The sequence below is a fragment of the Eriocheir sinensis genome, unplaced genomic scaffold (genome assembly GCF_024679095.1).
Source record: "Eriocheir sinensis breed Jianghai 21 unplaced genomic scaffold, ASM2467909v1 Scaffold839, whole genome shotgun sequence".
Classification (NCBI taxonomy): domain Eukaryota; kingdom Metazoa; phylum Arthropoda; class Malacostraca; order Decapoda; family Varunidae; genus Eriocheir; species Eriocheir sinensis.
This window is the reverse complement of record NW_026112207.1, coordinates 45,275-117,363: the sequence shown is the minus strand read 5'-3', so window position 1 is coordinate 117,363 and position 72,089 is coordinate 45,275. Positions and strand designations below refer to the sequence as shown.

Here is a 72,089-nt window from a genome sequence, read left to right as displayed (position 1 = left end):
CCCTTCCTCTCTCCTCCTTCCCCCCTCCTTCCCTTCCTTACCTTCCTTCTTTGCCTACCACCTTACTCCTTCCCTCTCTCTCTTACTTTCATTCTTCCTCACTTCCTTTCCTTTCCTTTCTTTACCGTCCTTTCCTTTCCTTCCTTCCTACTCTTCCTTTCCTACTTTCCTCCTTTACCTTCCCTTTTCCCTCCCTTCCCTAACTTCTTTTCCTCCCTGACTTCCTTTCCTTTCCTATCTTAACCGTCCTTTCCTTTCCTTCCTTCCCATTCTTTCCTCCCTTACTTTCCTTTTTTCCTCCCTTACCTAACTTTCTTCCCTCCCTCCCTCCCTCCTTACCTATCCTCCCTCTCCCCTCCTGGCCCCGGCATTACCATAGAAAGTGGCCGCTCTTCCTCTTCATTATCGCGCATCGTGGCATCCGGGATCTAATTGCCCCACTAACTGCCGGCAAAGGATTCACAGCTGATTTACTGCTGATGTATGACGGCCTGGCAACCCGACCCCTCCTGGACCCCTTCTCCCCCGGCCCCCTTCTCTCTGCTCTCCTCTGATCCCCTTCTTTCTCCTCTGCGTCCCTCCTTCTTCGCCCTCCTTCTCCTCCTCTCCCTTCCTCCCTCTCCTCCTCACCCCTCCCTAATCTTCTTTTTTTTTTTTTCGTGTCCCTCCCTCTCCCCTTTCTTCCGCCCCCTTCTCCTCCCTGTTCCTCCCTCTCCCCTCTTCTTCGCCCTCTCCTCCTCAACCCTCCCTAATCTTCTTTTTCAACCCCCTTCTTTTTTTTTTTTTCGTGTCCCTCCTCTCCCCTTTCTTCCGCCCCCTTCTCCTCCCCGTTCCTCCCTCTCCCTCTTCTTCGCCCCTCTCACTCCTCAACCATCCCTAATATCCTTTTACACCCCCTTCTTCGTGTCCCTCCCTCCCCTTTCTTCCGCCCCCTTCTCCTCCGTGTTCCCCCTCTCCGTCTCTCTTGGTCCCCTTCTTTCTCTGCGCGACCTCCTTTCCCGCCCCCTTCTCCTCCGTGTTCCCCCTCTCCGTCTCTCTTGATCCCCAGCCGCCCCTCTCTGCGCCCTCTCTCTGTCCTCCCTTTTCTCTCCGGCTCTTTTGATCTTCTCTGTTCTCTGGTTCTCCTTTAGCCACCCCGTTTGCCACCCCCTCTTCTTTCCTTGTCTTCTCCGCCCCCTCTCCAATGCCCCCTTCTCCTCCTCCATCTCCTCTTCCCCCTTCTTTTCGTGCCCTGCTTGCCCCCTCTCTCTTATGATCTCCTTTACCTCTCTCTCTCTCTCTCCTCCCCTTTCCTCTCTCCTCTGCTCCCCTCTCATCCCCCACAGTTCCTTAAGCCTCTCTTCCGCCCCTCTTCCTCCCACTCCCCCCACGTTCACCCCCCCGTTCCCCGGCCCCCCTTTCCCCACTTCCCCAAAATATCCCTTTTTCCCAGGCTCTTAATCCCCTTTCGCCCCCATCTCTCTTTTCTCTTCCCAGCCCTTTCTTTGCCCCGCCTCAGCCCTCCTCTCACACATCTCAAGCCCCCCCCCCCCCCCGAAATACCTCCCCTTCTTCCTCCCTTTCACCCCCCATCTCTCCATCCATCACCCCTTCCCCCTATTGCACCTCCGCTACCCCTTCACTCCCCATCAATCCCCTCACTTTCCTCTTCACTCCTCTCTCCCTCTTCTCTCACTTCGCTCCTCAATACGTCCTCCCCAACTCTTCACATCCCCCTCCTCCTCTTCCTCTCCTCCCTCTCCTCCCCACACAACCTCCCCCTTCCCCACTCTTTTTCCAGACTTCATCCCCCTCTCCCCCCACTTCCTATTACTCCCCCTTCCCCTAAGTCGCCCCCATTTTCACCCTCTCTCTTCCCGTTCTCCCCTCCCCCAAGAACCATCTGGGGAGGACACTGGTGCCGGTCGATGATCAGTGGGTGGAGGAATAGGAGGAGGAGGAGGAGGAGGAGGAAGATGATGATGAAGAAGAAAAAAAAGAAGAGGGAGGAGGAGGAGGAGGAGGAGGAGGAGGAGGAGGAGGAGGAGGAGGAGAAGGAAGAAGATGATGATGAAGAAGAAAAAAAAGAAGAGGGAAGAGGAGGAGGAGGAGGAGGAGGAGTTCTATCTACGTTGAGTGATGTTGCTGTTTATATTTTCTGTTTTTTTTTTTCATTGTTTTTCTTGCTGTTAAACCGTCGTAAGGATGTTGGGGAAAGAAAGTACAACAATGAAGAAAGAAAAACAAAAAAAAAAGGAATTAATAGAGAGGAAAAAGTGAAAACAGGAGAGAGAAGGATGATCATGTTAGGGAAGAGATATAATGAAGTGGTAGGGAGAGAGGGAGGAAAGGGAGGAAGGGAGGTAGGGAGGGAGGGAAGGGAAAGAAGGGAGGGAGGGAGGGAAGGAAAGTAAGGAAGGAAGGGAGGGAGGGAAGGGAAGTAAGGAAGGAAGTGAGGTAGGGAGGTAAGGGAGGGAAGGAAGGAAGTAAGGAAGGCAGGGATGGAAGGGAGGGAGGGAGGGAAGGGAGAAAGTAAGGTAGGGAGGGAGGGAAGGGAGAGAGTAAGGTAGGTAGGGAGTGAGGGAGTGTTGAGCAGGTCGAATCGGTTACCTGGCTCCCCGGTTACCTGAGAAAGGGCCTGCTGGGAAATGCCGTTTGGGAGGGGCTCAGCGTGTCAAGAGATATTACGAGATCACTACTAATGGTGTGTGTGTGTGTGTGTGTGTGTGTGTGTGTGTGTGTGTGTGTGTGTGTGTGTGTGTGTGTGTGTGTGTGTGTGTTGCTTTTGCTTAATTTGTTTGTTAATCTGTAGTTCTTTTTCTTGTCTGTTTCTCTGTATTTTTTTGCCTACCATTGACTCTATTTCTTCACCATCATCATAAAAAAAGAAGAAGAAAAAGAAGAAGAAGAGGAAGAAGAAGAAGAAGAAGAAGAAGAAGAAGAAGACTCTGACAGATTCCCTCTCTTCTCATTACCATCTCACACTCCTCTCAGGTTAAAAACACAAGTAAGAGGAGCAAACAGCAGCTTATCATTTTTTTACAGCAAAGGAAATAGCTCAAGGGCAAAAAAAAAAGGAAACAATACTGAAAAAAAGCCCGCTAATCACTGTTCTAATGTTTCTATGTTTATCTCCAGAGGTGTTTTCCCTTCTCAACACACGCCAGGTACTACAGGTGAATAAACAAGTACAGGTGACGTTAATTATATACAGGTTAAAAATATAAGTTAAAAATTCGGTTTGACCTTAACGTGAATCACACAGAACTCACGTAACTTTTTTTAGACCAAGATAGGATAAACAAAAACAAACACAAAATAATAAAAAAAGGAAAGAAAGAAAGAAAAGACGAGAGGAAGGTTAAAGAGAAAGGAAAAAAATGGAGCATGAAGGAAAGCAAGCAGAAAGACAGAAACAAAACAATGAAAAAGAAAAACAAAGAAAGAAAAAAAACATTACTCTCCTGCGTGCTGAGAACTTGAGTGTATCTTTTTCTATATGATAAATACGTGTTTGTTTTGTATAACCTTATGTGTAAGTGGGAATGGGAGTGGTGGGGGTTGTGTGGGGGGGGAGGAGTTGTGTGTTAATGTGTGTGTGGAGGGGGGCTGTGTGTGTGTGTGTGTGTGTGTGTGTGTGTGTGTGTGTGTGTGTGTGTGTGTGTGTGTGTGTGTGTGTGTGTGTGTGTGTGTGAGCTCGCGGCATAACCAAACCGTCTTCGTGTGTTATATTTTTAGAGTGTGTCTAGTTGGGGTTCTTGTAGACTCTGATTTGTGAAGTGATTTTGCTTGTTTGGTCCTTTATTTTTGTTTTGTATTTTATTTTGGTATTTTCTTTTCTTTTTTGTATTTTCTTTTATTTTTAATTTATTTTATTTTTTGGTATTTTTTTGTATTTTATTTTTTCTTATTTTATTTTTGTATTTATTATTTTTTGGTATTTTATTTTCGTATTTTATTTTTTTGTGTATTTTATTTATTTTTTATTTTTTTGGTATTTTATTCTGGTACTTTTTTTGGCATGTTATTCTGGTATTTTCTTTTTTTTTTTGGTATTCTATTTTGGTATTTCCTTTTTTTGGTATTCTATTTTGGTATTTTCCTTTTTTTGGTATTTTATTTTGGATTTTTTTTTTTTTTTGGTATTTTATTTTGGTATTTTCTTTTTTTGGTATTTTATTTTGGTATTTTTTTTGGTATTTTATTTAGGTATTTTCTTTTTTTGGTATTCTATTTTGGCATTATATTTGGGTATTTTCTTTTTTTGTATTTTATTTTGGTATTTTTTTTTCGGTATTTTATTTTGGTATTTTCTTTTTTTGGTATTTTATTTTGGTATTTTCTTTTTTTGGTATTTTATTTTGGTATTTTCTTTTTTTGGTATTTTATTTTGGTATTTTCTTTTTTTGGTATTTTATTTTGGTATTTTCTTTTTTTTGGCATTTTATTTTGGTATTTTATCTTTTTTTGGTATTCTATTTTTATTTTTTTTGCATTTTATTTTGGTATTTTATCTTTTTTTGGTATTCTGTTTTGGTATTTCTTTTTTTCGGTATTTTATTTTGGTAATTTAACTTTTTTTGGTATTCTATTTTGGTATTTTCTTTTTTTGGTATTTTCTTTTGGTATTTTCTTTTTTTTGGTATTCTGTTTTGGTATTTCTTTTTTTCGGTATATTATTTTAGTATTATCTTTTTTGGTATTTATTTTAGTATTTTTCTTTTTGGTATTTTATTTTTGGTATTTTTTTTTTCTATTTTGATGCTGTCTCAGTTAGAGGTTCTTGCATATCCCTGATTTGTGGAATGGCATTTGCTCGTTTGTCATTTTTATTATTATTTTTTGGGGGGTTTATAATGAAGCATCGTCCTCAGTGTTCTCTTCTTCTTATGGTCCCAGCTGAGTTTGTTTCTGTTGATTAATAATACTTACTTACTTAGTAATACTCTACTTAATATTACTACTTCACTTATACATTCTTATAATTTACGTGTCTGGACCAGGTGTTTGGGGCACTCTTGGGCATGTGAAGACGAGGGGAGGTGGTGTGGCTCTCTTCTGCTGTGTTGCGTGGTGCCACATTCTCCATCTCCTCTCTCTCTCTCTCTCTCTCTCTCTCTCTCTCTCTCTCTCTCTCTCTCTCTCTCTCTCTCTGTATTTATTTACTTTTCTATTTTTTCCTTGATTTCCTCTTATTATTTTTCTGTTTCTTTATTTTCGTTTTTCTTCCTCAATATATCGCTCTACTCTCCTGTACACACACACACACACACACACACACACACACACACACACACAATCCCCCCCCCACATACACACACCCCATACACCCCCTTCTCTCTCTTCCCTCTCCTTCCCCTCCCCATAAGGTTACAAAACAAACACACATTTATCATATAGGCCGCATATATTTTTAACAGGAACATTTATATAAGGTGTCTAGTAGTTAGTCTTTCAACATACTTTGGTGCCATGGGGGAGCTATGTACAGAGAGTCTTTACAGAATAACACTATACCTATGGAACACGCAGGGATCAACCAGACAGACAGACAGACAGACAGGACACAGACAGCCAGGAGGAGAAAGGAGATGGTTACTGTTCTTTTAAATTTCATCTTGTTTTTTTCTTTCTTTGTTTCTTCCGCTTTATTGTTTTGCTTGTCTTTTTCTGCTCTCTTTCTTCTTCATGGTCCATTTTTTCCTTTTCTTTAAATTCATATCGTTATTTTTTTCTTTGTTTTCCTCTTTTTTTCTTTTATCAATTTCTGCTTTTCTTTTTTTGATTTTCTTTTATTGTTTTTGCTTCTTGTCTTTTCTGCTGTCTTTCCTTCATGATCTTTTTTTTTCTTTTCTTTTAACTCTTTCATCTCTTTGTTTTTTTTCTTTGTTTTTCTCCTTCTTCATTGTTTTGTTTCTGTCTTTTTTGCTTTCTTTTCTTCATATGTTCCTTTTTTCCTTTTTCTTTAACCTTCTATCTCGTGTTTTCCTCCTTCTTGTTTTCCTTTTATTGTTTTGTGGTTCTATTTTTCTGCTTTTCCTTTATGCTCCATTTTTTTCCCTTTCTCTATAACTCTCTACCTCGTTTTTCTTCTTTCTTGTTTTTTCCTTTTTATTGTTTTGGTTTTTTATCTTTCTGCTTTTCTTTCCTTCATATGCTCCATTTTTTTTTCCTGTTCTCTTTTGTCCTCCTCTCACCTTTTTCTTTCTTTTTCTTTTCCTTTCATTATTTTTTGTTTGTTTTGTTTGAGCGATCTTATCTCGGTCATAAAAAAGAATACGGAGTTCTTCATCTGATTCACGTTAAGGTCAAACTGGAACCTTGAACTCTGTATTTCTTTAACTCTGGTATATAATTAACGTCACTCTGTACTTGTTTATTCACCTGTAGTACCTGGCGTGTGTTGAGAAGGGAAAACACCTCTCGAGATAAACATAGAGACATTTTCGAGCAGTGATTGGGCGGGGCTTTTTTTCATTATCGTTTCCTTTTTTTTTCCCCTTTGCGCTATTTCCCTTTGCTGTAAAAAAGGATAACCTGTTTCGTTTTTGCTCTTCTTAATCGTGATAGAAACAGCATTTTTGAGAGCTTTTATCTTCTTCCCCCGGCCCTTACTTGGTCTGCTCTCCCTTTGCTGTCAGTAAAAGAAAGGAACAAAAGAAGGGTTGGTCGTGCTCCTACAGGAAGTCCTATATTGGTGGTTGCTTCTGTTTTAAGCATTAAGTTATCCTAAGCGTTGGTGTTGAGCCTTGGGTGCTGCTGGCCTGGCGGGGTGGGTGATGGGTGGGGGTGTTGTCCTATCCAACGCTCTCTTCCTCCCACAGACGTAGTTAGCAATGATTCTATTTACGATGCACAGTTGCAGGAAGAATGAATCGTTTTTTTTCTGCTTTGTCAGAGGATCGTAGCGCTGCTATCCTGTTTATCACGTCTTGAACTTAGTTAGCACAAGACAGTGTTGCAGCAGGCCTGTGTGTTACTGGGGTCTTGGGTAACACTTTTTAAAACAAGTACAGTGTTGGTTGCGAGATATGGTTTCAGGGAAATAATCTTAGGACCATTTTCTCGCAGGCAGCAAGCATCACCCTTCGCCCCTCGTATCAAGGTTGTTGTATGGTGTAGAACCAGTGTTTTGAGCACGTCAAGCGACGACAGCGTTATAAGGTTGTCTTCTCTGCTCACCCCAGAATTCATTTTTCAGGACAAGATGATATTGTTACAGGTAGCCTGTCGTCGCCCAGAGTCCATTTTTCAGAAGGCAGCAACGTTAGTCGACCGCGTAAAGTTCCGTTGGGTATCGTCAAGCGTCTAACATCTGCAGGGTTTGGTGGCAAAAGTGTGAGTGCCTGTCCATCAACATTCCAGCACACGGACTCATGAGCACAGGACGCCAGCATCGGCCACCACATGGAAGCAACATTCTGATATGGAAAAGATTTAACTTAACCCTAATATATAGTCTTCACTTTCTACAAAGGGAGTAATATTTCTTTTACACAATGCGTCTCGCGTCCGGGAGAGTGTATACAGCAGGCAAATCTTAAACTCCCTAGGGATCGAAAGAATAACGATAATCCATTTGACACGCAATGCACACACGCACACACAATATCACGACAAACAGCGATACAGCACTTCTTGACTCCACGCGCGAGGGGAACAGCGGGCAACGCGAAAGCGTGAAATATGCAACTCAGTGTGCTGGACAGAGAGAAGAATGATCGCTTCACACACATACGGGACAACCTGAACACGTCTCCATGCATTACCTGTCACCTGCGCTGGTCATCGTACATGCATTACTTTATGGCTTAACAGGTGTGGGTGAGCACGCTAGGGAGGGAGCGAGGAGGCGAGGGGAGGTGAGTGTAAGTAAGCGGGATTACATAAGCTGGGATTTTCAATGGTCTTGACAGCCTACTCAGTTTTATGAGCCACGTGCCCTTACACTTTCACGTCATTGAGCGATTTGAGCAGCCTGATGCCCTGAAAGCAGCCTTCGAATCTTGCATATCGTTGATTGAGAGAGCTGATTGAGGAGAGGCGTTTTATGGAGAGGTTGGTGAAGTGAACCCCACTGAGCAAAGTCTGTATCGCTGTTTTCCTAGGTCACTTTAAGTTAAAGCATGCCTTAGAATAACTTGGCAATGGTTTATCCTCGATGATCCATACACTGTATTAATGGGAACAGAGGCATCAGACAGAGAGCTGCAGAGACTTGGCAAAGGTCTTCAATGTTATAGTATCACTTGGGGCTTCCAGTCTCTTGCCCAGAATAACAACCTTATTGCTAGCTTATCCTCAAGTTCATTTTTACCAGCATTAGAGTGAACAGAGGTGATCAGATCTGAGAGATGCAGAGACATGGTCAAGGTCTTGTATCAATGTATAGTAACACTTGAGGTTCTTGTAGCCTCAGAATAACCTGACTATAGCCTGTCCTCAAGTTCTTTTTTTACCAGCATTAGAGGACCAGAGGCGTTAGACTGAGAGCTACAGAGATGGGCCAAGGTATTCAGTCAAGCTATAGGTCACTTGAGGTTCTGTAGCCTCAGAACAACAACCTGACTATACCTTCATCCTTTCAAGTCTTTTTTACCAGGCATTAGGAGTGAGACCAGAGGCATTAGACTGAGAGCTACAGAGACGTGGCTAAGGTCTTACTATAGGTCACTTTGAGGTTTTAGTAGCCCAGAATAAATTCCTAACAAATTGCTTATCCTCAAGTTTTGTGGCCATATGGCTAGGAGGAACAGATATGTTAGACGAGCTGCAGAGACGTGGCCAAAGTCTTGTAATGTTGTAGGTTTGAGTTTCTACTCTTGTGAATAGCCTTGACTGCACTTTATCTCGGGTTCATATAGCTGGCATGTATAATAGAGTTCACACTGAGAGTTGCTGAGTCGTGACCACAACATACAACCCACTGAATAATGTCTCGTATTGTTCTTTATAGGTCAGAGCGGCGATATAGCGGGCTTTTTTTAACCCTTTTTGTTGTCTCCTTTAACTGTGTCCTCTGATGTAAAAAATTACTTTGGGTTCCAGTACTTCAGAATATCCTCAAGATCCTGAAGAACCCAGTGAGTCGTGCTGTGTGTATTTTTTTTTATATGTATTTTTTGATGTGTTGAATGTAGCGCGGGTAGAGCTTTTGGGGGCCTATCGGTACGGCCCTGGATGGTGACTCATTCATGAGCCATAGGAGAAGTTTTTATCTCCGGCAGCGTTCAGTGATTCCTTTAACATCACAATTCACGCCATCTTCACGTGTTGAGCGTTGAGGAACATTGGCCATCAAGAACCCATATAATGTCGGTGTGCTTTAGTGTGTGCTCTATTTCCCAAGCAGTTCAGATCCCTTTAACATCATAACCACGCCATCTTCACATGTTGAGTGTTGAGGAATATTGGCCATCAGGGAAACCCAGTGAGTCGGAAGTGCTTAGGTGGCAGTTTCCATTTCCTGGCAGTTATTCTCAGTGATCCCTTAATATCATAACCACGCTATCTTTCTCGTGTTGAGTGCCGAGGAACATTGGCCATCAGAACCCAGTGAGTCGGTGCTTAGTGGGCAGTTTCATCTCGGTAGCAAATCTAGTGAATCCCCTTAACGTCATCTTTCAAAGAATGCCGAGGAATGATTGACCTTCAAGCAACTGTAATGAGTCAGAGGCAGGTGATCGTTCGTCTAGTGCTCAGTGTGTGGTAAGTCAGGTACAGGTAGTGTGCATCTATACAGGTAGACTACGAGATCCGCTGCATGGTAAATGTAAGTCAAAACGATTCTTCTGCTCGCACACATAATACACACCAACGCCACGAAGCTAACAGACACCAGTTATATGTACAGTCAGTAACTTTTATGTCTCTCCTCCCTAGCCATTAAGAAATTGCGTTGCTTAAGCGGAGAGCGAAGCATGAACTGGTCTACGATGATAAGGAAATCAACACAGTGATTTGAAGAGAGCTGGCTGAAAATCAACAATACTCTGCGTCTTGAACCAGTCAAGACAGGAAGGGACAGAGACAGACACTCCAGACACGCTCTCTGGATATGAATGGCCACATGATAGAATATTAGAGCGACAGGCACAGGAACAAGGGGAGCTTGCTACTGGGAGGCGCTGCAGGTCTTGGAGTGAGCCACTGGTAGTTCCTGGAGGGCTGCCACGCATGCCACGGACCGGCGCTCAACACTGTGATAGGCGGTTGAGGTCCCAGTGCTGTATGTCGAAGCTTTTGAAGGAGGGCCATAGTGGACGATGCTGTTCCTGCCTGAGGGTGCAAGTCCTGGAGGACTATTCTGTAGGGGAGCAAACAGAAGAATCCTTTGTCAATAAGGTCTTCTGGAGGTTTACCTATTCTCAGGGTCTAAACAGCGGCTGTTTCTGTGATAGGTTCACAATGGTTAAAGTGAACCCCATGCTACATGAAGGAGAGTTTTGGTTTTAGAGGAGCGACACGAACACAACGAACCAAACAAAGCAGAACTAAGACCAAAGACGGACTATTCATTCAAGTGGCAATTGAACAATTGACGGAGGGAAAAAGAAAATATACGCAAAAGGAAGGGAAAAGGAGTTACGAAGGCACAAACGAGGAGGGTGTAGGAAGAGGAGGAGGAGGATAGAGGAGAAGGGAATCAGCGCTTTACACTTACATTCTTTTTCTCTGAACATGAGTAGCCACGTCTGTTAGCACTTCTGTTCACTGCCTGCCAGTCCAAGGCCACGAGTTGGGGCCTGAGAGACACTGATGAGATGTGAATTCACCACCACCACCACCACCACCACTCACCACAAGGCACCTTTACCACTTTTTGTCTTGTAGTGAAGGAGGCTCAAGGGCTTATGATTTGGATATGAGAACTGGAGGCCATGCATTATACTGTATGCCCCTCAACCTCACTCCAATACCCCTGTCCCTCAACCCACCAGCAAAAGGCTCTATTGTTGCAACATTAGTCTTAAACCTGACTCTTTCCACCCTCCTTTCACACTAACATCTTTTCCACTCCAATCTTTCGTCCACCTACCCACCCATTTTCGTCCATTCTCGTCCATCCTCCTGCCCACGAACACGCCCAGCAAACACCTCAACTGTCCCAACCTCACTACGGCCATCCCACACCCTGTATCCCTTCAATGGTCCAGTTTGTTTTATGCTTCAGTGGTGCCTTACGCAATTGTATTACCACCTCTCTTGCGTGCCAGCAAGCAAAATATCGTATCAGCATCTTTCCATTTCGGTAGTTTCTGACTTCAATAAATATAATTAGAAAAAACGAAAACGATCATTTAATGTTTTAACGATAACTTTAAATTTTTATCGTTGTATGTGGTTACGACTGTCTGGAGTTTAAAAATGATAATGCGGTGTTCAGATACGACAATTTGACAACGCCACAGCCCTGTTTGCCTTCTCTGACTCTTTTGCTGGTCTCTAATGTCTGCCCTTCCCCTCCTTCCTTTAACTTTATTTTGTCCTCCTTTTTTTACTTTCACTCTCTTAAAATGTCCGGTTCAGTTACCATTTCTTTATCTTTGTTTATTCTGATTCACTTCTCTCTCTCTTTCTCTCCACATGCAAAAGATGGATTTCAACCTTTACTTCTTTTTTCATTTTAAACTCGGTCATTAGGAATGTCAATCTGCATTTTTCTCTTTGTGTGTGTGTGTGTGTGTGTGTGTGTGTGTGTGTGTGTGTGTGTGTGTGTGTGTGTGTGTGTGTGTGTGTGTTCGTACCTAATTGTTCTTATCTTATTCGTATTTTTACATTATCAAGTCGAGCTTGCATTGTCTCCTTCTTTCGAACTGATTGCATTTTTTAAATCAGAATGTTTTTTTTTCACTGTGAATTATGTGTGTGTGTGTGTGTGTGTGTGTGTGTGTGTGTGTGTGTGTGTGTGTGTGGTGTGTGTACTGCACCATTTTTCCATATATTCGTTTAACAGGATTGTTGAACCTGTAATGTCTGTCTTTGAAACTTAATTAATATATATCTTATTAGAGAGAGAGAGAGAGAGAGAGAGAGAGAGAGAGAGAGAGAGAGAAGGGAGAGTATCTGGGGTGTGTGTGTGAGAGAGAGAGTGAAGGGAGAGGACCAGTGTGTGTGGTTTGTGTAAAGGAGAGAAGGAGGAGACCAGGTGTGTGTGTGGGGAGGAGAGAATGAGAGGTTGGGGGTTCCTTGTGTGTGTGTGTGTGTGAGAGAGAGATCTGTGTGGAGAGAGAGAGACCTGTGGAGAGAGAAGGAGAGTACTCCATGTGTGTGAAGGGAAAGAGAGAGAGAAGGAGAGAGAGAGAGAGAGAGAGAGAGAGAGAGAGAGAGAGAGAGAAGGAGAGAGAGAGAGAGAGAGAGAGAGAGAGAGAGAGAGAGAGAGAGAGGAGAGAGAGAGAGAGAGAGAGAGAGAGAGAGAGAGATTTATATAGATTTACAGATTTGTTATAGAAAATCAGACCAGACCCCATGGTCCAGACTTGGTGGTCTGTCCTTAAACCTAAGTGATTTTACATTAATCAGAAGACTCCAAAACGTTGCATTTCTACTCTAGTTGATATTAAGTTGAAGGAAGTGACGGTCGAGCTTATTTTGAAGGAGTCAATCGTGTTACACTGGACCACTGACGGTGGGAGCTTATTCCATTCTCGCACTACAACGTTGGTGAAGAAAAATTTGGTGCAGTCTGAATTTACTTGTCTATCTGAGTTTTACGCCATTGTTCCTCGTGCGCAAAGTGTCATCGATCATAAACAATGTTGATCTGTCTACATTCGTGAAACCATTAAGTATTTTAAAACATTCGATCAGTTTTTCCTCGGAGGCGACGTTTCTCAAGAGAACATGTTAGGGTGAAAGCCTTTCTTCGTAGGATTTGTTGCGCAAGGAAGGATCATTTTCGTTGCCCGACGCTGAACACCTTCTAATTTAGCAATATCCTTTGCATGGTGGGGAGACCAAAACTGTACCGCATATTCCAAGTGGGTCTGACTAAACTGTTGTAGAGCAGGGTATTACATCTTTATTCTTGAATACAAAGTTTCTTTTAATGAAGCCCAACATTCTGTTCGCTTTATTTGCTGCATCGATGCATTGCTGTGAGAATTTGAGGTTTGACGCGATTTTGACCCCCAAGTCTTTGACGCATTGAACGCTTTTGAGTTTAACGCCGCGCATTTCGTATTCGAACTTCTTATTCCTCGTTCCAACTTGAAGGACCTGGCACTTGTCTACGTTAAAGGGCATCTCCATCTATCCGACCAAGCTGAAATTTTGTGCAAATCCTCTTGGAGGCTTTGCCTGTCTTCGTCAGTGAGAACCGAGTTGCCAATCTTTGTGTCGTCTGCAAAGTTACTAATGCGGTTATTGAGTCCAACATCCACGTCGTTGATGTAAATAATGAAGAGCACTGGGCCAAGGACCGAGCCCTGAGGGACGCCACTAGTGACAGGCGCCCACTCTGAGTTAAATCCGTCAATCACTACTCTTTGTTGTCTGTTGCTCAACCAATTCGCGATCCATTGGTTTACTTGACCGTCAATACCTATTTGCTTTAATTTGTAAAGTAATTTATGATGCGGGACTTTATCAAACGCTTTCTGGAAATCAAGATAGACTACGTCCAGTGATTTGGTTACGTCATAAACAGTGAAGAGGTCGTTATAAAAGGTTAATAGGTTTGATAGGCAGGATCTTTTGTTTCGGAAGCCATGTTGTGAGTCCCCAATCAATGAGTGGCTTTCAAGGTAATTCACAATTTTGTCTCTAATTATGCCCTCAAGTAGCTTACCTACAACCGAAGTTAGACTAATGGGCCTGTAAGTTAGACTAATGGGCCTGTAGTTAGACTAATGGGCCTGTAAATCACTTAGGAGAGAGAGAAGGAGAGTATCTGTGTGTGTGTGTGTGAGAGAGAGAGAGAGAGAGAGAGAGAGAGAGAGTATCTTTGTGTGTGTGTGTGTGTGTGTGAGAGAGAGAAGGAGAGTATCTGTGTGTGTGTGTGTGTGTGTGTGTGTGTGTGTGTGTGTGTGAGAGAGAGAAGGAGAGTATCTGTGTGTGTGTGTGTGTGAGAGAGAGAGAGTATCTGTGTGTGTGTGTGTGTGTGTGTGTGTGTGTGAGAGAGAGAAGGAGAGTATCTGTGTGTGTGTGTGTGTGTGTGTGTGTGTGTGTGTGTGTGTGTGTGTGTGTGTGAGAGAGAGAGAGAGAGAGAGAGAGAGAGAGAGAGAGAGAGAGAGAGAGAGAGAGAGAGAGAGAGAGAGAGAGAGAGAGAGAGAAGTAGAGTATCTGTGTGTGTGTGTGTGTGAGAGAGAGAAGGAGAGTATCTGTGTGTGTGTGTGTGTGTGTGTGTGTGTGTGTGTGTGTGTGTGTGTGTGTGTGTGTGTGTGTGTGAGAGAGAGAGAGAGAGAGAGAGAGAGAGAGAGAGAGAGAGAGAGAGAGATAGATTTACATAGATTTACATAGAAAATCAGACCACACAGACCCCATGGCCCAGACTTGATGGTCTGTCCTTAAACCTAAGTGATTTTACATTAATCAGAAGACTCCAAAACGTTGCATTTCTACTCTAGTTGATATTAAGTTGAAGGAAGTGACGGTCGAGCTTATTTTTGAAGGAGTCAATCGTGTTACACTGGACCACTGATGGTGGAAGCTTATTCCAATCTCGCACTACAACGTTGGTGAAGAAAAATTTGGTGCAGTCTGAATTTACTTGTCTACATTTGAGTTTTATTCCATTGTTCCTCGTTCGCAGTGTCATCGATCATAAACAATTTTGTTCTGTCTACATTCGTGAAACCATTAAGTATTTTAAAACATTCGATCAGTTTTCCTCGGAGGCGACGTTTCTCAAGAGAGAACATGTTAAGGGTGGAAAGCCTTTCTTCGTAGGATTTGTTGCGCAAGGAAGGGATCATTTTTGTTGCCCGACGCTGAAAACCTTCTAATTTAGCAATGTCCTTTGTATGGTGAGGAGACCAAAACTGTACCGCATATTCCAAGTGGGGTCTGACTAAACTATTGTATAGCGGAAGTATTACATCTTTATTCTTGAATAAAAAGTTTATTTTAATGAAGCCCAACATTCTGTTCGATTTATTTGCTGCATCGATGCATTGATGTGAGAATTTGAGGTTTGACGCGATTTTGATCCCCAGGTCCTTAACGCATTGAACTCTTTTGAGTTTAACGTCGCACATTTCGTAATCGAACTTCTTATTCCTTGTTCCAACTTGAAGGACATGACATTTGTCTACAAGAGAGAGAGAGAGAGAGAGAGAGAGAGAGAGAGAGAGAGAGAGAGAGAGAGAGAGAGAGAGAGAGAGAGAGAGTTAATGGGTAATAAAATTCTGAAAAGGAGGTAAAATTGGAGTGTTTGAATTGGGCAAAAACTCTCACTGCTTGAAATGAGTGTGACAGTCAAATGTTTTTTTTCGCAACCTTTTTCCCACTTTCTGCGACTTTTCGTTTCCTTTTTATTGGTTCGACTCTTTTTGTAATAATTTCGAGTTTTTCGTTTACTGTACGATCGTTCATTTCCCTTTTTTTCATTTAGTGTGTTTCTTGTTCCTATCGTTCTTTTCTATACTTGTTTTCATTTTCAGTTTATTTTTCATGTTTTTGTTGTGCTTCTTCTCTTCTTACTTTGTGTTTTTGTTTCTTCCATACTGTTGTTCCTATTAACTTGACCTCCTCTTCCTTCTCCTCCTCCTCCTTCTCCTCCTCCTCTTCATCATCCTCATATTCCACTTCTATTTTTCACTTCCTCCTCCTCCTTTTCTTCATCCTTCTCATCATCCATCTACTCTTCCTCCTCGTTACGTTCTTAGTGCAAGTTCTTTAATCTCTACCGTATATCTTTAATATCCTGACTAACTTAGGAAATAAGCAGGCAGCCTCATTATAAGCCATCAGACACTCCTGCCTACCCTTCCTTGTTTAAAAGTTTCCATGTTTTCTCCTCCACCTCCTCCTCCTGCTATTGCCACTCATCTTCCTTCCACGAGATTGTTCAGGAGAGAGAATTTGTCGCATTTCTCCGTTTTATTCTATCCCATCTCTCTCTCTCTCTCTCTCTCTCTCTCTCTCTCTCTCTCTCTCTCTCTCTCTCTCTCTCTCTCTCTCTCTCTCTCTCTCTCTCTCTCTCTCTCTCTCTCTCTCTCTCTCTCTCTCTCTCTCTCACCCATGATGGATGAAATAAAGATGAGAGCAAATGGCCGTCCATTTTCCTCACCTTCCAACACTCGGATACAGACGACGAAAAAAAAGATGAAAAAAGATAAGAAAATGAAGAAAGATGGACGAAATGAGAGACGTGAAGACGTGTCACGATACTGGCTCACAGTGACGTAACACAAACACAACAATGAGAACACAATAATAAAAGAAATGGGGACAGTAATCACTGCTCCTGTAACATACAATAGTACACAATAATAAATCCTAACAATTCCTAATCTATGCCGCACTGGACCTTAATCTACACAGCTCACACTTCTACTCACGAACAATACAGAAGACAGCAGCTTGGGTGAAGGGCAGGGCTCCAACGCTTCTTCTATCTTGTCTCTTCGTTTCTTCTTTCTTGAGCTCTTGTTTCTTGAGTTCTTCTTTCGTGACTTCTGGCTTGAGTCCTTCTTTCTTGAGTTCTTCTTTCGTGACTTCTGGCTTGAGTCCTTCTTTCTTGAGTTCTTCTTTCGTGACTTCTGGCTTGAGTTCTTCTTTCGTGACTTCTGGCTTGAGTCCTTCTTTCTTGAGTTCTTCTTTCGTGACTTCTGGCTTGAGTCCTTCTTTCTTGAGTTCTTCTTTCGTGACTTCTGGCTTGAGTCCTTCTTTCTTGAGTTCTTCTTTCGTGACTTCTGGCTTGAGTCCTTCTTTCTTGGTTTCTTATATCTTGCTGCTTCTGCTTGTCGCGAGTGAGTGGAGCTTTGTTCTGTTCTTGTTCTGTAGCTGTTCTGGAGCTGTTCTCTGGCTGGTGCTGGCTATTTTATATGCAATCTTGGACGAGGATGAGGGAGGAGCTCGAAGGGTGCTCGTAGGACCTAGGAGGTGTGGCCTAGATTACTGCTTGCCCTGGGTTTGGTGCTTGTCTTGGCGGAGGAGCTCAGGTACTTTTCGCGTCTCGTGGGTGGCTCTTTTGTTTCCGTGAGCTCCCACGGGGCCTTTGTTGCTACTGTACGCTCAGCTTTCGTGGATTCTTCGGAGCCTTGTGATTGGCTTCTAGTAGCGTGTTGTAGCTGTGACACACTGGCGTTTCTTCCGCGAGGCTGGAGGCCAATTAGTATGGCCAACGCTGTAGGTGTAAAGGTCAGATGGGCGTTGTCCGTTCTCATTTGCCTCACCTCGGAGTCAGGTGTCGTTGATGACTAATGAGTGGTGTCACTTACACTTATCATCCTTGCTTCGGCGTAAAGTGGCGCTGATGACTAATGACCTCTCCTGTCACTACTGTTTGTAACGCACGCGCCCGCTAATGGGCCGCTAATTGTCTCAGCGAGAAGGGACAGGGCTTGATGGTCCAACAGCGTTTCCATATTCTCTTCGTCCTCGGAGAGATAACGCCCGAGTCGCTGTGGTGGTGGTGTTGGTGATAAAGGAAGGCTGGCGACGAGGGACTGCTCCGCATGGTACGTCGTCCTTTGGACTACCCGGTTGGTTACCGAAGCTACCAAGATTACCCGGGTGGTTACCGACGTTACCAAGAGGAGGGTTTCGGTTACCCGCAGGGCTACCACATGTTGCCTTGAAGCTTTCTTTTTTCATTGTTGTATTTTGCTTATTTCTCTTTTAATCTCTGTCATCATCCATATTGGCTCTATTTACATTTCATTTCCTTGTTTAGTTCTCCTTCTAATTTTTCTTTTCATATGTTTTTTTTTCTGATATTTGTCTCATAAGACTCTCAAATGTCATTTATAGTGTTTGTTTTTATTTCATTTTCCAATTCTGCTATATACTCCTTTAACAAACTGTCTTCACTTATTTTCATGTATGTGATTTCTTGTTGTTATAGTACTTACATTTTTCTAAATTCACTTGTATAGATACACTTAGAACAGTCAGACAAATCATACTTTTCTTTGTGTTCATCTCTATGTGTCAATACTACATTCTTTGGTTCATCATCACAAAGTTATGCCACGGCCTTCCCAAGTAGTTTCTCCGGTACAGTTTGTGTTTAACAATACTATCAAGTTCCTTTTTTCAAGCCAGTTAAGCACTCTCTCACCATTAACCTCTTGTGTCCCAAGAAACCCAACATTAAAGTCCCCTACAAAGGTTCCTCTTCAATTTTATCAAGCATGTTGTTTATTTCAACTTCAATAACTCTGTTCCTTGCTTGGTCACATGTACACAAGTAACAACCTAAAACTGTATTTCCTACTACACATTTCACATGCACTGTGCTTGCTATTCACTTTTTTCTGTAACTAAATAGTCATTTTTTCTGTGCATAACACATGAACCTTTCTTGTCTTTCTCATCTCTGTTTGAGTCTGTGTACTTTAAATCATCCAAAACATTAACTTTCATATATTTTTGTTGTGTTTCCAAAGGGCACAAAAGTGTATTTTCCGATACTAGTTTTACTATTTCACATTGTTTCACTTGTCCCTTCCCCCCTTCCTCCTTCCCCCCTTCCTCCTTCCCCCCTGTGTCAATTCCCTCCCCCTTCCCCCCTTCCTCCTTCCCCCCTGTGTTAGTTCACTCCCCCTTCCCCCCTTCCTCCTTCCCCCCTGTGTTAGTTCCCTCCCCCTTCCCCCCTTCCTCGTTCCCCCCTGTGACAGTTCCCTCCCTAGTCTCGACGATGGGGTCTGTGTGGTCTGATTTTCTATGTAAACTCTCTCTCTCTCTCTCTCTCTCTCTCTCTCTCTCTCTCTCTCTCTCTCTCTCTCTCTCTCTCTCTCTCGTTTTCTCTAACTCCTCATTAATTTACGTTTTCTATATGTTTTTCACGGCAGACTTTAAAATGTATTATCTTAAGTTGTACAATTATTAGAGAAATCAGTGTATATCTGATGTCGACACCCTCATAATTAAAGACATTGTCTACAGTGTTGATTGTGGAAGTGTTTTTAATAGTTTTGGCCTAAAAACAGAAGGAAATGAGCCAAGTACGACAATCTCCTTAGCTTAGACAATTTAGTTAGGCGCAAACTATTTGCCCCAACACACGTGAAAACACTTCCTCAATATAATTTAAACCCGTAAAAACAGTAATCACATTTTCGTCAAGCATTTCCCGCCATTAAAACACACATAGAACACAAAATAAGGAACAAAATAACACAACACGATACAGGTAACAGGTCAAAGAAGAAGAAGAGGAAGACAAGATGGCCGCCGACCTCTCCTTTCCAGGCAAACACACTATTTTACCGTTTTCTCCACTTGTAAAGCCTGACGGAGGTGTCTGAGGCAGTATATCATGTGGTAATGGTTCTCCACGCCTTTAGAAACCCACAGTAACCGCCGGAGACCAAGAGAACACGGAGAAAACAGGGAGTGGAGATTGTGGGCGGATTTTTCGTGTTTATAAGTGTGTCACGGCACGTCACTCATGGCTGTGCTTTATGGCGTGTGTGCGGGGCTGTGTGCGTGTGTGAAGGCCTGTGTGCGTGTGTGAAGACTTGTGTGCGTGTTTTGGAGGGCGTGTGTGCGTGTGTGTAAAACTCTAGAATGACACCCGCACTGCCTTACACAACGCCCCTTTCCCTCACACACACACACACACACACACACACACACACACAGTCTTGTTTCCATGTGTACAGTATGATATATAGTGTCCCTGTCTTTCCTTACAACCACACAGTTACACTACTAAACATTTCAACGTCACTTATTTTGTTGGGCAGGCTCAAACTCCATCCTGGAGCTCCAGAAGAGGCCCTCTGGACTGGGGCCCAAGCAGCGGTGGACTCTCAACAACAACAACAACAACTCCGTCAAGTAACCCAGTAAGTAAAGTCTTGGTTCAGTCTGCTTGTGTCTGGATGGCTCCTGTTGCCTTCACCAAAATGGCATAGATTTGAATTTACAGATAAAAAAATACAAATTAATTTAATGTTTCATACTTGCATGGTGTTAGTGTGATTGTTAGTAAGTTTATGTGAGCAAGGCAGGGCTTCGTGGTGCAGTGGTTAGCACACTCGGCTCACAACCGAGAGAGCCCGGGTTTGATTCCCGGCGGAGTGGAAAAATTTGGGCGGCTTTTCCGATACCCTACGCTCCTGTCCACCCAGCAATGTACCAGGTATTAATGGAGGGTTGTGTCCTGTCTCCTGGGGTCTGTTCCCTTCTATAATTCCGTCCCCTTCTGTCTCCAGCATATGACCACAGATGTTGCTTTCCAACTTTTTATGTGAGCAATGCAACAAGCTCTTCCACATTTGTGTGTGTCAAGGTTTACTGCCTCAGCTGATGAGGGAGGAGTTGGCGTGAGGGCGACAGAAGGACTTGTTATAAGTGTGTCTCCTCATGACCAGTGACATGTTTACACAAACACAATAACTGAGAACAGTGACCTGCAAGGCGTGGCGTGGGTCCTGCCTGCTTGGGGTACTGTCCCGTCATACTCCTTTCATGTACAGTTAACCCAGTAGCAGCGACGGGCCAAATTTGTGGCTTTACCGTGTAGCAGCGACGGGCCAAATTTGTGGCTTTACCGTGTAGCAGCGACGGGCCAAATTTGTGGCTTTACCGTGTAGCAGCGACGGGCCAAATTTATGCCATGATATAAACCCCCCAAAATAGATGATGCATAAACTGATCACAAATGCTTTGATATATATTATGAAATGGTTTGTGAGAGTGATGATTTTTTCTCATTTTTCTCACTTAGAGGGACCATTAAGAAACATGATCCCCGCTGCTACTGGGTTAAAACATCAGCCTCCTTGGCCGTTCCATTAGGGCGCCACAACGCTCCGTGAAGCATCGCTGGGGTCCAGGGGGTTAAGGAAGGAGCCTCGCTGCTTTCAGGGGTGTGTGCATACACACAGTCTCCCCGGGGGGGTCCACAGTGTGGTGGAGAGCCATGTTTTTTCAGCGCTCTGGACTGGTGTAATATAGCGGTATAGATTTGGCTTCATAATGCAGATTTTTTGGTGTTTTGTGATTGTCTTTTGGGTGTTTTGTGGGCCTGAGGAATGTGTCGCCCCCTGACACACAGCCCAGCGGGGGTGCGCTTCACTTACATAAACATTTTTGTGTCATATAAATTTTGTTTCTATTTTCTGGAAGTGTTTCTTTACTGCACTGCATTCAGGGACCAAAAAAGTGTTACCTTGTCTAGAGGCAACACTGTCCCCAGAACATGACCCGTGGGACACTGGTGGACAAAAATGTTTCTTTCTGGGAGATTTTGGTGCTTTTAAATAATGGCCCACCTGTTTGTTGACCCCTTCTCCACCCTTAGAAGGTTTGCCGTAAAAATGCTGGGTGCCGCCCTCTGACCTAACCTGACAAAACCACACGTCTTTACTCCAAAAAATCATCTGTTCTTCCGTACAAATGAGACATTATTATTATTATCTGAGTGAGCGAGGTCATTCTTTGTTATTTTATGCCAGAAGTTGTGTGTGTTTGAAGACTTAGCTTGGGTGTTTTGGTGCCAATCTGTGCCATTACAGTCTAAAGGAGCTCAGTGGTTGTTGACACAGTTTTTTATGATGCAGAGAGAGGAGGAAGACCATGGAGAATTTACAACAATATGCACAGACAACAACAACAAGAAGAAGAAGAAGAGCAAGAAGATGAGGAGGAGGAAGAGAATGGAAGAGAAGGAGCAGCACACTATTGGTGAGTGTTGAGTTTATTTTGTCCTTGTTTCCTCCTCCTGCTTGTTGTTGTTGTTGTTGTCTTTTTTCTTCTATGTGTTGTGTCCCTCCTGGTGTGTCAGTTCCTCCTGTGTGTCCAGCAGCTGTCCCCTGCTGATGGCTTACACTTTCTTCCACCGAGGACTACCCCAGCAGCTTACCTAAGGACATGGAAACAAAAAAATACATAACAAATACCTCATTACACACACACACACACACACACACACACACTATGAATATGAGTATATGTTTGAGTCTGTGAGTGTGTGTGTGTGTATTTACCTAGTTGTAATTTTACAGGCCTGGGCTTACGCTGGTGTGGTCCCGTCTCCGTATCTATAATTATCCAACTTTCCCCGGCACACTCTTTGCCGATACTATTTCTTCACTTAGTCTTTTCCAAAGCTCTATATTTCTTTGTGGGAAGCTATATTTCTTTATGTCTCTTGAGCATCTTCCCTTCCTCAACTTTTTACTATGTCCTCTAGTATTCCTGCTGGAAGGTTCCTCTCTTAGTAGCAATTTCTCGTTATCTACTTCTTCCATTTTACTCAATAGCCTATATATTTGTATTAGGTCTCCTCTTTGTTCTAGTGTTGCTAAGTCCATTTCCTTTAGTCTCTTTTCATATGTCAGTCCCTCCAGTTCTGGAACCATTTTGTGTGTGTGTGTGTGTGTGTGTGTGTGTGTGTGTGTTTATGAGATTAATTTGTTCCTGAATTTAGTTCCCAAAGCAAAAGATCATAAACCCAAACAAATTTCCCCATGTCAATTAATGTTGTTTCCATTAATGTGTCCCCAAAACTATCCCCCAAATGAGCGCCCTAATCCTTCACAATGGTGCCAGGGTCGTGCTCAAGCTGTTTCTTTACAAGATATTTGCCAAAAGCGCTGCCTGGCTCAAGGCCCCTCATAGTAAGCTTGCTGTATCAGTAGACTCTTAATGCAAACTCTTTTCAAAGTCAAAAAAAGGAGATTATTGGGTTTGTAATGAGTCTTTTTTTCACATTGACTGTACAGAGGCAGCCCGGGCAGAGGGGCCATAAAACTCCCCCTGGAAATGGCCAAGCTCCCCAAGGCTCAGTCATGGGAAGGCAACATAAGCATTCACCACACCATGCTGTGAACCTGCTACAAATATGTGGCTCATAGTGTTGGTTCCTGCCAGTCATCCTATATGACCCGTGCCTAGCCCGTCTGTGTTTTAACTTGTATACTATCTATGGTTGTTTGTAGTTTATTTTTTATTTTTATTTTTTATGAAGAAGCATGAAGAGTATTCCAAGGGCTGGCTGGCACTTTCACACTCGTATAACAAGGAGGAGCTGCCCATTTTTTTTTTTTTTTTTTTGTTTTATTTGAGCTTGACCAACAAGACACCAGGCTTTAACCCTTTACTACGGCAGGCCAAAACGGCGCCATATCGGGGGCCACCACGCGCAAATTTCAAACGTCGCTTCTGTTTTTTCAGCCATAAACTCAATATAATCATCATGTATTATATATAAAAACATGCAGAATTAAATGGTGCACATAAAGAAACATAGATTATTTGATAATTTTGAGATGTAAGCATAATTTGCCAAGGCTTTCCTAGGAGTTGTGGGCATTTCCAGGGGTAGTTTTGTGACCCTTCCTCTGTACCGTGAACCTAAGGAAACACACATTTGACAAGGCTTTCCTAGGAGTTGTGGGCATTTCAGGGTAGTTTGTGACCCTTCCTCTGTACCGTGAACCTAAGGAAACACACATTTGACAAGGCTTTCCTAGGAGTTGTGGGCATTTCAGGGTAGTTCTGTGACCCTTCCTCTGTACCGTGAACCTAAGGAAACACACATTTGACAAGGCTTTCCTAGGAGTTGTGGGCATTTCCAGGGGTAGTTTTGTGACCCTTCCTCTGTACCGTGAACCTAAGGAAACACACATTTGCCAAGGCTTTCCTAGGAGTTGTGGGCATTCCCAGAGGTAGTTTTGTGACCCTTCCTCTGTACCGTGAACCTAAGGAAACACACATTTGGCAAGGCTTTCCTAGGAGTTGTGGGCATTTCAGGGTAGTTTTGTGACCCTTCCTCTGTACCGTGAACCTAAGGAAACACACATTTGACAAGGCTTTCCTAGGAGTTGTGGGCATTTCCAGGGGTAGTTTTGTGACCCTGGTGGTAGTGTGACCCTTCCTCTGTACCGTGAACCTAAGGAAACACACATTTGACAAGGCTTTCCTAGGAGTTGTGGGCATTTCCAGGGGTAGTTTTGTGACCCTTCCTCTGTACTGTGAACCTAAGGAAACACACATTTGACAAGGCTTTCCTAGGAGTTGTGGGCATTTCAGGTAGTTTGTGACCCTGGTGGTAGTGTTACCCATCCTCTGAACCTTGAACCTAAGGAAATACACATTTGACAAGGCTTTCCTAGGAGTTGTGGGCATTTCAGGGTAGTTTGTGACCCTGGTAGTGTGACCCTTCCTCTGTACCGTGAACCTAAGGAAACACACATTTGACAAGGCTTTCCTAGGAGTTGTGGGCATTTCCAGGGGTAGTTTTGTGACCCTGGTGGTAGTGTGACCCTTCCTCTGTACCGTGAACCTAAGGAAACACACATTTGGCAAGGCTTTCCTAGGAGCTGTGGGCATTTCAGGGTAGTTTTTTGGCCCTGGTGGTAGTGTGACCCTTCCTCTGTACTTTGAACCTAAGGAAACACACATTTGGCAAGGCTTTCCTAGGAGTTGGCATTTCAGGGGTAGTTTTGTGGCCCTGGGTAGTGTGAGTGACCCTTCCTCTGTACTTTGAACCTAAGGAAACACACATTTGGCAAGGCTTTTCTAGGAGTTGTGGGCATTTCCATCCGTCCCTTCCTTTTTCCCTTCCCTTCCTTCCCACTTTTCCCTTCCTTCCCATCCCTTCCCTTCCTTTCCATCCCTTCCTTTCCCTTCCATCCTTCCCTTCCCTCCTCTCCCATCCCTTCCCATCTCATCCCTTCCCATCCCTTCCCTTCCCATCCCTTCCCTTTCCTTCCCTTCCCGTCCTTTTCTTTCTCTTCCCTTCCCATCCCATCCCATCCTATCCCTTCCCTTCCCTTCCCTTCCCATCCCTTCCCTTCCCATCTCTTCCCATCCCATCCTTCCCTTCCTTCCCAGCCCATCCCTTCCTTTCCCATCCCATCCCTTCCCTTCCCATCCCTTCTCCTCCCTTCCCTTCCCAGCCCATCCCTTCCTTTCCCATCCCATCCCTTCCTGTCCCTTCTCTCTCCTTTCCATCCCTTCCCTTCACATCCTTTTTTCTTTCCTTCCCTTCCCCTCCCCTCCCCTCCTTCCCTTCCATCCCTTCCCTTCACTTTCCTTCCCTTCTTTAACCCTCTCTTCCCCTCCCTTCCATCCCTTCCTTTCCATCCCTTCCTTCCTTCCTCTCTTTCCTTCCTCTCCTCCTTCCTTACCTTCCCCTCCCTTCTCTCTCTTCCTCTCTCTCTCTCTCTCTCTCTCTCTCTCTCTCTCTCTCTCTCTCTCTCTCTCTCTCTCTCATTGATTTCCTTACATTTAGGAGGCTGCGTTTAGAGCAAGTGAGTCTCATTGCGTTAAGATATTTGATGCGATGATTCACTCTGTTTCCAGCGACTGCCTCAAGAGTCAAGTCATTGACCCATTTGATTTCATGGAGAATGTTTTTGTTTATTTTTTTATTAATTTATCTTATGTATTTTTGTTTTCCATTGGTCTTTTTTTTTCTTTTCTATTGGGGCGACACATGAGCTAGGTTTCGGGAGACAGGTCAGGTCATTTTGCAGACTTGTGATACTGGGCCAGACTGCACGCTGAAGTAGCACCCAATTTATAATGCTATATATATCAAAGTGTGGTAATGTTCACACAGTTAACACCAAACTTGATTTCCAGACACTAGGAACTGAAGGAGATGAGGAGGGACAGAGTGCTGAGTGTTAACTAATTTTTCTCTTATTCCTGCATTAATTTCCTTTCTATTGGTGTTTCTTTTCTTCTCTCCATCCTGTTAGCTCCCACCATGGAGTCTTAATGTGTGGAAATGTTCCAGCGTAGCTATCAGTAAACAACACCGTCACAATGGATAAGACACAGCCCGAAGCATGACCTCTCACCCGGGTGACCACCAGGTTTTGACGGCACGAGAATGACAGGTTGATGTCAAGGCAGTGAATGGCATCATGTCCACTCCACCAACTATACCTCCACAGCACACACACCCTGCCACCTTGTTTGCCGCAGGTATGGCCTGATTAGGGCTGGTGGCCTAGAGACAGATATTTCATTATTACAGCAGAGGAGGGAAGGGAGGAAAGAAAGGGGAGTATACATAGGAATACATAGGAAGAACAGACACCTGTCGGACTATGGCAGGAGGAGGGAGTGACATGAGGGAGGAGTGAGCAGAGGAGAAGAGAAACAAACAGGTCATAGCTCCATTCTTTCCCTTCCTGGCACATTGATAGGCTATTTGTCATTATGATAAGTATTCAAGCTATTTTCTTTTTTATTATATGTCGTCCTCAATAGTTAGTTTCCAATAGTTCGGATTTGGTTTTATGTGGATTTTCTATGACAATCCATATAAAACTGAAACCAAACTATTGGAAACTGTACTATTTGAGGGACGATTGTAGTGATTTTTTTTTTTCCCCAACCCTCACACCTTATATAAATCCCAGAGCTGGCAGTTTTCTTTTGTAATAGCCTACATAGACAAGCTCAGGAGAGAGGGACTTGTACCAAACAGATCATACTCTATGTCTTTTCAAATGCCTGTGTTGTCTCATTTATGTAAAGCCTGTGTCACTGAAAGAATGGTGCTTTAATAATGTATGGCATGAGTATCACAGTATTAGCCTACCAGCATCAACACCCATGTGATCTAATATGGAGCAGTGGCTAGAAGGCCTCACACAGCTGTTCATCCTTCCTGTGTAGATGGTTGATGAACAGTTGTACCTGGGGAAGGTAAACTGAGGCAATTCTGGCCTTCCTATCGGCCCATATCCCAGTGTTCAAACCTAACACAGGCCCAGAGATGATGAGCGGATTTACGTGCACTAAATTATTGAAATACCTTTTAGTTGCCCTTACAAAGCTTTGTGATGAGGTGAACTACAGGCATTTAAAAGGCCGCCTCAGTTTGCTGGAATGACCAATACTTAAGCTGCTGCTGCATGTCATATTATCAGTACAAATTGGCATGTTTGGGGTTTATATAAGGTGTGAGGGTTTTTTGAATGTTTTTTGATTTTGAAAATGCATACTAAAATAAACTACAATTCCATCTTAAAGAGAAAAGCCTCTGCAGCACGACAGAAGCTTAAGGCTATAGTTCTTACCTACAACACCAAGCTTACTAAGACCTGAGCAATGCATATAAATAGCCACGAAGCTTTTGTTACTGTTTCCCAAGATTCTGACTAACTTCTTGCACTACTGAAAGAAATTTAAGGCTATAGTACATTACATTGATCCATTATTTCTCTCACTGTTTTCTCCCCTCTGTATCTTCCTGTAAATCTCACTATCAAATTTATATCCATGTTTTCTTGTCATCTTGCCATAAAGCTTATCTATCTAAGGTGTTCCACATCAGAAGGGACAATTTTTCTCCCCAAGCTCAGAGAAAGGGAAGGAAATGAGCGAGGAAAGGAGGGAGGGAGGGAGGAAAGTGAGCAAGGAAGGAAGGGAGGAAAGGGCTGGAGAGAACATAAGAACGTAAGGAGTCTGCAAGAGACCGGTTGGCCTATACAAGGCAGCTCCTGTACACTCAACCCCACCTTACCTCACCATCCATGGCTTTATCTAACCTCTTCTTGAATGTATCTATGGTATTGGCACCCACAACATGGCTCCCAAGCCTGTTCCATTCGTCCACCACTCTACTGGTGAACCAATTCTTGCCTATGTCTTTGTTGAATCTGAATTTGTCTAACTTAAAACCATTGCCACGTGTCCTACCTGGCTCTTTCACTCTCAAAATTTTATTGACATCCCCTTTATTAAATCCCTTCATCCATTTATAGACTTCGATCAAGTCTCCTCGCAACCTTCGCCTTTCTAGCGAGTGTAGATTTAACTGCTTCAGCCTGTCTTCATAATGCAAGTTTTCACCCCTGAATCATCTTTGTCATCCTCGTCTGTACAGATTCTAACATCTTGATATCCGTTCTATAGTAGGGGGACCAGAACTGAACTGCATAATCGAGATGAGGTCTAACTAGTGCTAAGTAAAGTTTGAGGATGAATTCAGCGCTCCTATTGCTCACGCTCCTTGAGATGAAACCAAGTACTCTGTTTGCCAGATTTTTAGCCTGAATGCATTGAGCCCTAGGACGGAGGTCAGCGCTCACTAGGACTCCTAAGTCTCTCTCACGCCCAGACCTGCGCACACACACACACACACACACACACACACTGAGAACAAAATATTACAAAAAAAACAAGACATGAACAAACTCTAGGAAAAAACACAAACTTTTGCAAACAACACTCCCACACACTTTCTACTCTACCTCCTCCTTATGCTGTCCAAATTCCTCATGCAAAAGTCAACCACTGTCTGTACTCTTTCATCCCTTTCTCTAGTCAACTCTACATTTGCTTTGTCTGTTTTGTTTCCTTCCTATGACTTGAACGCTTTCTAGAAGGGAGGATCGAGACTTTTTTTTTCATTTTACGTGTTTTTTTGTATTTATTTAGAAAGCAATTATGTTTCTTCTATCTAGTAATGCATTTCAAGTCTATCACTTTATATATCATCTATGGCCATTTTTTCTATTACTCATTTACTTTTCACTGTGTTTTATTGTATATATTAGTCATATCTGTTTTGTTTATCTAGGTGGTGATATTGTCTAGGCATATCAGTTCAAATATTCTCACATTCTTTCGCCTCACAACACCTATTCCCAAAGGCCACAAGTCGGGTTCAAATAAGTATTGTTCACATTCAATGTACAGAAGCCTGGTCAATCTATCACTGGGCTAACGGTACTATCGATGCCAACACCCACAACAGCCTCTCCGGAAGCCTTACATAGTGTGGGTGTGTGAGCTCCAAAATGTTGGAGACTATGGGGCAGAATTATGTCACGAAAATGGTCCAGCCTCGGCTTTCCATTTGAAGGACGAGGAGGCTGTGAGGTGAGGCGTGGGAACATTGACTGAGTGGCTGACTGACTGACTGACTGACTGACGGGTTGACTGACTGACTGACGGACTGGGTGACAAAGAATAACTGACTGACTGACTGACTTGCTGACTGACTGACTGACTGGGTGACAAAGAATAACTGACTGACTGACTGACTGACGGGTTGACTGACTGACTGACGGACTGGGTGACAAAGAATAACTGACTGACTGACTGACTTGCTGACTGACTGACTGACTGACTGATTTGCTGACTGACTGACTGAGTGGCTGACTGACTGACTGACTGACTGACGGGTTGACTGACTGACTGACGGACTGGGTGACAAAGAATAACTGACTGACTGACTGATTCTGACTCACTTCACGCAATGGTCTGAAAACTGTAGGGTAACTTTGTGGCTCTCCGACCTCTTCCCTGCCCACACACACACACACACACACACACACTATTTTAATTAAATTGAATTAGATAGAGAGAGAGAGAGAGAGAGAGAGAGAGAGAGAGAGAGAGAGAGAGAGAGAGAGAGAGAGAGAGAGAGAGTGGAAAAACACACACAAACAGTATTATCTTATGAGACTTGCTTCCTCCTCCTCCTCCTCCTCCTCCTCTCCTCAAGTTTAAGAAGCATGAAGTGTTCTGCCTCATTAAGACATACAATACAGAAAAGAGAGGAGGAGGAGGAGGAGGAGGAGGACATGAGGCACGAGGAGGATTCACTTGCTTAAGATTATTAAAGTCGTATACATAACTCTCTCTCTCTCTCTCTCTCTCTCTCTCTCTCTCTCTCTCTCTTTTGCACTAATATTCCTCCCATTTTCATATATTCCATAATAATAATAATAGTAATAGTAGTAATAGTAATAATAATAATAATAATAACACATTTTACAAGTTTCTTTCTTCTTTTCCTCTTCCTCCTTCTTATTCTTTCTTTCTTCCTCCTCCTCCACGTCTTCCTCCTCCCCTCTTCTTGTCAATACTATCTAATCTTTATCTAGCTATCCATCTATCTCCATCAATCAACTGTTACTTTTTCTCCTTCCTATTTCTTCTATCATTCCATCTATCGATCTTCCTTTATCAACAGTTCCTTCTTCCTCCTCCTATTCTTTCCTCCTCCTCCTCTTCCTTCCTTTCCTTCCCTTCTTCTTTCCCATCAACACATTCTGCCCCTCAACCATATTAGGAAGCTCGTGTGTGTGTGTGTGTGTGTGTGTGTGTGTGTGTGTGTGTCCTTCTTCTTCCCATCAACACATTCTGCCCTCAACCATATTAGGAAGCTGTGTGTGTGGAAGCCCTTTCGTGTGTGTGTGTGTGTGTGTGTGTGTGTGTGTGTGTGTGCGTGTGTGTGTGTGTGTGTGTGTGTCCTTCCCTTCTTCTTTCCTATCAACACATTCTGCACTCAACCATATTAGGGAAACCTTTCGTGTGTGTGTGTGTGTGTGTGTGTGTGTGTGTGTCCTTCCCGTCTCTTTCCCATCAACACATTCTGCCCTCAACCATATTAGAAGCCTGTGTGTGTGTGTGTGTGTGTGTGTGTGTGTGTGTGTGTGTGTGTGTGTTCCTCTCTTCCCACTGTAACACATTCTGCTCTCGACCATATTAGGGAAGTAACTTCCGTGTGTGTGTGTGTGTGTGTGTGTGTGTGTGTCCTTCCTGTCTCTTTCCCTCAACACATTCCCCATTCCTCAACCATATTAGGGGAAACCTTTCGTGTGTGTGTGTGTGTGTGTGTGTGTGTGTGTGTGTGTGTGTGTGTCCTTCCCTTCTCTTTCCCATCAACACATCTCTGCCTCACGACCATATTAGGGAAGCCTTTCGTGTGTGTGTAATGTGTGTGTGTGTGTGTGTGTGTCCTTCCGTCTCTTTCCCATCAACACATTTCTGCCCTCAACCATATTAGAAGGTTTTCGTGTGTGTGTGTGTGTGTGTGTGTGTGTGGTATTGTTAGAACGGCAGGAAGACGGGGAGGAGGAGGAGGAAGAAGATTTAGTGTAAGGCTCAGAAAGAGGTTCGTGAAGAAGCGGAAGGAACGAAGATGAGGAGGAGAAGAAGAGGAGGAGGAGGAGGTAAAGGAGAAGGAAGGAGGGGGCAGAAGTGGAGAATGATGGGAGGCCGAGGGAATTGACTGAGGAGGAGGAGAAGAGAAGAAGAAATAATGAAGGAGTTAAATGAAGGATCTGGGGACAAGAAAGAAAATGAGAGGAGAAAAGAAGGAGGAGGAGGAGGATAGAAGAAAATAATGAAGGATAAATTTAGCGATCTGGACAAGAAAGAAAATGAGGAGGAAAGAAGAGGAGGAGGAGGAGGTAAAGGAGTAATAGTAGAAGGAGGCAGAAGGAGAAATATAGGAGGCCAAGGGGAATGAATGAGGAGGAGGAGGAGGAAGAAATAATGAAGTTGATAATGAAAATCTGGGACAAGAAAGAGGATGGAGGAGGAGAGAAAGATGAAGAGAAAAGAATGAACAAAGGAAAGAAGAGGATGCTTGTTGATCATACTCTAAATTTTTTTCAAATGCCTGTGTTGTCTCATTTATGTAAAGCCTGTGTCAGTGAAAAGAATGGTGCTTTTATCAATGTATGGGCATGAGTATCACAGTATTAGCCTACCAGCATCAACAACACCTATGTGATCTAATATATGTAAGGTTCTGATACAGCTGTTCATCCTTCCTGTGTAGATGGTTGATGAACAGTTGTACCTAAAGGTATGGTATGAGCATCACAGTATTAGCCTACCAGCATCAACACTCCACGTGATCTAACATGCCTTTGTGACAGTGGTTAGAAGGTCTGGCTGCTTGGCCACGACTGCCAGGGCCAGGTTGGAATCCTGCCTCACATCCTCTGCTGCTGCGTGTCGAGTAAATCTAACTCCCCTCTAACCCAACCTGACGTGTAGCCCTCCCAACGCTCCCCTCATTGCACCCGGAGGCGGTTGCAAGAAACTCGCTAACCCTTCAAAATACCAGCGGCCTTACAGCAGTTTGCAGCGCACACAATATGCAGTTCAAAATGCATAGAATAGTGACATCTGGCAAGTGGAGAGAAGGTGCTGAGCAATGTTAACAGTAGCAGAGGAAGGCTAGGGACAGGGGAAGGTGGCAAGGTTAGGGAGTGCTGTGGTTAGTGTCGTTGACCCTGGCACTGAAAAAGACCAAGGAGGAGAATAAAGCTTGGGAAGGGTGTAGGAAGAGGAGGAGGAGGAGGAAGAAATAATGAAGGATAACGAAGGATCTGGGACAAGAAAGAAAATGAGAGGAGAAAGAAGAAGAGGAGGAGGAGGAGGTAAAGGAGAAGGAAGGATGCAGAAGTGAGAAATATGGAGGCCAAGGGAATGAATGAGGAGGAGGAGGAGGAGGAAGAAATATATATATATATATATGATATATATATATATATATATATATATATATATATATATATATATATATATATATATATATATATATATATATATATATAGAAATATATATATGAGAGGAGATATATATAGAGGAGGAAGGAGGAGGAGAGAGAGAAGAGGAATGAAGGAAGTCAAATGCCTGTGTTGTCTCATTTCTGTAAAGCCTGTGTCAATGAAAGAATGGTATGGCATGAGTATCACAGTGTTAGCCTACCAGCATCAACACCACGTGATCTAATATGGAGCAGTGGTTAGAAGGCCTCACACAGCTGTTCATCCTTCCTGTGTAGATGGTTGATGAACAGTTGTTGAAGGTATGGCATTATCACAGTGTTAGCCTACCAGCATCAACACCCATGTGATCTAATATGCCTTTGTAGTGGTTAGAAGGCCTGGCTGGCCACGACTGCCAGGAATCCTCCTCACATCCTCCGCTGTGTGTCAAGTAAATCTAACTCCCCCAACCCAACTTGACATAGCCCCCTCCCAACACCCCTCATTGCACCCCGAGGCGGCTGCAAGAAACTCGCTAACCCTTCAAAAATCAGCAGCGGCCTTGCTAGCAGTTTGCAGCGCACATAATATGCAGTTCAAAATGCATAGAATAGTGACGTCTAAGCAAGTGAGAAGGTGCTGCTGCTGGAGCAATGTTAAATAGTAGCAGAGGAAGGCCAGGGACAGGGAAGGCAGGGCAAGGTTAGGAGTGCCATGGTTAGTGTCATGGATCCTGGCACTGAAAAGACCAAGGGAGGAGAATAAGGCTTGGGAAGGGAATTTTAGGAAGAAAAGAAGGCAGAGAGGGAGAGAGAACATTAAGGGAAAAATACCTAATAAAAGAACAGGAAAGAAAAAAAAGCTTGAAGGAAATATATTAACCCGTACAGTGTGGTCTTTTATAGGGGTCATGCCAGGTGGAACTTTTTCCTATTTTTTTATTTGACCCTAAAAATGTACAAAAAATTACAAATTATTTCATATATATATATATATATATATATATATATATATATATATATATATATATATATATATATATATATATATATATATATATATATATATATATATATATATATATATATATATATATATATATATATATATATATATATATATATCAGAGCTAACGATGTCGTACCAGGAAAGGGAAATTTGTCTTTACATTTTTTTAGAGCCAATATTCTCTCCATTATAAACACTTCTCACTGCCCCAAAGTGTGAGTAATGTATTAGTACTTCTTTACATCACAAAAACCTAAAAAAATAAACAATAATTGTAAGTACAAGAAAATGATTGGATCAGACAACACTTCAAGGCCGTGTGTACTACAGCCGTAGTTCACAAAGTTCAACAAAACACTATGAAGCTTCCGACGATAAGTTTTCATTTCCGATTACTGTGAACCATAATTTACAATTCCACATGCCTTACTGATTATAGAATCAAGGAGTTATTACCTAGAAGGAAGTAACTTACCTTCTTGTATAATGATTTTTGTTGGAATGCGGACAAATGTACAGAAAACCCTTTAACGTCCATTTAAAAATACGAAGACTTGTCAAGTTATTGCTCTTTACTGTCAATGAACAATGTTACATACAAAAAAACAAAAATAAAGGGAATATAAGCCCTTAAAAGAGCTTGCGTGTATATATGTACTAAACACTTCCCTAAGAGGTACGTACACACTCAAAAACTATCGTTACCGTGGGGTCCGAAGAACTTCACAACAGCAACCGGTAATCTCGGGTTGGTAAGGTGCTGTCACCCCATCACCTCAGCTCTGCTGGGGGAGCAGGACAGGGCCCCTGTAAGGGAGGGATAGAGAGGAAGGGAGACACTGAGACACCAGATATCACCATAATATTAACGGAGTGATTTGAGTGCCACTTGTTTAAGCTTTTTATTCACAAATTATTAAACAATAATGCTCATGTGATATACGTAACAGCGGTGGGTAGAAGTATTCTCCCATATCAAAGACAAAAACAACCATCAACGCATGTCAGATATAGTTCAGTCCATGATGTGCCATCCTGGCACTAATGCTTCCACTGAACGTGTCTTTTCTTTCATGAACAAGTTGTGGACATCTGAAAAAAGAAAAAAAAATTGCAATGGTAATAGCATTGCTGCTAAGAAAGATAAAGTTTAAACAGAGTTGGATGGACTTCTACAGGTTGTTTAAATCTACTCTCTTGTGCTGCCTCATTGCCTAATAAAAAGTAGGAACTTTGCACGCTTTTAAGTTGATGAATAAGGAATTTGGCGCGGGCATTTTGAATTGCCTGTTCTCAATGGCTTCATCCTTGGTGTCTGTTTGTATCGTGCTGAATGTGTATCGATAGTTTTTTGAGCGTGTGAACGTACTAAACACTGTACGGGTTAATGGTCCCTCTAAGCGAGAAAAATGACAAAAAATCACCCCTCACACAAAGCACTTCATAATATATATATATATATATATATATATATATATATATATATATATATATATATATATATATATATATATATATATATATATATATATATATATATATATATATATATATATATATATATATATATATATATATATATATATATATATATATACATTATCAGCCACAATTTGCCTATGTTAAACGTCGCTGCTACACGGTACAGCCACAAATTTGGCCGTCGCTGCTACACGGTACAGCCACAAATTTGGCCGTCGCTGCTACACCACAAATTTGGCCCGTCGCTGCTACGGTACAGCCACAAATTTGGCCCGTCGCTGCTACAGTACAGCCACAAATTTGGCCCGTCGCTGCTACACAGTACAGCCACAAATTTGGGCTACACGGTACAGCTGACCGGTACAGCCACAAATTTGGCCCGTCGCTGCTACACACAGCCACATTGGTACAGTACAACCACGTCGCTGCCACACACACACACAAATTTGGCCCACGCTGCTCAGTTAATGCAAGGCCATCCAGACGGAGACCTCTCCACTCCCTCAGTGACCCGTCAGTCGAGTAGGACAGCGGTCAGGTCAGCCTGGGCTGCTGTCAACCTCACTGTTTCCCTTGTGTTGTTTGTTTGTTTGTATTACTTGTTTTAACATACATAACGAAAAGAATGCAAACAAATAATGTATTCATTAAGTATGCATAATAGTAATAATGATACATATACATCAATTGAAACTTATCAGCAAAATCTTGAATGTTAAAGAACATAATGTCAAGACATATCAGCTTCTTGATGGATCAAGGAATACACACACACACACACACACAGTATAATACACACACACACACACACACACACACACACACACAGTATAATGGTACAGTATAACTCATATCTAACACACACACACACACACACACTCACACACACACAGTATAATGGTAAGTATACATCAATTGAAACTTATCAGCAAACATCTTGACACACACACACACACACACACACACACAGTATAATGGTACGGTATAACTCATCTAACACACACACACACACAGTATAATGGTACAGTATAACTCATATCTAATACACACACACACACACACACACACACACACACACACACACACACACACAGTATAATGGTACAGTATAACTCATATCTAACACACACACACACACACACACACACACACACACATTATAATGGTACAGTATAACTCATATCTAACACACACACACACACACACACACACACACACAGTATAATGGTACAGTATAACTCATATCTAACACACACACACACACACACACACACACACACACACACACAGTATAATGGTACAGTATAACTCATCTAACACACACACACACACACACACACACACACACACATTATAATGGTACAGTATAACTCATATCTAACACACACACACACACACACACACACGCACACACACACAGTATAATGGTACAGTATAACTCATATCTAATACACACACACACACACACACACACAGTATAATGGTACAGTATAACTCATATCTAACACACACACACACACACACACACACACACAGTATAATGGTACGGATACCTTGCCATGAAGCAAGGCTTTGCCGTTTATTGCAAGCGGTTGTAATATTCATATCATATCATTTATATATGGATACCATTGTATGATATTCAAATTCATATATACTCAATATAACACATTCATGTCAGATAACATGTTTTTCATTGTATCCTTGCCCTAGCAAATACTACTACTAATCACATCATTCATAACACCCTATCACATCTCACTAACATGCTATATATATATATATATATATATATATATATATATATATATATATATATATATATATATATATATATATATATATATATATATATATATATATATATATATATATATACATTTTCATCTCATATAAGCATATTTTATTCATATCATATATTGATATGTATTGCATCTAGTATATTTATATCCATGTTTACTGTTTATATTCATATAATTATATCATGTTATTCTTTTTTCACACATATTATGCCTAGCATATGTAAAGAACCACATCATGTTCATACTGTATTCATCAGTGATTAGTCACACCATATACATAATCATATCACAGTCACATTCCTCTCATAACGCATCATATTCATATATTCACATCACCAATATTCATATAATAATACATGTGTAACACAGGCTATTTTATGAACTATATTATTGGCTGTTATAATGCCTGACAAACCCTCATCATTTAATACAGCCGTAATGGGTTTTGTACATGCTGATTGTACTGACTATCTCACTGTGCTGAACATGTTATCATGCAGCAGCTGCTTCACCCCGTTTGTTTGTGGCACGCAGCGCCTCCTCGTCTTGTGGGAAGGAAAACACCATCACTCTGGGTCCAGTTTTGAAGCTTCCCTCCCAGTAAGGCACACAACTTGTATGGCAGTATTGTTATCTGGGTAAGAGGCAGAAACAATGTTAACAAGTTTTCACTGTTTTCAGAGTCAATAATGCACAAAACAGAGTGACCTCTCCTGACCACAGCTGACCCGACACTACCTGGCACTACTTGGCCTACGTCACGGCCTCTCCCCCACAAATTTGGCCCGTCGCTGCTACACAGTACAGCCACAAATTTGGCCCGTCGTTCCACGGTACAGCCACAAATTTGGCCCGTCGCTGCTACACAGTACAGCCACAAATTTGGCCTGTCGCTGCTACACGGTACAGCCACAAATTTGGCCCGTCGCTGCTACACGGTACAGCCACAAATTTGGCCCGTCGCTGCTACACGGTACAGCCACAAATTTGGCCCGTCGCTGCTACACGGTACAGCCACAAATTTGGCGTCGCTGCTACGGTACAGCCACAATTTTGGCCCGTCGCTGCTACACGGTACAGCCACAAATTTGGCCCGTCGCTGCTTCACGGTACAGCCACAAATTTGGCCCGTCGCTGCTTCCGGGTTAATGCAAGGCCATCCAGACGGGAGGCCTCTTCACTCCCTCAGTGACCCGTCAGTCGAGTAGGGACAGCGGTCGGGTCAGCCGGGGCTGCTGTCAACCTCACTGTTTTCCTTGTGTTGTTTGTTTGTTTGTATTACTTGTTTTAACACACATAACGAAAAGAATGCAAACAAATAATGTATTCATTAAGTATGCATAATAGTAATAATGATACATATACATCAATTGAAACTTATCAGCAAAATCTTGAATGTTAAAGAACATAATGTCAAGACATATCAGCTTCTTGATGGATCAAGGAATACACACACACACACACACAGTATAATGGTACGGTATAACTCATATCTAACACACACACACACACACACACACACAGTATAATTGTACAGTATAAATCATATCTAACACACACACACACACGCACACACACACACACACACACACACACACACGCAGTATAATGGTACTGTATAACTCATATCTAACACACACACACACACACACACACACACACACTATAATGTTACTGTATAACTCATATCTAACACACACACACACACACACACACACACACACACACACACAGTATAATGGTACGGTATAACTCATATCTAACACACACACACACACACACACACACACACACACACACACAGTATAATGGTACAGTATAACTCATCTAACACACACACACACACACACACACACACACACACACATTATAAAGTTACAGTATAACTCATATCTAACACACACACACACACACACACACACACACACACACAGTATAATGGTACAGTATAACTCATATCTAACACACACACACACACACACACACACACAGTATAATGGTACAGTATAACTCATATCTAACACACACACACACACACACACACACACACAGTATAATGGTACGGATACCTTGCCATGAAGCAAGGCTTTGCCGTTTATTGCAAGCGGTTGTAATATTCATATCATATCATTTATATATGGATACCATTGTATGATATTCAAATTCATATATACTCAATATAACACATTCATGTCAGATAACATGTTTTTCATTGTATCCTTGCCCTAGCAAATACTACTACTAATCACATCATTCATAACACCCTATCACATCTCACTAACATGCTATATATATATATATATATATATATATATATATATATATATATATATATATATATATATATATATATATATATATATATATATATATATATATATATATATATATATGCATTTTTCATTCATCTCATATAAGCATATTTTATTCATATCATATATTGATATGTATTGCATCTAGTATATTGATATCCATGTTTACTGTTTATATTCATATAATTATATCTTGTTATTCTTTTTTCACACACATTATGCCTAGCATATGTAAAGAACCACATCATGTTCATACTGTATTCATCAGTGATTAGTCACACCATATACATAATCATATCACAGTCACATTCCTCTCATAACGCATCATATTCATATATTCACATCACCAATATTCATATATAATAATACATGTGTAACACAGGCTATTTTATGAACTATATTATTGGCTGTTATAATGCCTGACAAACCCTCATCATTTAATACAGCCGTAATGGGTTTTGTACATGCTGATTGTACTGACTATCTCACTGTGCTGAACATGTTATCATGCAGCAGCTGCTTCACCCGTTTGTTTGTGGCACGCAGCGCACGCCTCCTCGTCTTGTGGGAAGGAAAACACCATCACTCTGGGTCCAGTTTTGAAGCTTCCCTCCCAGTAAGGCACACAGCACTTGTATGGCAGTATTGTTATCTGGGTAAGAGGCAGAAACAATGTTAACAAGTTTTTCACTGTTTTCAGAGTCAATAATGCACAAAACAGAGAGCGTGACCTCTCCTGACCACAGCTGACCCGACACTACCTGGCACTACTTGGCCTACGTCACGGCCTACTCCCCCCCCCCCACAAATTTGGCCCGTCGCTGCTACACAGTACAGCCACAAATTTGGCCCGTCGCTGCTACACGGTACAGCCACAAATTTGGCCCGTCGCTGCTACACAGTACAGCCACAAATTTGGCCTGTCGCTGCTACACGGTACAGCCACAAATTTGGCCCGTCGCTGCTACACGGTACAGCCACAAATTTGGCCCGTTGCTGCTACACGGTACAGCCACAAATTTGGCCCGTCGCTGCTACACGGTACAGCCACAAATTTGGCGCGTCGCTGCTACACGGTACAGCCACAAATTTGGCCCGTCGCTGCTACACGGTACAGCCACAAATTTGGCCCGTCGCTGCTTCACGGTACAGCCACAAATTTGGCCCGTCGCTGCTTCCGGGTTAATGCAAGGCCATCCAGACGGGAGGCCTCTCCACTCCCTCAGTGACCCGTCAGTCGAGTAGGGACAGCGGTCGGGTCAGCCGGGGCTGCTGTCAACCTCACTGTTTTCCTTGTGTTGTTTGTTTGTTTGTATTACTTGTTTTAACATACATAACGAAAAGAATGCAAACAAATAATGTATTCATTAAGTATGCATAATAGTAATAATGATACATATACATCAATTGAAACTTTTCAGCAAAATCTTGAATGCTAAAGAACATAATGTCAAGACATATCAGCTTCTTGATGGATCAAGGAATACACACACACACACACACACAGTATAATGGTACGGTATAACTCATATCTAACACACACACACACACACACACACACAGTATAATGGTACGGTATAACTCATATCTAACACACACACACACACACACACACACACAGTATAATGGTACGGTATAACTCATATCTAACACACACACACATACACACACACACACAGTATAATGGTACAGTATAACTCATATCTAACACACACACACACACACACACACAGTATAATGGTACAGTATAACTCATATCTAACACACACACACACACACACACACACACACACGCACACACACACAGTATAATGGTACGGTATAACTCATCTAACACACACACACACACACACACACACACAGTCTAATGGTACAGTATAACTCATATCTAACACACACACACACACGCACACACACACATTATAATGGTACAGTATAACTCATATCTAACACACACACACACACACACACACACACACACACACACACACACACACAGTATAATGCAACAGAAAAAAGCATCTCTAACACACACACACACACACACACACACACACACACACACACACACACAGTATAATGGTACAGTATAACTCATATCTAACACACACACACACACACACACACACAGTATAATGGTACAGTATAACTCATATCTAACACACACACACACACACACACACACACTATAATGGTACAGTATAACTCATATCTAACACACACACACACACACACACACACACAGTATAATGGTACAGTATAACTCATATCTAACACACACACACACACACACACACACACACACACACACAGTATAATGGTACAGTATAACTCATATCTAACACACACACACACACACACACACACAGTATAATGGTACAGTATAACTCATATCTAATACACACACACACACACACACACACACACACAGTATAATGGTACAGTATAACTCATATCTAACACACACACACACACACACACACACACACACACACACACACACAGTATAATGGTACGGATACCTTGCCATGAAGCAAGGCTTTGCCGTTTATTGCAAGCGGTTGTAATATTCATATCATATCATTTATATATGGATACCATTGTATGATATTCAAATTCATATATACTCAATATAACACATTCATGTCAGATAACATGTTTTTCATTGTATCCTTGCCCTAGCAAATACTACTACTAATCACATCATTCATAACACCCTATCACATCTCACACACACTCTATATATATATATATATATATATATATATATATATATATATATATATATATATATATATATATATATATATATATATATATATATATATATATATATATGTATATACATATATATATATATATATATATATATATATATATACATTTTCATTCATCTCATATAAGCATATTTTATTCATATCATATATTGATATGTATTGCATCTAGTATATTGATATCCATGTTTACTGTTTATATTCATATAATTATATCTTGTTATTCTTTTTTCACACACATTATGCCTAGCATATGTAAAGAACCACATCATGTTCATACTGTATTCATCAGTGATTAGTCACACCATATACATAATCATATCACAGTCACATTCCTCTCATAACGCATCATATTCATATATTCACATCACCAATATTCATATATAATAATACATGTGTAACACAGGCTATTTTATGAACTATATTATTGGCTGTTATGATGCCTGACAAACCCTCATCATTTAATACAGCCGTAATGGGTTTTGTACCTGCTGACTGTACTGACTGTCTCACTGTGCTGAACATGTTATCATGCAGCAGCTGCTTCACCCGTTTGTTTGTGGCACGCAGCGCACGCCTCCTCGTCTTGTGGGAAGGAAAACACCATCACTCTGGGTCCAGTTTTGAAGCTTCCCTCCCAGTAAGGCACACAGCACTTGTATGGCAGTATTGTTATCTGGGTAAGAGGCAGAAACAATGTTAACAAGTTTTTCACTGTTTTCAGAGTCAATAATGCACAAAACAGAGAGCGTGACCTCTCCTGACCACAGCTGACCCGACACTACCTGGCACTACTTGGACTACGTCACAGCCTCCTCCCCCCCCCCCCCCCGTGAAGAGGCCTCCCCCTCTAGATGGCCTTGGTTAATGGCAAAAAGATTTATTTCAAGTTTCTTTACAATAGTCTATCGATTTTAACTTATAATAATAATAATAATAATAATCAGTTTATTCAGGAAATTGCAGCCGTTAAGCTGAAAATGTACATATTAATATACAGTGCAACCCTAAAGAAAAATACAATATGAAAGGGGTGTGGGGGTTTGTGATTTACATTAACGGAGGGAAAGTAGTGATGATGCTTGAGGGGTGAAGAGGTGGAGGAGTGCGGTGTGGTAGAGCGATGAGGCGGGAAGGTAATCCTCCTCTGGAAGGCGAGTAGGTGTTAATCCGAGGTCATCCCCAGGTCACAATGCTGGGTCAGGTAGCAGCAGGTGGCCAGAGAGCAGGTAGAGGCGGTATCGGTGGTCACTCAGAAAGGGGCTTAGCGGTGGAGTGCTAATCCAACACAGGTGGCAAGACATGTGAAGACTCGCTGCTGTGCCTGGGAACAGACTGCACAGCCTCGGTGGTGAGCAGCCTGCTCATTGCCCCCACCTGGTGACAGGTCCTCCACTGCACTGCACCTGACCAGACTTCAACAGCAGGATGGGCGGGCCTGGGGAGACCTCGGGGAGTCGGCAGGGGCCTGATGGAAGGCCGCGGCGGCGACACACTCGGCGATCCCGATACCACACACGCACTCCACTCACTGTCTGTCAGACTGTCACCATGATTTCCCTTAGTCACAAAAAAATTAACTTGCTATGTAGTGATTCTGGAAGTAGGTTTCTTGATGAAAGGGGAGAGGGGGCTGGAGGGGAAGGGGAGAGGCCAACAGGCTGGCCCCGGGCTACTCCATGCGGAGCGCCATGACCCACGTCTGACCTCGGTCAGGGCTGGGCGTGACTCAGTCGTTGTCTTTCCCTGTAATCCCAAGCCATTCATAACACCATGCAGTCGTATTGTGACTATGTGTATATTCCACAAATAGATAACGTACGGAATAACAGTGAGACAGATTGCCATGTGCAGGTCATCGCTAGATCTGTCAACAATGGAGGTTTCCCCGGCCCAAGCCACAGAGCTCAAGTTAGAGTATAGTGACTTTATTTTGTTGTGATTTAACCGTGTAGCAGCGATGGGCCAAATTTGTGGCTTTACTGTGTAGCAGTGACAAGCCAAATTTGTGTCTTTACCGTGTAGCAGCGATGGGCCAAATTTGTGACTTTACCGTGTAGCAGTGATGGGCCAGATTTGTGACTTTACCGTGTAGCAGTGACGGGCCAAATTTGTGGCTTTACCGTGTAGCAGCGATGATCCAAATTTGTGACTTTACCGTGTAGCAGTGACGGGCCAAATTTGTGCCACGATATAAACCCCCCAAAAAGATGACACATAATCTGATCACAAATGCTTTGATATATATTATGAAATGGTTTGTGTGAGGGGTGATTTTTTCTCATTTTCTCGCTTAGAGGGACCATTAAGAAACATGATCCCCGCTGCTACCAGGTTAATTATTTTTTTTTGTGTGTGTGTGTATAGTGAGTGACCTGTTTGCTCCCCTTCCAGCACTGCCGACACATCCTGAAGGCCTACAACAGCACGCTTGGGGGCAGTGGACAGGTGTTCGCCATGCCCTGCTACACTATGCACATTGGGAACCTCAAGCTGTGCAAGCCTAAGGTATGCTACTGCTGCTGTTATTACTACGAATGTTAATGATTTTTATTTATTTATTTATTATTTATTTTTTTATGGGGTCTTCGTGGTGCACTGGTTCACACACTAGGCTCACAACCGAGAGAGCCCGGGTTCAATTCCCGAGTGGAGTGGAAAAATTTGGGCGGCTTTTCCAATACCCTACGTAGCCCCTGTCCACCCAGCAGTGTACCAGGTATTAATCGGGGGTTGTGTCCCGTCTCCTGGGGTCTGTTCCCTTCTCCTATAATTCCTTACCCTCCTGTCTCTCTCCGGCATATGACCACAGATGTTGTGTCCCGTCTCCTGGGGTCTGTTCCCTTCTCCTATAATTCCTTCCCCTTCTGTCTCTCTTCGGCATATGACCACAGATGTTGTGTCCCGTCTCCTGGGGTCTGTTCCCTTCTATAATTCCTTACCCTCCTGTCTCTCTTCGGCATATGACCACAGATGTTGTGTCCCGTGTCCTGGGGTCTGTTCCCTTCTCCTATAATTCCTTCCTTTCCTGTCTCTCTCCGGCATATGACCACAGATGTTGCGTTCACTAAACAAAACTCTCTCTCTCTCTCTCTCTCTCTCTCTCTCTCTCTCTCTCTCTCTCTCTCTCTCTCTCTCTCTCTCTCTCCTTATTGCCTTTGAGCTGCCTCCCTTTGCTGTAAAAATAAAAAATAGAAAGTTTTCACAATTTTGATATATTTTTTTCATTGCCTACTGATCATCCTTTTCTTCCCTGCGGCCCACAAAGTGTGAGTTACCCGAGGGTTTGGATTGACTTCAACCTGGGCACCTCCTCCATCCTCATCCTGTGCCAGGTGGAGAGCATGGCCCAGCCCTCCCACCCGGTGAGTCAGTCAGGTAGTTGCTAGGTGACTAGGGGCCGTATAGCTAAACATTCCGTCGCCAAAGTTCACATATTTGACAAGGCATTCGTTGGAGTTTTGAGCAGGATTAGTTTTACGGCCCTGGTGGTAGTTTGATTCTTCTTCTGGACCGTGAACCTAAGGAAACACTCATTGGAACCTGATTGACCCACTCTTTGACCTTTAGAAATAGCTGATATGAGAAGCCAAAATGTCTTATAAGACCGACCCAGGTCTCCCACTCTTGATGATCATATACTCTCTCCCAGTTGTTCATCCTTCTCATGTCTTCCTCCACACACTGTCTCCAGTAGGGATGTACCGATGTATTGGTATCGGTGGTATCGGCACATTTTAACCCGTCCACTGCGAATGGAACGAATTTGGCTTTCACTGGTAGCCTGATAACATATACTCCCATGTCTTTCTCTGCCTCTCTGGTGGATAGTGGAGTGTTTCCCATGTGGTATTGGTGTGCTGGATATCCCTTCACTGGTAGCCTGGTAACATATACTCCCATGTCTTTCTCTGCCTCTGTGGTGGATATTGGAGTGTTTCCCATGTGGTATTGGTGTGCTGGATATCCCTTCACTGGTAGCCTGGTAGCATACACTTCCAGGTCTTTCTCTGCCTCTGTGGTGGATAGTGGAGTGTTTCCCATGTGGTATTGGTGTGCTGGATATCCCTTCACTGGTAGCCTGATAACATATACTCCCATGTCTTTCTCTGCCTCTGTGGTGGATAGTGGAGTGTTTCCCATGTGGTATTGGTGTGCTGGATATCCCTTCACTGGTAGCCTGGTAACATATACTCCCATGTCTTTCTCTGCCTCTGTGGTGGATATTGGAGTGTTTCCCATGTGGTATTGGTGTGCTGGATATCCCTTCACTGGTAGCCTGGTAGCATACACTTCCAGGTCTTTCTCTGCCTCTGTGGTGGATAGTGGAGTGTTTCCCATGTGGTATTGGTGTGCTGGATATCCCTTCACTGGTAGCCTGGTAACATACACTCCCAGGTCTTTCTCTGCCTCTGTGGTGGATAGTGGAGTGTTTCCCATGTGGTATTGGTGTGCTGGATATCCCTTCACTGGTAGCCTGGTTACATATAGTCCCAGGTCTTTCTCTGCCTCTGTGGTGGATAGTGGAGTGTTTCCCATGTGGTATTGGTGTGCTGGATATCCCTTCACTGGTAGCCTGGTAACATATAGCCCCATGTCTTTCTCTGCCTCTGTGGTGGATAGTGGAGTGTTTCCCATGTGGTATTGGTGTGCTGGATATCCCTTCACTGGTAGCCTGGTAACATATAGTCCCATGTCTTTCTCTGCCTCTGTGGTGGATAGTGGAGTGTTTCCCATGTGGTATTGGTGTGCTGGATATCCCTTCACTGGTAGCCTGGTTACATATAGTCCCTGGTTTTTCTCTGCCTCTGTGGTGGATAGTGGAGTGTTTCCCATGTGGTATTGGTGTGCTGGATATCCTTTCACTGGTAGCCTGGTAACATACAGTCCCATGTCTTTCTCTGCCTCTGTGGTGGATAGTGGAGTGTTTCCCATGTGGTATTGGTGTGCTGGATATCCATTCACTGGTAGCCTGGTAACATACACTCCACGGTCTTTTTCTGCCTCTGTGGTGGATAGTGGAGTGTTTCCCATGTGGTATTGGTGTGCTGGATATCCCTTCACTGGTAGCCTGGTAACATACAGTCCCAGGTCTTTCTCTGCCTCTGTGGTGGATAGTGGAGTGTTTCCCATGTGGTATTGGTGTGCTGGATATCCTTTCACTGGTAGCCTGGTAACATACAGTCCCATGTCTTTCTCTGCCTCTGTGGTGGATAGTGGAGTGTTTCCCATGTGGTATTGGTGTGCTGGATATCCATTCACTGGTAGCCTGGTAACATACACTCCCAGGTCTTTCTCTGCCTCTGTGGTGGATAGTGGAGTGTTTCCCATGTGGTATTGGTGTGCTGGATATCCCCTCCCAAGCTGCAGGACTTTACAAATTTTCTTCATTGAATTGTAGCCACAGACACCCCACTCCTATAGGTTGGTGAGGTCTTCTGGTAGGAAATCCACAGTCGGGTTAATTTTCAAGGTGCAGGGTTAGGAAGGGACGACCCCAAGTGAGGCGAGTTTTGTGTGTAAAGTCCCGCCTAGGATTGTTAAGGGTTGCCAAGGGGGTTGTATGGTAACAGGGTTATCAAGGAGTGACTGAGGGGCCAGGCTTAGAGCTGTATTATTATTGTGTTGAATTTAGGCAACAGTCAAAAGAATGTATTGTTTTATAAGATATCAATATTTATACAGCTTATTAATCCCTCACTTAATATGCAGGTACTGCCAGAAGAAGACAAGGAGGAGGAGGAGGAAGAGGAATCATTTGGTGAGTGTTAATTTTGTTCTGTTGTTTCCTCCTCCTCTCTCAATCCTTTTCCTCTTCTCTGATTCATTTGCATTCTACAATTGTTCCTTCTCTCTCTATTCTGCTAAAGTCTTCTTCTTCCATTCCAAGGTCATGCTCCAACTCCTGCTGTCCCCTCAGAGTATTCATTTCCCTCAGGTCATCTCATGAGGGACATTAAGTGACGGCCACACACTTTTCCACAAATGTTTACACTTCTGAGGTGATAGGAGGGGACATTCCAAGGGGTTGATTTTCAGCATTTATAGTCACTGTAGAGTTTTGAGATTTTCGGAGGATCATGAACAAGAATCTAACTCCTTACGCACCAAAAATTAGCTTCATAAACCTTTGCAGTCATTCTTAATGTTTGCCTCAAATTTTGTGTGTTGTGTGGCCTGGCCTGACATCTGGCCCTGGGGCGAGACATTAGGGTGAAGCCTATCAGGATCAATCTTGCAGCTTGCTTCTGAAATTTGAGGAAAGGAGCTTTCTCTGAAGGAGTATCTCCACATGTCACACCTGCATTGCTTTGACACCTGCATGTTTTAGCTCATCGTGGGAGGAATTAGTGTTCGTGTATGTGTTGGTGACATGTCTTGGAAAATCTCATTTGTAGATTGTCTCCTTTGTGTGTCCATGGATACAGTGTCATTACCTGACCATGCATACTTGAACAAAAGATCAGTTTGGTCAGTAATTCCTACTGACGATATATCCTACAGGCCATCCATGAGTGGGAACAGATTTGTGCAGTAGACGGGTCGGTGGTACACGAGAAGTATTAATAATCTTGGGCAACAACAACAGCTTCAGGAGTGCTCACACTTTTGACAAGTTCAGTAGCTGTCTTGACGACCAGTGTGTCACCTCGTGCAGTGTCAGCTGTGTCTTGATAAATGCCAAGAAATTGTTCCCTATCACACAGTCAGTTCTGGTGGGACTCCCAAATTATGAGATATTGTTCTGCCTGCCATTGTACGCATGTGTTCATGATCTTTGGGTCCCTTCCATCACACACTAGTACTGCACCATCAATGAACCTTCCCTGAACATAGCTATCAGCTGTGGCCTTGATGCTTCCTCCATTTCACTGGTGAAGTAACCATCCCCCATCCTGTTTTCCATGTCCAGGCCAAGAGCATCCTGCCAAATTCAATGCTTCCAATAAAGAAGAGTCATCTATTTGTATTAACAAGACTCTCCTAGCCCTTCCAATGTAAGCTTTGAAGTTTCCCTGCATCCTCTTCACATCTCTCATCTGTCATCACCTAGCAATCCAGCTTGTGCACGACCTCAAACAGATACAGATTGTTCGGCCAAGGATCGGCAACTTTATGCAGACTGTTACCCTTGAGACCTCATCTCAGAATGAACTATCATACGTTGAAACACCTTATTTACAACATGTGTTCCTCATCTTTACTAATCAAGACTTGTGTTTTTGGGTTTTGCTTTATTAAACATAGAAAGCTCAATGACCTTTGATCTCTTCCAAACCACTTATTCACTCTTTTTTTAAGCAGCCATGGGAACTCAAACAGGGTCATTATTTTTTGCATGAAATATTATATTCTCCTGAGATAAGATAACTTCTTAACAAATTCTGGCGTGTTGAATATTTTGACCTCAATTTCAGAGGTAATATATTGTTTTTTTGTAAGTGGTTACATTTCAAATCTTTCTGTGACACCATTCTGTTCATTTTGACACTACCAAGATCAGCCATTTATGACGTTTCATTTGCGAGATAGAAATTTGGACCTTTTAACAAAAGGTCGTTGACCTTTGACCCCTGTAGAGAAAATTCCCCAACCTCTACATGCCCTATCTTCTTTTTAGTAAATGTTGATCCCCTTGGCTATTGAAATCAGTTGAAAAATGATTTCATCAAATTTTTTCCCAGATTTAGTGGATATTTTTCTAATTTTGGGTTACTAGTGACGTATTTTGCAATCCAGGATCCCTGTGTCGCTGCCCGCCGTGCATAGCGGGAGTCATTAAAAATCCTGCCCGGTGGTTTCCAGGAAGGGTTCTCACATAGCCTCTTCTATGGAAGAGTAGCAGCAGCCACGGCCCTGTTATAACTGATGTGTGGCTGCTCCTCGGCTGGCTGGAGGAGAAGGCGACACTCTAGAGCCGGGAGTGGGTCGGTTCGATTGACGAGTTGCTGCCACCGGCCTCGGTAGCTCGCATATGTCCATTACCGAGCGATGGCTGTCTGGCCGTAGTATGCGCAAGGATTCCACCTCCCACTAAGTCTCCTGATTGGCCTGTAGCTGAAGTTGCAGTCTTTGCGGACAAAGCCGACTCGGCTTTCTTCATTACAGCCGTGTAACTCTTTGCAGTCTCGTCATTTTCCATCCACTTCTCTTTGATTATGTGCAGCCTCGCTTCTCTGTCTCGAATGCCGTCCAGCCTAACTGTCGTAGCCGTGTCATGAAGTCGCTCGGCCCCTCTCCAAATTGTTGTTCCTCGAAGTGCAGGATCCTGATTTCGATAGCGTCAGCGGTCGATGACGGGCGGTCCAGTGTGTTGGCCCCCATTCTGCGTTCAGCTGCACTCGTTGCTCTGCGTATGCAGCCGTCTGTCCCCGCAGCTGACGTAGTGACAGCCCGGTAGTCCGGCTTATCCCACACTTTCACCCCTCGCAAGACGTTGGCATCCCTGGTGTAGTGAAACGCCCGGAATGCTGCCGGGGAAGTCGTCGCCGAAGGTTAGCGTCAGGGGCACCTCTTGCGGGCGGAGTGTGGGCGCAGAGTCCGTCATTACGTAGCTTCCCGCTGCCACCAGTCAGGGTCCAGCAAAACAGCGTCTCAAAGAAGTGCTTTACACCCAGGTATGGAGGCCGACTGCCAACTTGATCAAGCATCTCTAATCTCAATGGAATGGAATGGAGTTACAAACCCAACAACCAACACATAACATAATATACAATAATTAACCCTCACTGATCATTCAATAGGCTGTGATGCAACTGTCTGGAAGATTCTGTTTCCTCCATCAAAGCAGTTAGGGTGTGGAATGACTAGTGCCATATTATAAGGATAAATAGCATTATTGTATGTCCAAAAATGTCTGAAAAACTAACATTACTATCATTATATCATGAACCTGATTTCATTACAAACTGTTGTAAAGAATGTTGGCTGCCTCCACAGGACAAGGGCAGGACCATGTATCGTGATATGGATTGTGTTCAGTGCTTGATTGGCTCCCTCGCAGACACTCATGTGGGAGCACATCTTGCATGCTGGAGTGTTTCTTTGTTATATGCCGTAGATTACCCAGACGCATACGCAACTTGAAACATGGTGTCATCCCTAGGCTCAAGAATTTCTTTTGTAGCCACATTAGGATTCCTATTACTAATTGTTTGAGAAGGTTTCGTGTCTTAACCGCCCCGTTGTTTTTCTCCTTTCTTACCCTCTTCAACTGAATGAGAGCATGCTTACCCCCCAGCAGATCATTCATACATAGAAATTACCCTTAGTACTAACTTGAAAAATGGCAGATAGACATTTAACCCGGTAGCAGCAGGGATCATGTTTCTTAATGGTCCCTCTAAGTGAGAAAAATGAGAAAAAATCACCCCTCACACAAACCATTTCATAATTTATATCAAAGCATTTGTGATCAGATTATGTATCATCTATTTTGGGGGGTTATATCATGGCACAAATTTGGCCCGTCGCTGCTACACGGTAAAGCCACAAATTTGGCCCGTCACTGCTACACAGTAAAGCCACAAATTTGGCCCGTCACTGCTACACAGTAAAGCCACAAATTTGGCCCGTCACTGCTACACGGTAAAGCCACAAATTTGGCCCGTCGCTGCTACACAGTAAAGCCACAAATTTGGCCCGTCACTGCTACACGGTAAAGCCACAAATTTGGCCCGTCACTGCTACACAGTAAAGCCACAAATTTGGCCCGTCACTGCTACACGGTAAAGCCACAAATTTGGCCCGTCGCTGCTAATGGGTATAGCTCCTATAAGGAAGAAAATTCTCCTTTTAGAACCAACCTATGGCAACATGAGCAGCATACTTAATTAAACATCCAAGATAGTTTCTCCTCTCATAGAACAATTATCTTTCTTTCATGACCATATTATATTAGTAATTGTACTAGTAAACGTAACATTTGTAGGCTACATAACAGCAACTGTATTTTGTAATATTAACCGCTACATTACACTAGAAAATCCAGCTATTGAAGTAGTAATTTGAACATCTCTCCCCGCTTTCATTCTGATTTATATTGGTCTTCCTTCCCTCCGATATCTTCTCCATGAAGTCAACAACCCTTCAGTAACTCTTAAGACAGTCGGACATCAATGAAGATATAAATACTCAGATTTTTTTACAGGCAGAGTTTGATTGCTACATAGTTCCGTTTAACGAATTAGAAGCCTCAGGATTTTGTCTGTTAGATGTAGATAACCGGACTGTACTCCCAATAAATACCCAAATTCGGGCAGGGGCTTCGTGGTGCAGTGGTTAGCACACTCGGCTCTCAACCGAGAGAGCCTGGGTTTGACTCTCGGGCGGAGTGGAAAAATTTGGCCTGCTTTTCCGATACCCTACGCCCCTGTCCACCCAGCAGTGTACCAGGTATTAATCGGGGGTTGTGTCCCGTCTCCTGGGATCTGTTCCCTTCTCCTATAATTCCTTCCCCTCCTGTCTCTCTCCGGCATATGACCACAGATGTTGCACTGCCCACTTAACAAATCTTTCCAAAACTCTGTTCGTAATTACTGCAGCCAAAGTCACTCATTTAGGGTAGGCGGTGGCCGAATTGGTAGAGTACTGGGCTCACATTCACCGCGTGATGGACGACGCGGGTTCGAATCCCCACGCTACCACTCGGATTTTTCAGTCACCGCCGAGTGGCTTAAAACTACCCACATGCTGTCCTGAAGACCACCCATCAACCCGGACTCTAGAGGAAGCCGTCCAAGCGAATCAAGAACGAATTCCGGGGGGCAGCATGAGCCAATGCAAGATGGCGCCACTATAAACACTCGCCTGCGCCAGAACGGGCTGGGCCGACCATCAGGCCCCACCTGGAAGAAGCCTTGGGCCGACCATCAGGCCCCACCTGGAAGAAGCCTTGGGCCGACCATCAGGCCCCACCTGGAAGAAGCCTTGGGCCGACCATCAGGCCCCACCTTGAGGAAGCGGGCCGACCATCAGGACCCACCAGGAAGATGCCTACCGGCGCAACAGGCAGCGACGTAAAAAAAAAAAAAAGAAAAAAAAAATTCCTGAACCGTCCCATCTCTAGGTATTAAAGCAGATGCAATTCCAGGCCGACTTAATCAATCAAGATTTTAACCGGCCTGGACTATTCTACAGGCAGTGTTCAGAAATTTGTGGAGCAAATCACAGATCTATTGTTATTGAAAGAACTTGTATTAACTCATTCTTAAACTGAATTTCTTTATCAATTGAAACCTCCCCCCTAAACCTTTTAACTTAATTATTGAGGTGATCCTATTCTTTTTTATGAATTCCTTAATTATGCCCCAAAAAATTTATTTATGTTTTCTTTTTCTCCTAAGATTCCTCTTAGTCTTTATATTTAATATGAAACCTTTTTCTAAAATTAGCTTTTTGCCCCACAACAGAAAAACTTCAATCTTGAAAATTATAATTAATCTATTCTCCATCTTTGAACCTTCTCCAAGAATCTTCAACTTGTCAGTAAAGTGAATATCCACTATCTTGATGGTGTTGCTGCCTCACTGGGCTTCTCCTCGCTGATCCTTGTCAGGGAGAAAAATGATTTGAACTCTTCATAAAGAATTGAAAGCTCCTTTACAGCCTTCCCATAATGGCTCCACTGTGTTATTTGTTGCTTTGCTCAGACTAATTGTCTTTAATATTTTTAGGACTTTGTGTTTAGTAGGTCTGGGCACATAATGACACACCACTATCTCTCCGGAACTTTAGCAGTAACGCGTCTGGTGGTCACCTACTTCTAACTTTGTTAGGAAGTACTGCAACGTCTCCCTCTATTTAATCCTTTTATTTGCTCAAGTACTCCTTATAAATTTAGACTCTGTCGTTGCTATTATTCAGTCCTATTTGCAGTTTTAAGAACTCTTTATACTAGAGAAATTAACTGGTGCCATCATCCCATGGTTTTCAGCCCCATCACCTAGTAGCCATGACTGGCAGAGGTGGGCGCGGTACTGAAAAATCAGTAGTGCGGTACTGTGGTAGTGCGGTACTTTTTCCGGAGTAGTGCGGTCCCATTTTTTTCTTTCCCAGTGCGGTACGCAGTGTGCGGTACTGTGGTAGTCAAAATAAAAAAATACTTGAGTGGCTATCCTGGCTATCCAAACAAAGGAAACATGCTTAAAATAAAGATCAAGGGCTATCCTGGCTATCCAAACAAAGGAAACATGCTTAAAATAAAGATCAAGTGGCTATCCTGGCTATCCAAACAAAGGAAACATGCTTAAAATAAAGATCAAGGGCTATCCTGGCTACCCAAACAAAGGAAACATGCTTAAAATAAAGATCAAGGGCTATCCTGGCTATCCAAACAAAGGAAACATGCTTAAAATAAAGATCAAGTGGCTACCCTGGCTACCCAAACAAAGGAAACATGCTTAAAATAAAGATCAAGGGCTATCCTGGCTACCCAAACAAAGGAAACATGCTTAAAATAAAGATCAAGGGCTATCCTGGCTATCCAAACAAAGGAAACATGCTTAAAATAAAGAATGAAACATCTGCCTGCACCACGGACGCCTTGAAATGTCCGGCACCGCGCGGGTTAGAGAAGACTGGCAGTGAGGTAGTTTAGTCTGTCTATTTAGTATTTAATTTTGAACAATAACTGAACAGTCAGAATGATTGAATCACTGCTTCTGATGACTGACTGAGTCCGATTCACTGCAAAACAAACCCTTTTCTGTGAGTTGCCGCGCTGCAAATGTCGTCTTTGATAGTTTTGAAAGTACTGCAGGATTTTTTAGTGTGGTCCGCGGTAGTGCATTAGTTTTAGAAATCTTGCGGTAGTGCTGTTGTGCGGTACTTCTTTTGTGGTACTGCCGCACTGAGTACCGCACTTGCCCACCTCTGCTTACCGGCTCTGTTATGCCACCAGCTTAGTGACATGATTTCACCAGCATCATATAAATCTCCTTATCATGAGATTTGTTGTTGGCACTTTACTAATGGCCAGATATTGAAGGCACTCATCAAGGATCTTGTGCCAAAGGTCTCCGTTGAGGTATAATTTGTTGTTGGCACTTTACTAATGGCCAGATATTGAAGGCACTCATCAAGGATCTTGTGCCAAAGGTCTCCGTTGAGGTATAATTTGTTGTTGCCACTTTACTAATGGCCAGATATTGAAGGCACTCATTGAGGATCTCACGCTTGTACCGTTATAAAAGCTCTCTGTTGAGGTGTAATCTTATTTATTGTGTCAGAAGTTTTCTTATCTTACTTTTGAGCCTTTTTCCGTAGAAGCCTGATGTTCCCCATGGAAGAAATTGGTATACATTGACCCCCTCTTGGCATCCAACCTTTTAATCCTTTTCCAATTCCCCTCTTAAGTACTACAAGCCTTCTTTCTTCAGTAACATGAGCCCACCACGAGAAGCTCCCAAGCCATCCCAAGACTCGGCCCAGCTATTATTCTAGGGATTTATTTCACAATAGTACTTGAAGAATATATTGAAGCTTCCCTCACTATTCAGTATTTGGCTCCACATTCTTGGCTGTGACTGGCCTGCATGGCATTATTGGAACCTCTTCCTTACTAGTAGTCTGCTTTATGCGGCTTTATAAATGTTCTTCTGCACACCATTTGAAGCTGATGCTTCATTTTGTTGATGTTCTTTGATTATTTTTATACATTTTCATTTATTGATGATGAGGATCATTTTTTTAATATAACAAGTACAGTAGAGCCCCATTTAGTGCAGGAATTAGGTGGATGAAGCGGCCGCGCTAATTGAATAAAGTAACCAATATGAAAAAATATATTTTGTGCACACGTGGGTCTGACTTTTGGGTTTGATAATTACTCAAAATAATCACTCACATTAAAAAAAATAAAAAAACTACGATTGGCTGAGCTCTGAAAACATGCTTGTGATTCGCTGGGAGTCCGATGACGTCATCGCTGGCACTCACCCGGTCAGCAGCCTCGCTGCCTTAACCCTTTCACTGCTAAACGCTCACAGCGAGCGTCAGGTGTATTTGCTGGTGGTGGTAAACGCTCGCTGCCAGCTCCAGCCGCACTCAAATCTCCCGCGTATGAGTGTTCCAACACTAATTCTCACAACACAGGATTGAGTGTGTTCTTCACTAAATTTGGTGGAAAATCATGTCAGCCCAGCGCGGCAAATCTTCGGACGAGTAACTGGTGGATGTTCTTGCCCAATATAGCAACATTTTTGCATAGCTTCACATATCACCGACTGATTCTTTGACCAAATAGTTGTAAATATTGCAGTTGGCAATATAACCTTGCCAGAATCTGAAGGAGAGATGTCCGCAGGGTGTAGTATTCCTGTAGTTGTTGATAGAAAGCACTGCAGCGCGTTGATGGGTGGAGTGCTGAGGTCTTGACTTGGTGAGAGATGGAAGGAGGAGTGTGCCTGGCCAGCCACCCAGGTTGAAGGGATGTTTTGTGTTTCTCCGGCGTGGGCTGTTTCCAACGGTTAAATTATCCTTGCACTTTTATTTAATTTCAGCAAGGTCAGTTACTTATTATTTTATGAAGGAAACACTTTAATATTGTAATTTCTTTCATTGATAGTGTAGTTAGTCCTTTAGGCGGTGATTATTAAGATTCGTCTCGATATGGGAGTGGAAGGTGGAGGCAGGTGACTACCATCGAGGCTTATCTTAGCTCGGATGATAGACTCCAGCTCCGGCCCGGGACTTGTGAGCATTGAGGGAACAGTTAATTGCTAATCCTCTGCTATCATCACCTAACTCCTAACAATCTTTCTGTTTATTCCCTTGCTCTTATTATGAATGACCTCAGAGAGCTTAAGAATGATCTTAATAAAGACCAATGCCATGAGTTTTTTTTTTTTTTTTTTTTTTTTTTTTTTTTTTTTTAAAAAAAAGGAAGCAGCTCAAGGGCACACAAAAAAAGGAAACAATAATAAAAAAAAAGCCCACTAGTTGCATTCATAAAGAGTTTTTTGGACTGGTTTTACCAATTAGAAAGCCAATAATTGCGTTTTATAGTTTGGATCTAAATTTTAGACTCTAGTCAAACCCAAAAGAGGTGAATCAATTAAGTTATTGCCAAGAGGAATATGATGCTGAAAGCTTCTAACTTTTTCCTAAACGGTTAATTAACTTCAACTCGCCAGTTAGTTTTTGTTTTATTGAGTTTTCACAAACATATTCAAGTTCTGCAATCACTGCTGCATTTAGCGGTGTCAACCAAAACGTCCTATGTAATGTATGGCTGAGATACGGCAAATATTATATGTCTGTGATGTCACTCCTTCTGACCGAGCGATCTCGCGTGAAAAAACTCATTCGTCAACTCTTCTCGCTTTCTCGTCAATCAGCTCGCTGCCAGTGTGGCCACCTCCATTGCTTATAATGTATTAACCCTTTCTTTGCGCGTGGGATGGGTCGCGACTATCCCTTCAGGCATCCCAATGGGGGTCTGTTTTAACCTCTGTATCTCAAAAACTATTCATCACAACTAAAAACCAAAAACACCATTGGAAAGAGGAGGCCCAGATCTTTAGGAGTCGGTTATGTATGCCTCTCCTGCGAACGTACATGCACGTTCAGGGAGTGTTGAATGTTAACACTTACGTCGGTGCGTGCGGGATGATCAGCCGTATTGAGGGGACTGTGGACATCTTTCCTTGATATTATGGCAAGGTTGTATTGCCAACTGCAATATTTACAACTATTTGGTCAAAGAATCAGTTGGTGATTGGTGAAGCTATCCAAAAATGCCGCTATATTGGGCAAGAACATCCACTAGTTACTCGTCCGTAGATTTGCCGCGCTGGGCTGAAATGATTTTCCACCAAATTTAGTGAAGAACACACTCAATTGGCAATCCTGTGTTGTGAGAATTAGTGTTGGAACACTCTCATACACGGGAGATTTGAGTGCGGCTGGAGCTCGCAGTGAGCGTTTACCAACACTAGCAAATACGCCTAACCCTCGCTGTGAGCGTTTAGCAAGAGTGAAGATCCTGGTTAACTCTTGCATAAGGGGTTAACTCTTGCAACACTAACACTCACCCAACACTAACAAATAGTCATGGCACGGTTTAGCAGCTTGATTCCTTACATTGTTTTCCTCACAAACCCAAAAGTTGAAACCAAAATGAATGTACTGCTCAAAACACCGAGATGGCACGCTACAGCACAAGCGTAAGTGTTCAGGAGGGTGCCACCTCTGTGAGTGTACAATGCAGCCCATTCACATTGTTTTATGCTCTGAGCGCTCTGGTCTTGCAGCACAGAGGGCTTCGTGGTGCAGTGGTTACCACACTCGCCGCACAACCGAGAGAAACTGGGTTCGATTCCCGGGTGGAGTGGAAAAATTTGGGCGGCTTTTCCGATACCCTACGTAGCCCCTGTCCACCCAGCAGTGTACCAGGTATTAATCGGGGGTTGTGTCCCGTCTCCTGGGGTCTGTTTCCTTCTCCTATAATTCCTTCCTTTCTTTACTTTCCAAGTTCCCATTCACATTGTTTTACTGGCGTCCCTGACTGGTACAAACAGGGTGCTTCTCCTACACACCACTCGTACACTAAGGCATTTTCGGGGAATTTTGATGCTTGTAAATCCAAACACTCGTACAACTTGTATAATGTAACTGCTGTGAACCGAGGTATCACTGTGCCGGCAATTATCCCGAGCTAAAAATTCCTTGTTCTGTCACATACAACTGTTTCCTTAATATAAAGCATGTTAATTTTCTTGGTGGTGGGGGGGGACTTGGGGCCGCTTTCACAGTCGTTTTGTTTGCTTTGGTCGCTACCAATGATCACCGCTGTAGAATTTCTTCTTAAAACTGGCCGATGGGGTGGTAGTGGGGTTAGCCTAGCCTTGCCACACACTCTCAACACCTCTCGCTTCCTCTGCAGCCGCCACCACCCCATAGGCCAGTTTCACGTGGAAAACTATAGCATCGATCGGCGCCATTGGTAACGATCAAAACAAAGCTTCCCTTCACAGCCCACACACGTATGAAAACTACATCTTCAAACTAAATCTTCACAACCGCGACTCCCTTCACAGCCCACACACGTATGAAAACTACATCTTCAAACTAAATCTTCACAACCTCAACTCCCTTCACAGCCCACACACGTATGAAAACTACATCTTCAAACTAAATCTTCACAACCTCAACTCCCTTCACAGCCCACACATGTATGAAAACTACATCTTCAAACTAAATCTTTACAACCTCAACTCCCTTCACAGCCCACACATGTATGAAAACTACATCTTCAAACTAAATCTTCACAACCTCAACTCCCTTCACAGCCCACACACGTATTGTGAGGCAAATAACCATAATTATGTAATTAGTTTTCACCTGTATCAGGCTCATGCCTTGCAGGCCTTTGTACGTGGGCAATAACCGTAAGACCCTAGGTTGGGAATGGTTGTTTATATTATATTAAATAGTTAGCATTCAACTGATGGTTGAATGCTGCCACGTCAGCCTACGGCTTTCATCGGTAGTTGGGGTACCGGAGTTAGTTAGTTGTGTTCTGGAAGCGGAGGTGGCAAGGTGTTGGTCTTTCGTGGGTAGCGGCCATACATAAGTATTGTTCTAGTTTTTATTTTGTAACATAAGCTCACTAGTTGTGTGAGGACGTATTAATTGTTCTTTGTGGTGTGAATTTATTTGAGAAGTGAGTTATGGCTCGAAAGCTGGAAATCAGATAGCCGGTGTGTACCCATATGTTTCCACTTTTATGTTTTATAGTTTTATTCTGTGTTTTAAGTGCTTGGTCTCAGTAAATGCAAGTGTTTATAGTGTCGGTTTGTTTTAGTTTGCCTTTAAGGCGTATGGTAATTGGTACACCCCTACGGTTGTATAACTAAAGTAAGTTCTAGCCGGTGGTGTAACAGTATGAAAACTAAATTTTCAAACTACATCTTCACAACTGCGACTCCCTTCGCAGCCCACACAAATATGAAAACTAAATCTTCAAACTAAATCTTCACAACCGCGACTCCCTTCACAGCCCACACACGTATGAAAACTACATCTTCAAACTAAATCTTCACAGCCCACACACGTATGAAAACTACATCTTCAAACTAAATCTTCACAGCCCACACACGTATGAAAACTACATCTTCAAACTAAATCTTCACAGCCCACACACGTATGAAAACTACATCTTCAAACTAAATCTTCACAGCCCACACACGTATGAAAACTACATCTTCAAACTAAATCTTCAAAACCGCGACTCCCTTCACAGCCCACACACGTATGAAAACTACATCTTCAAAACCGTGACTCCCTTCACAGCCCACACACGTATGAAAACTACATCTTCAAAACCGTGACTCCCTTCACATCCCACACACGTATGAAAACTACATCTTCAAAACCGTGACTCCCTTCACATCCCACACACGTATGAAAACTACATCTTCAAAACCGTGACTCCCTTCACAGCCCACACACGGGTAGTTTTATGACCCTGGAGGTAGTGTGACCCTTCCTCTGTACCATGAAGCTAAAAAACACACATTTGTCAAGACTTTCATAGGAGTTTGGGGCATCTCCTTCGGTAGTTTTATGACCCTGGAGGTAGTGTGACCCTTCCTCTGTACCATGAAGCTAAAAAACACACATTTGTCAAGACTTTCATAGGAGTTTGGGGCATCTCCTTGGGTAGTTTTATGACCCTGGAGGTAGTGTGACCCTTCCTCTGTACCATGAAGCTAAAAAACACACATTTGTCAAGACTTTCATAGGAGTTTGGGGCATCTCCTTGGGTAGTTTTATGACCCTGGTGGTAGTGTGACCCTCTGTACCATGAAGCTAAAAAACACACATTTGTCAAGACTTTCATAGGAGTTTGGGGCATCTCCTTGGGTAGTTTTATGACCCTGGAGGTAGTGTGACCCTTCCTCTGTACCATGAAGCTAAAAAAACCACATTTGTCAAGACTTTCATAGGAGTTTGGGGCATCTCCTTGGGTAGTTTTATGACCCTGGTGGTAGTGTGACCCTTCCTCTGTACCATGAAGCTAAAAAACACACATTTGTCAAGACTTTCATAGGAGTTTGAGGCATCTCCTTGGGTAGTTTTATGACCCTGGAGGTAGTGTGACCCTTCCTCTGTACCATGAAGCTAAAAAACACACATTTGTCAAGACTTTCATAGGAGTTTGGGGCATCTCCTTGGGTAGTTTTATGACCCTGGAGGTAGTGTGACCCTTCCTCTGTACCATGAAGCTAAAAAACACACATTTGTCAAGACTTTCATAGGAGTTTGGGGCATCTCCTTGGGTAGTTTTATGACCCTGGAGGTAGTGTGACCCTTCCTCTGTACCATGAAGCTAAAAAACACACATTTGTCAAGACTTTCATAGGAGTTTGAGGCATCTCCTTGGGTAGTTTTATGACCCTGGAGGTAGTGTGACCCTTCCTCTGTACCATGAAGCTAAAAAACACACATTTGTCAAGACTTTCATAGGAGTTTGAGGCATCTCCTTGGGTAGTTTTATGACCCTGGAGGTAGTGTGACCCTTCCTCTGTACCATGAAGCTAAAGAAAAACACATTTGTCAAGACTTTCATAGGAGTTTGGGGCATCTCCTTGGGTAGTTTTATGACCCTGGAGGTAGTGTGACCCTTCCTCTGTACCATGAACCTAAAGAAACACACATATGTCAAGACTTGACAACTTGACATAGCCCCCTCCCAACACCCCTCATTGCACCCCGAGGCGGCTGCAAGAAACTCGCTAACCCTTCCAAAATCAGCAGCGGCCTTGCTAGCAGTTTGCAGCGCACATAATATGCAGTTCAAAATGCATAGAATAGTGACGTCTAAGCAAGTGAGAAGGTGCTGCTGCTGGAGCAATGTTAAATAGTAGCAGAGGAAGGCCAGGGACAGGGAAGGCAGGGCAAGGTTAGGAGTGCTATGGATAGTGTCATGAATCCTGGCACTGAAAAGACCAAGGGAGGAGAATAAGGCTTGGGAAGGGAATTGTAGGAAGAAAAGAAGGCAAAGAGGGAGAGAGAACATTAAGGGAAAAAATACCTAATAAAAGAACAGGAAAGAAAAAAAGCTTCAAGGAAATATATTAACCCGTACAGTGTGGTCTTTTATAGGGCTCATGCCAGGGGGAACTTTTTCCTGTTTTTTTATTTGACCCTAAAAATGTACAAAAAATTTGGTACCATTATACTGTGTGTGTGTGTGTGTGTGTGTGTGTGTGTGTGTTAGATATGAGTTATACCGCTCTAAAAAAAGTAAAGACAAATTTCCCTTTCCTGGTGTGACATTGTTAGCTCTGAGACACACAAAAATAAGACAACAAACACTAGAGTTCCATTCCTCGCTTATAAATAATATATATATATATATATATATATATATATATATATATATATATATATATATATATATATATATATATATATATATATATATATATATATATATATATATATATATATATTTTTCATTCATCTCATATAAGCATATTTTATTCATATCATATATTGATATGTATTGCATCTAGTATATTGATATCCATGTTTACTGTTTATATTCATATAATTATATCTTGTTATTCTTTTTTCACACACATTATGCCTAGCATATGTAAAGAACCACATCATGTTCATACTGTATTCATCAGTGATTAGTCACACCATATACATAATCATATCACAGTCACATTCCTCTCATAACGCATCATATTCATATATTCACATCACCAATATTCATATATAATAATACATGTGTAACACAGGCTATTTTATGAACTATATTATTGGCTGTTATGATGCCTGACAAACCCTCATCATTTAATACAGCCGTAATGGGTTTTGTACCTGCTGACTGTACTGACTGTCTCACTGTGCTGAACATGTTATCATGCAGCAGCTGCTTCACCCGTTTGTTTGTGGCACGCAGCGCACGCCTCCTCGTCTTGTGGGAAGGAAAACACCATCACTCTGGGTCCAGTTTTGAAGATTCCCTCCCAGTAAGGCACACAGCACTTGTATGGCAGTATTGTTATCTGGGTAAGAGGCACAAACAATGTTAACAAGTTTTTCACTGTTTTCAGAGTCAATAATGCACAAAACAGAGAGCGTGACCTCTCCTGACCGCAGCTGACCCGACACTACCTGGCACTACTTGGCCTATGTCACGGCCTTCCCCCCCCCCCGTGAAGAGGCCTCCCCCTCTAGATGGCCTTGGGTAATGGCAAAAAAATTTATTTCAAGTTTCTTTACAATAGTCTACCGATTTTAACTTGAGCCCTTGGGCGTGACTCAGTCGTTGTCTTTCCCTGTAATCCCAAGCCATTCATAACACCATGCAGTCGTATTATGCCTATGTGTATATTCCACAAATAGATAACGTACAGAATAACAGTGAGACAGATTGCCATGTGCAGGTCATCGCTAGATCTGTCAACAATGGAGGTTTCCCCGGCCCAAGCCACAGAGCTCAAGTTAGAGTATAGTGACTTTATTTTGTTGTGATTTAACCGTGCAGCAGTGATGGGCCAAATTTGTGGCTTTACCGTGTAGCAGCGATGGGCCAAATTTGTGTCTTTACCGTGTAGCAGCGATGGGCCAAATTTGTGTCTTTACTGTGTAGCAGCGATGGGCCAAATTTGTGTCTTTACTGTGTAGCAGCGATGGGCCAAATTTGTGTCTTTACTGTGTAGCAGCGATGGGCCAAATTTGTGTCTTTACCGTGTAGCAGCGATGGGCCAAATTTGTGGCTTTACTGTGTAGCAGCAACAGGCCAAATTTGTGTCTTTACCGTGTAGCAGCGATGGGCCAAATTTGTGGCTTTACCGTGTAGCAGCGATGGGCCAGATTTGTGACTTTACTGTGTAGCAGCGACGGGCCAAATTTGTGGCTTTACCGTGTAGCAGTGATGGGCCAAATTTGTGACTTTACCGTGTAGCAGCGACAGGCCAAATTTGTGGCTTTACCGTGTAGCAGCGATGGGCCAGATTTGTGACTTTACCGTGTAGCAGCGACGGGCCAAATTTGTGGCTTTACCGTGTAGCAGCGACGGGCCAAATTTGTGGCTTTACCGTGTAGCAGCGACAGGCCAAATTTGTGGCTTTACCGTGTAGCAGCGACGGGCCAAATTTGTGGCTTTACCATGTAGCAGCGATGGGCCAGATTTGTGGCTTTACCATGTTGCAGCGAATGGCCAAATATGTGCCACGATATAAACCCCCAAAAAAGATGACACATAATCTGATCACAAATGCTTTGATATATATTATGAAATGGTTTGTGTGAGGGTGATTTTTTCTCATTTTCTCGCTTAGAGGGACCATTAAGAAACATGATCCCAGCTGCTACCAGGTTAATTATTTTTTTTTTTTGTGTGTGTGTGTATAGTGAGTGACCTGTTTGCCCCCCTTCCAGCACTGCCGACACTTACTGAACGCCTACAACAGCACGCTTGGGGGCAGTCGACAGGTGTTCGCCGTGCCCTGCTACACTATGCACATTGGGAACCTCAAGCTGTGCAAGCCTAAGGTATGCTACTGCTGCTGCTATTACTACGAATGTTAATGATTTTTATTTATTTATTTATTATTTATTTTTTATGGGGTCTTCGTGGTGCAGTGGTTCATATAGTGTTACATATAGTCCCAGGTCTTTCTCTGCCTCTGTGGTGGATAGTGGAGTGTTTCCCATGTGGTATTGGTGTGCTGGATATCCCTTCACTGGTAGCCTGGTAACATATAGTCCCAGGTCTTTCTCTGCCTCTGTGGTGTATAGTTGAGTGTTTCCTATGTTGGTGTGCTGGTATGTGATATCCCTTCACTGGTAGCCTGGTAACATATAGCCCCATGTCTTTCTCTGCCTCTGTGGTGGATAGTGGAGTGTTTCCCATGTGGTATTGGTGTGCTGGATATCCCTTCACTGGTAGCCTGGTAACATATAGCCCCATGTCTTTCTCTGCCTCTGTGGTGGATAGTGGAGTGTTTCCCATGTGGTATTGGTGTGCTGGATATCCCTTCACTGGTAGCCTGGTAACATACACTCCAAGGTGTTTCTCTGCCTCTGTGGTGGATAGTGGAGTGTTTCCCATGTGGTATTAGTGTGCTGGATATCCGTTCACTGGTAGCCTGGTAACATATAGTCACAGGTCTTTCTCTGCCTCTGTGGTGGATAGTTGAGTGTTTCCTATGTGGTATTGGTGTGCTGGATATCCCTTCACTGGTAGCCTGGTAACATACACTCCCAGGTCTTTCTCTGCCTCTGTGGTGGATAGTGGAATGTTTCCCATGTGGTATTGGTGTTCTGGATATCCCTTCACTGGTAGCCTGGTAACATACACTCCCAGGTCTTTCTCTGCCTCTGTGGTGGATAGTGGAGTGTTTCCCATGTGGTATTGGTGTGCTGGATATCCCTTCACTGGTAGCCTGGTTACATATAGTCCCTGGTTTTTCTCTGCCTCTGTGGTGGATAGTGGAGTGTTTCCCATGTGGTATTGGTGTGCTGGATATCCCTTCACTGGTAGCCTGGTAACATACACTCCCAGGTCTTTCTCTGCCTCTGTGGTGGATAGTGCAGTGTTTCCCATGTGGTATTGGTGTGCTGGATATCCCTTCACTGGTAGCCTGGTAACATACACTCCCAGGTCTTTCTCTGCCTCTGTGGTGGATAGTGGAGTGTTTCCCCTGTGGTATTGGTGTGCTGGATATCCCTTCACTGGTAGCCTGGTAACATACAGTCCCATGTCTTTCTCTGCCTCTGTGGTGGATAGTGGAGTGTTTCCCATGTGGTATTGGTGTGCTGGATATCCATTCACTGGTAGCCTGGTAACATACACTCCCAGGTCCGTCTCTGCCTCTGTGGTGGATAGTGGAGTGTTTCCCATGTGTTATTGTTGTGCTAGATATCCCTTCACTGGTAGCCTGGTAACATACACTCCCAGGTCTTTCTCAGCCTCTGTGGTGGATAGTGGAGTGTTTCCGATGTGGTATTGGTGTGCTGGATATCCCTTCACTGGTAGCCTGGTAACATACACTCCCAGGTCTTTCTCTGCCTCTGTGGTGGATAGTGGAGTGTTTCCATGTGGTATTGGTGTGCTGGATATCCCTTCACTGGTAGCCTGGTAACATACACTCCCAGGTCTTTCTCTGCCTCTGTGGTGGATAGTGGAGTGTTTCCCATGTGGTATTGGTGTGCTGGATATCCCTTCACTGGTAGCCTGGTAACATACACTCCCAGGTCTTTCTCTGCCTCTGTGGTGGATAGTGGAGTGTTTCCCATGTGGTATTGGTGTGCTGGATATCCCTTCACTGGTAGCCTGATAACATATACTCCCAGGTCTTTCTCTGCCTCTGTGGTGGATAGTGGAGTGTTTCCCATATGGTATTGGTGTGCTGGATATCCCCTCCCAAGCTGCAGGACTTTACAAATTTTCTTCATTGAATTGTAGCCACAGACACCCCACTCCTATAGGTTGGTGAGGTCTTCTGGTAGGAAATCCACAGTCAAGGGGCTAATTTTCAAGGTGCAGGGTTAGGAAGGGACGACCCCAAGTGAGGCGAGTTTTGTGTGTAAAGTCCCGCCTAGGATTGTTAAGGGTTGCCAAGGGGGTTGTATGGTAACAGGGTTATCAAGGAGTGACTGAGGGGCCAGGCTTAGAGCTGTAACATTATTGTGTTGAATTTAGGCAACAGTCAAAAGAATGTATTGTTTTATAAGGTATCAATATTTATACAGCTTATTAATCCCTCACTTAATATGCAGGTACTGCCAGAAGAAGACAAGGAGGAGGAGGAGGAAGAGGAATCATTTGGTGAGTGTTAATTTTGTTCTGTTGTTTCTTCCTCCTCTCTCAATCCTTTTCCTCTTCTCTGATTCATTTGCATTCTACAATTGTTCCTTCTCTCTCTGTTCTGCTAAAGTCTTCTTCTTCCATTCCAAGGTCATGCTCCAACTCCTGCTGTCCCCTCAGAGTGTTCATTTCCCTCAGGTCATCTCATGAGGGACATTAAGTGACGGCCACACACTTTTCCACAAATGTTTACACTTCTGAGGTGATAGGAGGGGACATTTCAAGGGGTTCATTTTCAGCATTTATAGTCACTGTAGAGTTTTGAGATTTTTGGAGGATCATGAACAAGAATCTAACTCCTTACACACCAAAAATTAGCTTCATAAACCTTTGCAGTCATTCTTAATGTTTGCCTCAAATTTTGTGTGTTGTGTGGCCTGGCCTGACATCTGGCCCTGTGGCGAGACTCTCAAAGCTGTTAGGAGCCACACCCAGCCACAAGCATGCAATGCCTTCACTGTTAGGAGCTTGTAAGCCACACCCACCCACAAACACACAATGCCTTCACTGTTAGGAGCTTGTAAGCCACACCCACCCACCCACAAACACACAATGCCTTCACTGTTAGGAGCTTGTAAGCCACACACACCCACAAACACACAATGCCTTCACTGTTAGGAGCTTGTAAGCCACACCCACCCACAAACACACAATGCCTTCACTGTTAGGAGCTTGTAAGCCACACCCACCCACAAACACACAATGCCTTCACTGTTAGGAGCTTGTAAGCCACACCCACCCACAAACACACAATGCCTTCACTGTTAGGAGCTTGTAAGCCACACACACCCACAAACACACAATGCCTTCACTGCTGCAATTCTCAGAGATACATGATCGTTACCTAAGTTGAGTGGGTCGGGTGCAGCCTTACCTTGCTGTACATGAAATGCATTATAATTACCTAGTGTTCCCAACATGAAAATAGGAAGAACATGTTTTCAACAAGTAAATCTATCTGTTACAGGGAACAGCAGAGAGAGAGAGAGAGAGAGAGAGAGAGAGAGAGAGAGAGAGAGAGAGAGGTGTAACAATTGGCTTTTGAAATAATACATAATTCCCTTCCCTTCTCTTCCCTTCCCTTCCATTCCTATCCCTTCCTTTCCCTTCCCATTCCTTCCCATTCCTTCCCATCCCATCCCTTCCCTCTCCATCCCTTCCCTTCCCATCCCTTCCCTTCCCATCTCTTCCCTTCCCATCCCTTCCCTTCCCATCCCTTCCCTTCCCATCCCTTCCCTTCCCATCCCTTCCCTTCCCATCCCTTCCATTCCTATTCCTTCCTTTCCCTTCCCATCCCTTCCCTTTCCATCCCTTCCCTTCTCTTCCCTTCCCTTCCTTTCTCTTCCCTTCACATCCCTTCCTTTCCCTCCCCTTCCCATCCCTTCCCTTCCCATCCCTTCCCTTCCATTCCTATTCCTTCCTTTCCCTTCCCATTCCTTCCCTTTCCATCCCTTCCCTTCTCTTCCCTTCCCTTCTCTTCCCTTCACATCCCTTCCTTTCCCTCCCCTTCCCATCCCTTCCCTTCCCTTCCCTTTCTTTCACATCCCTTCCCTTCTCTTCCCTTCCCTTCCCTTCGCTCCGGTGTAGTATCCACTCGGGGAAAAAATTACATGAAAAGTTTTTTCAAGTGATTTCAATAGCCAAGGGGTCAACATTTACAAAAAAAAAGATAGGGCATGTAGAGGTTGGGGGGGGAAATTATACAGGGATCAAAGTTCAATGACCTTTTCTAGAAATAAGAATAAAGTTGTCTTTATGTAAAAAGATATAGGACATGCATATCATTGGAGATTTTCTGAGAAATGAATAAAAACCAGGAGGAGACTCCAGGGACTACATCTTGACCTTTTAAATGGGCTCAAAGGTCAAAATTCACAAATTTATCACTAATATACATAAAGAATGCATGATTTTCACAATGAAAGCTTGTGTGCTTAAATTCACATGTGAGAAAAGTGATCTAGAGGGCTGGGTGTCACTACCCCCTCCAAGAAAAGGAAGAGCTGGGGAGTGGGGGCTCTCACTGGGCAGCTAAAGGTCATTGACCTTTTTTGTACATTTTGTCCAATTTTGTTTCTGGAGAATATTGATAAAGAAAATTATAATGGTTGTTGTGGAAATGCTTAGTGGGGAGGGTGAGAACAGCCTAACTTTGGTCCTCCAAAAATAAAAATAAATGGCCAATTCCTCCGTGAATGTGTACACAAAAGATTGCCTGAAAATTGGTGTAAATTGATCATAGTAACGTGTGGTTTGGTGGCTGTCATAAACATGCCAAACCAGCCTTCCAAGGGCTTGCAACTGTCTTCTGTCAGGTCAAATATCTGGCCGGCCCTTCCATCCCCACCATCATGAGCAGAGCTGTACACAAATACTTTACAAACACAGGAGAATTCATGCTGAAAATGCCAATACAAAATTGAAGCCATTTGAGAAAGACTTGAGGTTAAACTTACACCAAGTATTGACAAATAAATGATTTCCTCTTCCATCAGAGCACAACACATGCAGGAACACAACGCAGCAGCAGCATGACTAGCCCTTCATGGCAGTTACAACAACTTCCTTTAAGGAGGTTTGGGGAGCAATGTCAACATCTTAGGTCCAAGTTTGTTGTCCTCCCCATCCTCTTCCCTCAGGCGTAAGAACAGAGGTGTTGAGATTATGCCACACAGCAATCTGTAGGTGGACTCTCAGGGCGTGCTGCAGGGTTGCTGCATTAGGGTGAAGCCTATCAGGATCAATCTTGCCGCTTGCTTCTGAAATTTGAGGAAAGGAGCTTTCTCTGAAGGAGTATCTCCACATGTCACACCTGCATTGCTTTGACACCTGCATGTTTTAGCTCATCGTGGGAGGAATTAGTGTTCGTGTATGTGTTGGTGACATGTCTTGGAAAATCTCATTTGTAGATTGTCTCCTTTGTGTGTCCATGGATACAGTGTCATTACCTGACCATGCATACTTGAACAAAAGATCAGTTTGGTCAGTAATTCCTACTGACGATATATCCTACAGGCCATCCATGAGTGGGAACAGATTTGTGCAGTAGACGGGTCGGTGGTACACGAGAAGTATTAATAATCTTGGGCAACAACAACAGCTTCAGGAGTGCTCACACTTTTGACAAGTTCAGTAGCTGTCTTGACGACCAGTGTGTCACCTCGTGCAGTGTCAGCTGTGTCTTGATAAATGCCAAGAAATTGTTCCCTATCACACAGTCAGTTCTGGTGGGACTCCCAAATTATGAGATATTGTTCTGCCTGCCATTGTACGCATGTGTTCATGATCTTTGGGTCCCTTCCATCACACACTAGTACTGCACCATCAATGAACCTTCCCTGAACATAGCTATCAGCTGTGGCCTTGATGCTTCCTCCATTTCACTGGTGAAGAAACCATCCCCCATCCTGTTTTCCATGTCCAGGCCAAGAGCATCCTGCCAAATTCAATGCTTCCAATAAAGAAGAGTCATCTATTTGTATTAACAAGACTCTCCTAGCCCTTCCAATGTAAGCTTTGAAGTTTCCCTGCATCCTCTTCACATCTCTCATCTGTCATCACCTAGCAATCCAGCTTGTGCACAACCTCAAACAGATACAAATTGTTCGGCCAAGGATCGGCAACTTTATGCAGACTGTTACCCTTGAGACCTCATCTCAGAATGAACTATCATACGTTGAAACACCTTATTTACAACATGTGTTCCTCATCTTTACTAATCAAGACTTGTGTTTTTGGGTTTTGCTTTATTAAACATAGAAAGCTCAATGACCTTTGATCTCTTCCAAACCACTTATTCACTCTTTTTTTAAGCAGCCATGGGAACTCAAACAGGGTCATTATTTTTTGCATGAAATATTATATTCTCTTGAGATAAGATAACTTCTTAACAAATTCTGGTGTGTTGAATATTTTGACCTCAATTTCAGAGGTAATATATTGTTTTTTTGTAAGTGGTTACATTTCAAATCTTTCTGTGACACCATTCTGTTCATTTTGACACTACCAAGATCAGCCATTTATGACGTTTCATTTGCGAGATAGAGATTTGGACCTTTTAACGAAAGGTCGTTGACCTTTGACCCCTGTAGAGAAAATTCCCCAACCTCTACATGCCCTATCTTCTTTTTAGTAAATGTTGATCCCCTTGGCTATTGAAATCAGTTGAAAAATGATTTCATCAAATTTTTTCCCAGATTTAGTGGATATTTTTCTAATTTTGGGTTACTAGTGACGTATTTTGCAATCCAGGATCCCTGTGTCGCTGCCCGCCGTGCATAGCGGGAGTCATTAAAAATCCTGCCCGGTGGTTTCCAGGAAGGGTTCTCACATAGCCTCTTCTATGGAAGAGTAGTAGCAGCCACGGCCCTGTTACAACTGATGTGTGGTTGCTCCTCGGCTGGCTGGAGGAGAAGGCGACACTCTAGGAGTCTAGAGCCTTGAGTGGGTCGGTTCGATTGACGAGTTGCTGCCACCGGCCTCGGTAGCTCGCATATGTCCATTACCGAGCGATGGCTGTCTGGCCGTAGTATGCGCAAGGATTCCACCTCCCACTAAGTCTCCTGATTGGCCTGTAGCTGAAGTTGCAGTCTTTGCGGACAAAACCGACTCGGCTTTCTTCATTACAGCCGTGTAACTCTTTGCAGTCTCGTCATTTTCCATCCACTTCTCTTTGATTATGTGCAGCCTCGCTTCTCTGTCTCGAATGCCGTCCAGCCTAACTGTTGTAGCCGTGTCATGAAGTCGCTCGGCCCCTCTCCAAATTGTTGTTCCTCAAAGTGCAGGATCCTGATTTCGATAGCGTCAGCGGTCGATGACGGGCGGTCCAGTGTGTTGGCCCCCATTCTGCGTCCAGCCAGACTCGTTGCTCTGCGTATGCAGCCGTCTGTCCCCGCAGCTGACGTAGTGACAGCCCGGTAGTCCGGCTTATCCCACACTTTCACCCCTCGCAAGACGTTGGCATCCCTGGTGTAGTGAAACGCCCGGAATGCTGCTGGGGATGTCGTCGCCGAAGGTTAGCGTCAGAGGCACCTCTTGCGGGCGGAGTGTGGGCGCAGAGTCCGTCATTACGTAGCTTCCCGCTGCCACCAGTCAGGGTCCAGCAAAACAGCGTCTCAAAGAAGTGCTTTACACCCAGGTATGGAGGCCGACTGCCAACTTGATCAAGCATCTCTAATCTCAATGGAATGGAATGGAGTTACAAACCCAACAACCAACACATAACATAATATACAATAATTAACCCTCACTGATCATTCAATAGGCTGTGATGCAACTGTCTGGAAGATTCTGTTTCCTCCATCAAAGCAGTTAGGGTGTGGAATGACTAGTGCCATATTATAAGGATAAATAGCATTATTGTATGTCCAAAAATGTCTGAAAAACTAACATTACTATCATTATATCATGAACCTGATTTCATTACAAACTGTTGTAAAGAATGTTGGCTGCCTCCACAGGACAAGGGCAGGACCATGTATCGTGATATGGATTGTGTTCAGTGCTTGATTGGCTCCCT

The 72,089-nt window shown here is 43.2% G+C and overlaps 1 protein-coding gene and 2 long non-coding RNA genes across 11 annotated transcripts; 2 read left to right on the top strand and 1 right to left on the bottom strand.

Annotated features, from left to right (window-relative positions):
• Nucleotides 1–19,167: 19,167 nt before the first annotated feature.
• LOC126994631 (uncharacterized) lies at nucleotides 19,168–66,499 on the top strand. Of its 7 annotated transcripts, none has more exons than XR_007749356.1 (8): nucleotides 19,168–19,516; nucleotides 19,836–19,937; nucleotides 21,657–21,780; nucleotides 25,806–26,034; nucleotides 39,509–39,618; nucleotides 44,131–44,244; nucleotides 45,005–45,101; nucleotides 47,449–47,796. It is a non-coding gene; the product is annotated as an uncharacterized LOC126994631 (long non-coding RNA). The 7 variants fall into 7 exon arrangements; XR_007749360.1 differs by lacking the exons at nucleotides 39,509–39,618; nucleotides 45,005–45,101; nucleotides 47,449–47,796 and adding exons at nucleotides 42,307–42,416; nucleotides 64,195–64,254; nucleotides 66,484–66,498 and having other exon boundaries at nucleotides 19,172–19,516; nucleotides 44,131–44,184; XR_007749359.1 differs by lacking the exons at nucleotides 45,005–45,101; nucleotides 47,449–47,796 and adding exons at nucleotides 64,195–64,254; nucleotides 66,484–66,498 and having other exon boundaries at nucleotides 19,175–19,516; nucleotides 44,131–44,184.
• On the bottom strand, nucleotides 23,603–24,413 carry LOC126994633 (uncharacterized). The gene is made up of 3 exons (XR_007749363.1): nucleotides 24,278–24,413; nucleotides 23,885–23,989; nucleotides 23,603–23,710 (listed from the first exon to the last, which is right to left on the bottom strand). It is a non-coding gene; the product is annotated as an uncharacterized LOC126994633 (long non-coding RNA).
• Nucleotides 64,549–66,169, top strand: LOC126994630 (uncharacterized). Of its 3 annotated transcripts, XM_050853937.1 has the most exons (4): nucleotides 64,549–64,771; nucleotides 64,970–65,068; nucleotides 65,267–65,563; nucleotides 65,860–66,169. In XM_050853937.1, the coding sequence occupies exons 1-4, from the start codon at nucleotides 64,572–64,574 to the stop codon at nucleotides 66,167–66,169; spliced, it is 906 nt and encodes a 301-aa protein (XP_050709894.1). In that variant the 5' UTR covers nucleotides 64,549–64,571. The 3 variants fall into 3 exon arrangements, with proteins under 3 accessions (XP_050709894.1, XP_050709892.1, XP_050709893.1); XM_050853935.1 differs by having other exon boundaries at nucleotides 64,970–65,563; XM_050853936.1 differs by having other exon boundaries at nucleotides 64,550–64,771; nucleotides 64,970–65,365.
• Nucleotides 66,500–72,089: the final 5,590 nt, after the last annotated feature.

Bases quoted from the DNA above. Each gene is read 5' to 3' on its own strand.
- LOC126994630 (XM_050853935.1), top strand. From the start codon at position 64,572: ATGTCTTTCTCTGCCTCTGTGGTGGATAGTGGAGTGTTTCCCATGTGG. The intron at 64,772-64,969 runs GTGTTTCTCTGC...ATACACTCCCAG, and splicing joins CTGGTAACATACACTCCAAG to GTCTTTCTCTGCCTCTGTGG. The intron at 65,564-65,859 runs GTCCGTCTCTGC...ATACACTCCCAG, and splicing joins CTGGTAACATACACTCCCAG to GTCTTTCTCTGCCTCTGTGG.